Raw genomic sequence first — 71346 nt, 5'->3', positions numbered from 1 at the left:
ATATATTTTAGTTTTAAATACATTCATTTATGCGACGAGTAATTTAGAACGGAGGGAGTACATCCCATGCGTCTTCTTCGGCATCACAACATTCTTTGACTGCGTCTTAGAGGGTGTTTGTTTCCAGGGACTTATTGGTCTAGGGACTTAAATAAATCTCTATAAGTCTCATCTAAACCAAACATGAGGGACTTATAGGGACTTAAAATGGGCATTTGGGACTTATGAAATAAGACTCTCAAGGAGGGATTTATAGGGACTTATAGTTGTAATATGATCTTATAGAGACTTATAATTCCCAGGAACCAAACAGGTAGGAACTTTTTAGAGACTTGTGACTTATAAGTTGAGACTAAAAAAAGTCCTAAAATTTATGAACCAAACAGGACCTTAAAGAATGTAGTTGTGCATAGTGAAGGTGACATGTACTGAGACATGCTCTGACCTGGTGTTATGGTCAATTTCTTCCGGAGAAAACGTTAAAATGTGCGCTTTTTGCCGGTCAGCCACCAGGTTGAGCGAATCAACGCGTACCTACACACACATCAACGGTCATTAACAGAAACACTAGCCTAACGCTTGGCCTCATCATGCCAAGCTAGCATGGTTGCCCATGGTGCATGCCACTGCGCCACTGACGTGAGCACCAGTACTAGAAAAGTTTGACACAAACATTGTACATGTACCTTGCAATGTCTAAGAAATGATGGGTAGGCATCACGACGATGACCAGTCGAATGTGCATCTTTTCTGTACCGAGGAGTTCATCATCTTTCTCTCGAGCCCCTACCATTAACGAAAGACAATGCAATAAGATAGCAATGCATCCCTGAAAAGCGAGTTAATTGCACAAAACCATCACATTTGGGGCATCATTTGCAGAAAACCACGAGGTCACTAATTTTTTGCAAAAATCACCGCACATTTAGTAATCTTTTTGCAAAAAGCACTGATCAAGTAATTTAGGTCGTTTAATCACTTTCTGACAAGTGGGGTCGGATTGTCAGGAGCTGACTTGGCAAAACATTTACATACACCCCCTTAGATCTAAAAAAATAGAAGCAATCAACCCCCTCTTGTGCACAACTGCCAGGAGCAGACTCGATGCTCGCTGTGGTGACCTCACCGAGCTGCAACCCCCGTGCCACTCCGGCGACCTCGCCGCCGCCGACAACACGCCGGCGACCACTGCTGCCCCGCCTACCTGCTGCCCCGCCTACCATCTCCTTCTTCTCCTCCCTTTTTTTCTTCCTCCTCCGGGACGACACGCACCTCGCCTCTGCCTGCCCAGCCGCTTGCAACCATGGCCATGTCCAGCTCCTGATCGCCGGCTGCGCGCTCACCTCACCTCCGAGCTCCTGGTCGAGGTTGGGGACGAGGCGACGAGCTGGGTGACGAGGGACCGTGCTCGGGTGCGGACCAGGCAACCGGGGCAGTGGCGGGGCGCCGGCGCGGCGCAGGCGGAGGAGAGGGCAACAGGGCGGCGAGCTTGGGGCCTTGAAGGCCGGCGGCGCGCCCAGGCCCTGTCGTGGCCGCACCTCGGCCATCTGTCGGGGACGCCCAGGCCCTGCCGTGGCCGCGCCTCGGCCATCTCTTGGGGACACCTAGGCCGCTCGATGCCCAGGAGCGTGCTGCCGACTCCAGGGGAGCAGAGGAGAGGTGCGCCACCACCCTGTCGCCTCCTCTTCGTGGATCCAGGAGCTCACCACCACCCAGACCGAGCTCCAATGGCCGCCACACCCTGGATCGACGTTGTGGCGCGCGCTAGAGGACCAGGTGGCGCGGCTTGAGAGCGTGCGGAGGCTCATGGCGACAGTGCACCGCTGGACCTCGCGCTTGCGAAGACGGCCGACGCTTGCGGGGACATCTCCTGCGCCGTCATGCGTCTCGCCGGCCAGTGTGCCCCCCCCCCCCTGTTGATGCGCGCGAGGAAGGAGATGCCCTTCGTGGGGGAGGGCGGGCTTGATTGATTTTTCTTTTAAGACCCATCTTACATTCCGGCCCCACTTGTCGGAAAGTGGTTAAACGGGCTATATCACCTTATCAGTGCTTTTTGCAAAAAGTTTACTGAATGCGGGATAAGTTTTGCAAATGATTAGGGACTAGGTGGTTTTCTGCAGATGAAGCCCGAAATGTGGTGGTTTTATGCAATTAACTCCCGAAAAGCAGTGACGGATCTAGAATTTGACCATCGTGGGGGTAACATTACAAAAGATAGTAGTTTTTTTGTCAAAACGCATTACAAATAGTTAATAAAGTATTGAATATACATATAAATGCACTAGTAAACAATGTTCATCAAATTGTTTGTAGGGTCCATGGCCCCCATGACCCGAGCTATCCCTCGCACTACTACTAAACCCGAGCTATCCCTTTACGCTGGTTACTGAACCCGAGCGACCCCCTCGCTGCTTATTGAACCCAATTGATGCCAGACTCATTCGCCTACGTAATTTGCTGACACGGTCGATCGATGTGTTGCATCAAGCCGCCAGGCGAGACGTGAGTTGACCTAGCGGCTGCTTGGTTGCCTCTCGATGAACAGTCCCAATTGATTTCGTGCGTGCAATACGTAGATTGAGTCGAGACCAACATGGTTCTGGCTTGCTCCCATGTCCCGTGGAAACCACCGAGGCTTAATAGGATTGGCAGTTGAATGCTAAGTTTAATTATGAGAAATTTAGCATATGCATGTTATTGTATTACCGGTCCGAAGTTTGGCACGTACACTATTGTCCGTCCTTCTGTCATGTTGATCCACTTGCCACCACATCCAACCAACACCTCTCCATGTGAACGCACCACCTCATTGTTTGCCCTTTGACCTGGATATGGTTGCTACCAATAGTGGTGGCTTAGCCATTCCTCTGGCCACCCCACCCTTCTAACCCTGAGCCTCTATGTGTGTGGTCGCCCACTTCATCCTCCTCTGTTGTTCGTCTTGGCCTTCCTCATCCCCACTGCTCCATTCCGTCGCTGCCTCCGCCTCGTCAAGAATAGACCAAATCTCTAAAATAACAAAAACTGAATAATAGTAGCAAACACATCATCCTAGGTATCATTATAGCGGTAGTTAATAGGAATGCCAGTTGAATGCTTAGTTTCATTATGCGAAACATATCATGCTTTAGGTATACCCATATGTAACATGTAATGATGTCGGTGCCATAATGATATATGCACCGGACAATAGCCCTTTCATTCTACTTTATATGACACATTACATGGTACATATTTACAGATATGGAGAGACAGAGAGTTGAATGAGTCGGCACATTAGCAATATGGGGCAAAAATAAAATCTAAAGACGGCACATGGTCTTGTTGTATAGCAGTGCGTATGGGCATAAATGAAAACCTTCTGTTCAAAAATATCTCATGGAAAAAGAATCCTAGCAACCACAATATACATCATTAACAATTCATGTGTGTATGTAAGGATGACCAATCCAGTGTGTGTGTGTGTTTTCTCTGCCAAAGAGTTCGGTAGCTTTCTCTCGACCACCTACCGTTAGCAACAGACAATGCAAGAAGAGAGCAATGCACTCCCACAAACAAAAGAAAAGCTAGAGATCAATGCTACTTTGAGAACATGGGGATAGGAGACATCCAGGAAGGAATGCTTCGTCATATGGAGCGGTAACGTACACATGCCGTTGCTTGTTCGGCAACACAACGTTCTTTGACTGCAGCTTGGTTGTTGTGGTCTATCGTGGATGTCGCTCGCACTGAATGTCGGTCTGTCTTGACTGCATGGTAATTTCCTCGTGGAGAAATTGCTGAGACGTGTGTTTTTTTGTCCGTCTGCCACAGGTTAACCGGACAGTTGAGTAGCAACACATCAACGGTCGTCAACAGAAACGCAAGCCACTGTGCATGCTTTTTGCCGTGAGTGAAGTGCATCATAGGTCCTTAAACTACTTTAGAGGTGTCACGTAGGTCCTCAAACTATGAAAAACGTCATTTAGGTCATCAAAGTGCAATATATGTGTCATTCAGGTCCTCAAACTATTTCAAATGTGTCATGTAGGTCCTTGAACTATTTCAAATGTGTCACATATATACACACTTATTGCACTTCAAGGATTTTTGAAGACCTAGATACCATTTTTCTTAGTTTGAGGACCTACATGACATCTTCAAAATAGTTCAAGGACCTAGGATGCACTTCACTCTTTTGCCTATGGCGCATGCCACTGTGCCACCCACGTGACTACGTGAGCACGTAATACAAAAGTTTGGCACAACATTGTGCACATACGTCCTTGTGTCTGAAATTCGGCATGCCCACGATCACGCATGTCGCCGTGTATGCGGAAGATCTCGCACGACGTACGCGTCCGCCACGTCCGGCGGGCGACCCCGATCCACATCGCGCTGCGCTGCCCCATTACCCAGGAAAGGATCATCAGTTCGCGCCAATAATAGAGCCAGCAGCGAGCTGATCTCACGACGTGCATGCGGCGTGCGTCGGCGCTGCCCTCTGCCCCCGGCTCTCCGGCTCCCGTCGTCGCACTGCACACGCCCTCGTCAACGGGGGTTCCCTGCAGCCGCGCATGGAGGGCGCGCGGCCGGCGACCCCGTCGCTTTCGCGGATCGGTGGAAACCGGCGACGGCCCGGCATGGTTCCGGCTCCCGTCCCACGTCCCGTGTATACCGCGGAGGCCATGCAGGCAGGGCGTCGAATCTGGCTACCATGTGTCGTTGTTAATCGTTGTCACCTGGGTAGTAGTGAGTTTGCGGTACGTGCAGAGCCCTGCTGGCAGCGGCGGTTCAGTGTATTGGAACACATGGCATGCAACTCCCGGGTGCATCTGCCGCGGCATCAAGGCACATGCCATCCATACTCAAGTTTTGACTTTGTTTCAGACAGATATAAGACGCAGAAGAAAGATTTTTGAAAGGAACTAAAGCCGATCCAGCTGATGCTCCATGAAATGTTCAGCCACGCGTCGCGGATTATCTTCGGTTATCTGGCCTGGTCGACCGAGTTATCAATAGCATGCTGTTGATCAAGTCTCTACGATGCAGAATCATCCAGCATAGTGGGGATAAGCTTCCGGAAGGGATCTTTGAAAAGAAACATTTCCGGAAGATTTCCTCGTGAAGAAAAACAGCATTTTCAGAAAATTATCTGTCAACCCAAAAGATAGTATACATTCAGAGTAGTCTGCCACACGAGCTTAATTCTTTTACTGATCTTACGCTTGCTTTATTTTTCCCCGCGCGCCCACCCCGTGTATACCACGTGAAACTGAAAAAGGTGCATATGCATTTTGATCCTACGGTCAGTACTTTCCGCGCAGAAAAGGTCCCTTTCGAGGGTCTATCTGCCTAAATATCACAGGCAACCTGAATCCCTGAACCCTGTGATTTTCACCAAGTTGCAACATTAAAGGCAGTACGTATGGTCGGCTTATATCTACCTTAGTCGGCGGCCGCTGTAAGCAATAGTTCATTGTAGATTCGTAGGATGCACTTGATCTACTCCACTAGTTCAGTGGCGACAAACGTGATTGGAGATGCTATTACTAGCTCCGTTGTCGGCCGATGCACACAGCCAGCAATAGCTCATCGTAGGGGCACTAGTTCTTGATTATACCGTTCCAGAAGGAAATAAGTTCAGTGGCGACAAATCATCTACGCATACTCTATCGACGGGAGCTAGTGGTCGGGTGTTCCGCGTGGGACGTCTATGTATAGTTGTTGGGCGTCCATCTGTCTAAGAGCATCTCCAGCAGATCCGGTATATATCGCCGTCCTGTGAATTTCGTTTACAATATCTCGTAAACAAAAATTTCCGGGACGGTGGACCGACCAATAGAATACTTCCCGTAAGTTTTGTTGGATTTCTTACTTGAATTGAAACATCTAGTTCGCGTCATAGACATCACGGTAGTTCCACAACTATAGTTCATCACATGCAAGCAAATTAAACTACTAGATAGATAGTTCCGCACATAGCACACCACTTGATAGATAGTTCAAACTTAAACTACTATACTGGATCTAAAACTTAAACGACTAGTTGGATCACCGGAGTTCTACTCATCTTCATCCTTGCCATCACCGGAGCCGGAGCCGGACTTGCCCATGTCGAGGTGGTGCTCCATGAGGAAGTTGCAGAGCACCTGCACGAGTTCACACTCCTCCCGGAGCGCCGACACCCGTGCTGTTGTGGCTTCGTCCCTGGCAGCGGCCGCCCGCCTCACCTGGAACCAAGCGCGCTTGGCCGCTCGGCGGCACTGCACCACCGGATCGAAGATGTGATGCAGGCGGTCGAAGTTCTCCCACGTGCCTGCTCTGGTGCTGCGGGACAGCACGCGCAGCGGCGTGCCTGCTCCCTATGCCATTCCGGCATCGGGGGGCGGAGGGAGGAGCTCCCAGCCTCCTCGTCATGGCCGCGCTTGCGAGGCGGCCCGCCGGGCCCCCCTGCCCACCCCGACCGGCACCTGCTGACGACATCTCCGCTGGCTTTCGGTGGAAAACCTCGTCGCAAAACGCTGCCGAACCTCGGTCGATTTCTCGTCGGAGTGGAAGAAATGGGATGTGGGAAAGGGCGGACGGATACCCTAAAACGCCCGTGTGCCGGCATATATAGCAGATTGGAGGACGGTTTGCGGGCCGCCCATAATTTTTTTACAGGCCGGGCCGTTTTAGCGGGACCTGGTCGGGCCGTTTTTTGGCCCGTCCCGTAAAACGGCCGGAAAAACGCGCTTCACCGGAGTTATACATGATCTACTAGAGATGCTCTAAGGGTATCTTTAAAGCGGACTCTCAAACCACTTGCAACCATCTGAATTGCGTGGTCCAGATGTGTTTAGTCATCTAACGCGGGCCTGTATCGATCAATCGAGCGGTCCAGATGTACTTTTTCTAGCAAACCCGAGATAAACTAAGGAGCTTTGCGTGTTTCGAACAGCAGTCACGTATGACTCTGACACTCCCGGCCCACCCAAAACCTCTCCTGGCCTCGTGCTTCCATCCTCTCATTTACTCTCCTTCGGTTTTTCTCTCTTGCCTTTGTCGTCGCTCCACCACCCCGGCCGTCACGCCACACCTTTGCCAGAACTCGACGAGTCTGTCACCTCCAACTATACACCTGGGCTCCACGCCGCTTCTCCTTCGCCATCGTTGCACACCTCTTCTCCAACCGTCGCGCATGCACTATACCATTCGCTCCTACGACGCTCACCATGCCCGACAACTATTTGGTGAATTGCCCGAGCTAAAAGTTGATGCCCCTTCTTCTTTGAAGCAATGGATTCAGATATAGAGTGCATATACGAGCACTATGTTGAGTCTTCCGACTCGTTCGACGAGGAGGACTACACAGATGAGAAGGCAATGATGCAGGCAGTATTTGCAGACGCGGAGCGTGCGGAGAAGCATGTTCTTAATTTCAAGGGGTCAATCAAGGGTCATCGAGTGCTCAACCACAACCAGGCACGCGGCCATTTGACGCTGATGGACGACTACTTTGCCCCCAATGCCCTCTTTGCTGACAATTTTCGTCGGTGCTTTCGCATGCGCAGAAATTTCTTCGATCGTCTTTACCATGGTGTCCGGTTCTTTGATGACTACTTCATCTTGAAGAAGGACGCCATGGGAAGGATTGGGTTCTCTGGCCAGAAGTGCACGGCTGCACTATGGATGATTGCATATGTCACTGTTGCTGATTAGTGGGACGAGTACCTACGGATGTCTGAGAGCGCATGCGGATATGCCATAGTCAGGTTTGCAACTGCCATGGTGGTATACGTGCTTGGACCTCAGTACTTGAGAGAACCATCTGTGGCAGACACCGAGAGGCTCTTGGCAATCTCGAAAGTAAAAGAGCGGCCAAGTTTGCTCAAATCTCTTGACTGCATGCATCTAAATGGAAGAACTGCCCAAAACCTTTCCAAGGCAACATCATTCTTGAAGCAGTTACATCACACAATCTTTGGATTTGGCACGCTTTTTTAGGCATGCCCGGGTCTCACAATTACATCAATGTGCTGCAGCGATCGCCATTCTTTGCTAGGCTGACTGAAGGAAAAGCTTCTACTTGCCACTATATTGTCAATGGGCATGAGTACAACATGGGCTACTATTTGGTTGACGGCATCTACCCTTCGTAGGCTATTTTTGTCAACACCATCTCTAACCCAGATGACCAGAAAAAGTCTCACTTTGCCCAAAGACAAGAAGCAGCTAGAAAGGATGTTGAGAGAACATTTGGAGTTCCGCATGCACGTTTTGCAGTTGTTCGTGGACCTGCTAAACAATGGGATTGGGCAACCTTGTGGGAGGTGATGACATGTTGTGTGATCATGCACAACATGAACAGGAATATGAAGGTGATGATGCTGCCGCAGGTCTTGAATTTGAGAACATGGGTGATCCTATAGAACTTTCCGACCAGAATCCGGCCACATTAGAAGAGTTAGTTCAAATGCATCAACAAATTTGACATCGAGCAACTAAAGGAAGTTCTGATTGAGTATCTATGAACGGTTAAGGAGGATAACAATGTTGGAGTGCAATATTTAAACTTCTTTAAATTAGAACTACTCCTGCATTTAAACTATTTTGGATTATATACGCGGCTATTTGAACGAGCGGACATAAAAAACTTGGCTGAAGTAGTACTTGACGGCCAAGTTGCGGAGCGCTATAGCGAGCTCGTGATCGTTCTAGGCGGTGGTGATACGGTCGATGGCACCTTCTTCTTCGTTGGCCACCGCGCGCTACGCGGCGACGAGCTTCTCATCAGTGGTGCATCATCTCTTGATGTGCGGCAAGATGTGTTCGTCGAGCACATCGAAGCCGGCCCAAGGGTTTCGCCCGCTGCTCCGGGAGAGCCGGCCGCGCTACTGCGCTTGCCTCGATCTCCATGGCACCACGACACGACTGGATCTACCAGCCTTCGTGTCGTGTTGCTCGCGCTTGCTCGGCTACCCCGGCTTCCACCAGCACCATCGACCATCGATATTGTGAAGAAGGGGGAAAAGCAGAGGAGAGGAGGACACAATTTCTCGCTGGAGCAACTCGAATCTGCGGCGGAGGGGATCGGGGGGCTAACCCTAAATGCCCCTGGTGACGTGTATATATCGGCAGAGGGGCCGCATATCCAGTACGCCGTATATTTTTTTTCCACCGACCGATCGATATGCAAGATCTATTCGGACCGCCAAAAACGCAAATCCCGCAGGTCGGCTGGAATTTTCCGGGGCCGGGGGCCTTTTACGGGACTTGCTAGGATGCTCTTAGTCGGCGACTGATGTAAGCAACAGTTCATCTTAGGTGCACTCGATCCATCTATTCCACTAGCTCAGCGGCGACAAACCTGACTCGAGATGCTACTACAATCTCCGTCGTCGACCGATGCACAGCCGGCAACAGTTGATCGTAGCGTAGGGGGCGCCACTCTACTTGACTATACTGCTCCAGAAGGAAAAAAAAAGCTGAGCGGCGACAAATCACGTATGCACGCGTAGTTTTTATCGACGGGAGCGATAGCCAGCGGTCGGCGGTTCCGCTTGGGACGCGCGCCCCCAGCGGGACGGGGCCAACCGCCCACGCCCATCAACGGAAACGGCTCGGGGCGAGGGAAGAGCAGAGAAAACAAGGACAGCGACGTCGCCGGCCGGCCGAGGAACCGGATCCGCGGCGGCGTGGCGCGCTGCCACTGGCCGGGCGACTCCCGCCCCCCAATCATTCCCGCTTTGTAAAACGCGCGCGGGCCGAGGGCGCGGGCGCCAACCGGGCCGCCCCACGTCGCCGCGGCCGCTCCACCGCGCGCGCGCGCGCGCTCGGTCGCGTCCACGCGATGCAACGCGTGCCGGCGACGGGGACACGCGAGACGAGAGCGCTCTCCCTTCCCTTTCTCCCTCCCTGGACACAACAGAGCTGCTCAATTCCCCTCAGTAGATTGCTCCCGTGGGCAACTTCATCCCCCCAAAAAAGATTGCTCCCGTGGGCCGTGGACTGGTCGGTTATGTGCGTGCTTATCTTGACGATTGACCCCTCAAAAAAAAAAACTTGGCGATTGACATTTCGCACGTTGCGAATTATATGGCGTACAAGCAAATACCGGTGACGTATTCCTGGGCGAGGCTGTGGCCCGTACGTTCCGTCTTCCGTGCTCGCTCGGGCAAACCGCTGCCGCCGGACGCCGGCGTCGGAACCGGCCGGCGGCTCCGCATGGCCCGGCGGTGTCAGGGGTGGCGGGCAGGTGGAGGATTTGCAGCCACGTTTTTCGGCGCCAATCAGCCACCGTCTTGTCACCCTCGCCCGAATATGCCCTGCCCTGCCTCCCCTCCCTTTTTAAAATAACAGCAACTGCTTAATTCGGCTAATAGTGCATGCACCAGCATCATAATATTGTCATATTATACGTTCTGTGTAGCCTGAAACCACACCCACCACAGTTTCTTTACCAATTCATGTCGCCAGAGAATCATTTTCTCCACCCTAAAGGCTCATAATATTTTTGCTTTCTTCCGCCAATCCATCATCTGCAATAGATAGCTTTTCCCCAGCCTTTAGGGGATAAAAAATAATTATTATTAAACACACACTGACAATAAAACCCGAACAGCTAGAGACAACGCAGTGCCACAGCTGAAAGCCTCCACAAAAAATGAAAAGCATACACATGAATCGGCATGACATAATCTAAAACACGCAGTAGTGGCACAAACGTACACAAAACCATCAGAGAAAAACAATTTAAAAAGAAAGGAAGAAAGAAAGAAAAACTGACCCAATAAGGCCAGGCCAGCTCACGCTCCTCCTCTACTCCCTGCCTGACCTGACCTGACCTGACCACGCCTCACGGATTTTTTCCGACGCCCCAACAGAAAAGAGAGAGGGGAGGGAGGGGGGGAGGGCAGACGAAAATAATCATCTCCTCTTCTCTCCACGGCCTCCCTCACCACCACCACCTCCCTCTCCTCCTCCTCCCCGCCTCCCCAACAGATTTCCCCAACCTCGCCGCGCAGAGGCGGCCCGCGATCGCTCGGGAGCTCCCCGGATCCCGCCGCGAGGGCGCGGCCATTCGCCGCGGGAAGGGAAGCCTCTCTCTCTCGCGCGCGCGGTCTGGGCTCTGCCGCGCGGCTGCTGCTGACGCCGTGATCCGCGCGGGGTCCCCGGGGGAATGTTCTACCTCAAGCTGCCGGGCGGCGCGGAGTTAGGGTCCCTGCGGGGGGCGGCGGGGCTCTGATCTGCCCCGCGGCGGCGGTCGAGGCCCAGCCGGCCAGCGTCGGGGGAGTCCATTCGTTCGGCCGGCCATGGCGCACGCGGAGGCGGACCCGAGCTGCCTCGAGAGCTTCGAGCTGTACGAGACCGACTCGGTGAGCGCCCTCGCCCCCCAAAATCACATTGCGCCCGCGGGCTTTGTTATGTGCCACGCGCTTCCTCGTTTGGTTGCCTCCTGCTTTGCTGATGCTCGATTCGGCGACCCACCCTGCGCGAGCTTCGGGCGGGCGGGCGGGCGAGCTTGTGGTTCCGGAAATGGCCGAGCTACCGGGCCGTTTGTTTCGGAAGGGGGCTGGCGTCGCGCGTGGCTTCGGTTGTGGGCGAGCTTGTGGTTCCGGAAATGGCCGAGCTACCGGGCCGTTTGTTTCGGAAGGGGGCTGGCGTCGCGCGTGGCTTCGGTTGTGGGCGAGCTTGTGGTTCCGGAAATGGCCGAGCTACCGGGCCGTTTGTTTCGGAAGGGGGCTGGCGTCGCGCGTGGCTTCGGTTGTGGACGACGGCACGGGTTGTGACCACCTGGAATCTGGATGGTCTCCATGCTGCCACGGCCGAGGCCGAGATTCGGAATTGCGATCCTGATGTTAATCAGCTGCAGCTGCTTGTGATATGGGTTTGCTTGGGGTCATTGCGTGACACTTTTGTGATTGGGAATTGCGTTCACGACCTGTGCTCGTGATTTTGGTTTGCTTGGGGTTGAGGGGGTGCAGGCTGACTATCGCGAGAGGTGCTTATGAAGTTTCTAGCTGTCTGTGTGATGGTGTTGTTCCATTCCGTGCCGGGAGATACGGAATTGTGTTTCTCCTGTTGCGTTTTGTTCATCTCTGGTTAGAAAATGGAGGAGGCTTTCTTTGTTTCTAGATAGCTTTGTAGGTTAGTGTTGGAGTTCTGATTCCAGGACGAGAGCCTTGTGCCTTTTCTTTTAGTTTCTAAATCTAATTTCCAATATTTAATCACCGCTGCTTTTGTGTGATCTATTACTGTTTATCTACCGAACTGCTATCTTACTGTAGACTTATTTTCAGTTTGGCAACAATCGAATAGCCAAAAAAATCGGTGTGACGGTGCTGAGTTGAGGGGAGACGGGTTAGAGTCAGAGCTGGCAGGGTCGCGGATGCGGTTTCGCAGCCATAGCAAGGTGGATGCAGAGGTGATGCGAGTTGGGGAGTTAGGGTCTGGGGGTATGTATCACCAGAGGCTTGGGGGTCACGAGGAAATGCTTGATCGCCTCCAGTCTTCATGGCAGTAGAGCCAGCGGAATGGAGGAAAGAAATGGAGAGTTGCGGGGAGAGAGAGAGTTTTGGTTGGGGTGGGCCGTTCGGTTCTCTGATCCTATGGTGCAAAAACATCACTGTTGGCCAATTGGGAGTCAGTCGATGCTAAATAAACACTATTTATTTTGAGGTTTTGCTCATTTCCGGTGTGAATGCCCACTCTTTGGACATTTGTTATTCCAAAGTAGAAGATTCTTTTTACTCTGCCCACTGTGCGGCGTGTATGTTTGACCATTATTTTTTGTAAAAATTGACAGATAAATTTGTGCAACTATTTTTCATGACAAACCTTATGGTATGATTTGCACCTAACCGTTGTATATTTTAATCCATTAATGTGATATATGACAAGTTTGAATGGGGACGTGTTCCAAACATCATCTATCTTGGAACAGAGGTAGTTGTAGTTTTATTGACATCATATAACATGATGCAAGTAGCTTTGCTTTTGATGTTGTTCATCATACTTAAATTGTGAATTTTTTTTGCAGAAATTTTATATTCTCGGAACTAACACTGACAAAACATTATGGAGATTACTCAAGATTGATAGACTGGAGCCATCAGAGCTCAACATAGATGAGGATTCTACCATGTACTCACACAGTGAATATCTTGATCTACGAAAAACTCTAGATGAAGACCATAGGTCAACTGGTGGACTCAATTTTGTTACAAATTGTTGTGGAATCATTGGTAAATTATCCCATCTTTCTCTGATAATGATACCATGCTAATAGATGGCAGTTCTTTTTGTTGTGACTATGCATCAATGATAAATTTCCCATACAGGTTTCATTAAGTTCCTTGGGCCTTATTACATGTTAATTATCACCGAGCAGAGAAAAATTGGTGCTATATTTGGCCATGCAGTTTACCAAGTTACCAAGACTGCGATGATCCAGTTATCTAATTCCAAAATGAAGCAAACGCTTCTAAATTCCAACGATGAGAACAGGTATGTTGTATCCCACATATCAATGATATCCCAGACTTCACATCAGTTCACAAAATTTGATTGTTGGCAATATTTTCTATTTGTGAAGCATTTGATTTTGGGTTAATTGGATAAATGCCACTCATATTCTGGCAATTCTGAGAAATGCCACTGCAATTTCCAAACTTTGAAAAATGCCATTGCAAATTTTGCAAACTTTGAAAAACGCCACTGCAGGCTTTGAAAAATGCCACTGCAAATTTTGCGAACTTTGAAAAACGCCACTGCAGACTTTGAAAAATGCCACTGGAAATGGCATTTTTCAAAGTTTGGAAATTGCAGTGGCATTTCTCGGAATCGCCAGAATTCGAGTGGCATTTATCCAATTAACCCATTGATTTTTTGTTTCTTGATATTTAATTATTTATTTCCTATACCCATATGCAACACTTTATGTGTCCTTATAAAGCGATGTTTACTATGTGTGCAGGTACAAGAAGCTCTTGCAGACAATAGATCTTAGGAAAGACTTCTTTTTCAGCCACTCGTACCATATCATGAGAAGTCTCCAGAAGAATTTTAATGATCCACAGGCAGGATGGGACCTATATGACACAATGTTTGTATGGAATGAATTTCTAACACGAGGGGTTCGTAACATTCTGCAAAGTACCTGCTGGACTGTTGCGTTAGTCTATGGTTTCTTTAAACAGGTATATACCCCATGAGATTGATCTCTTTTAGTGATGTCATATTCAACACGAGAACTTGTGTCTACGGTAGATTGCATCCATAAAATGGATCCTTTATCTCAAGTATTGTCTGCATGGTATGACAGATATTGGCGCATTAAATTTTCTCCCTGTTTAGTTTCTTCATTTGTTTTACTACTTAGTGAGGCATTTTATTTTTATTTTCTGATGCTAGACTAGTAATAGTACCATGTCTTCAAATTTACTTTCCACACTTAAAAATGTAAAATCATGCCATAGTGAAGAGGAGAGCCTACAAATATTTAGATACAGTTATAAGATGTGGCAAAACTTTATACCAAATGTTTTATCTTTTGTAAGATATGCATCGATTGTGAATTCATTCTGTTCTATTAGAAAAACTTATCTAATGTAGACGTAGCAGAAAACACTCGCTGTACGATTAAATAACTTCCTTTACTCGTAAGTGCTTCTTAGGAAACCATTTTCTTAATAGTATAATTATTTGATTTGACTTAATTAATTCAAGGATAAAATGAAAATATCTGGGAAGGACATTATGTTGACTCTCATTGCTAGACGATCGAGGCATTATGCTGGAACCAGGTTTGTCACTTGTGAAACCCTTTATTCTTATATATTTTTCCTGTTAGTTTGTTATCTGATTTGAACGGGTGAGATTCAAAAGGAAATATGGACCATTGAATTGCTTGATCTCGCCACTCGTATTGAACAGGTATTTAAGGAGAGGTGTGAATGAGGAGGGCAGAGTAGCAAATGATGTCGAGACTGAGCAACTTGTTTTTGATGACACACTTGGACCTAGGCAAATAAGCTCTGTTGTGCAGAACAGGGGTTCTATTCCTCTATTCTGGTCCCAAGAGACATCAAAGCTTATTATTAAGCCTGATATCATATGTAAGCATTGAAATCCTTCTTTGCTGCATGGAGTATCATTCAGTTGTTTTAATTTGCTTGTTCTTTCAGTGCATGAGAAGGGCAATAATTATGAAGCAACCAGGCTTCATTTTGAAAATCTTAGGAGGAGATATGGAGATCCCATCATCATCTTAAACTTGATTAAGGTAAGTCCCACACTGTTATTATGCGGTGAGACTTCTGATGGATGCTTCATGCCTTCATCCTTGAATGCGTGCAGTCGACTTGCTTTAGTTTTGACTAAAAATATCTTCGTGGGTGTTTAGACCAGCTATATGAAATAGTCCGGGTAGAAATGACTTAGAAAAATACATCATTCTGCTATCTTGACATATTCCATTGTTCCGTTAGGTGTATTTACACTTATACATATTCCACACCGCTCTGCTACTGTTCACTCAATGTTTAGTGCAATGTCGAACGATTGGAATACCCATAGGCCCACCAGTAAGTATGTGCTCTTATTCCAACCCTGACTCATTGTAAGTATTCCACCCATGTGGCTGCTTCTAGGCAAGCATATTATACCCAAGTTTGTAGTGTAAACATCTGTTGCTGTTTTATGCTACGTTTCAAGTTCCTCTCCTTGCTTCTTAGCACCGGCGGTGAGGCTGAGCAAGGCACCACTAGTGGCCTCCCCGACTGGGCCGGCGAGGAGAGTATGGAGTCAAAGAGTGTTAATGGACATTAACTGAATCTAGAAAGAGCAGAGTGGCATATACATAGATACATCTAAAAGGAACAGTAGCATGTGCATAGTTCATAAAAAAGCTACAGCAGAACACAAGTTAGTAGTTGAACTAATGGCAAATGTGTAAAATCCCCTTGTTAAAATTATAATCTTAAGAGGTTTCAAAAATAGATTACAATAGATACATCTAACAGAACAGTGGCATGATCAAAGTTAGTTTTGGAGACCTTCACTTATGTGGTTGAAGGTTACTTTAAAAGCTCATGCTCTCACCTTCTTTTTTGCTGCTATGTCAAGACACGCGAGAGGAAACCGCGGGAATCCACACTTCGTCAAGAATTTGACAAAGCAATAAAGATTATAAATAATGGTCTACCAGTCGAAAATCATTTGAGGTTTTTACATTGGGATCTTAATAAAAGCACTCGAAGGTATCAATTCTTTGTGCTGTACACCTTCCAGTTGTGGTTTATTAGATGCTTTTGACGTGCATTACTGAAGCGAGTTTTATTTCAGCAAAAATGCAAATGCCCTCCAAGTACTTATGAAAGTGGCATTCGAAGCTCTGAACTTGACAGAATTCTTTTATTGTCAAGTTTCCTCAGCTCAAACACCTGGGAGCTCCCTTAATTTACATACTCCATTGTAAGTATTTGTTATTCCGTATGGTGTCTTTGCCATTTAATTTGAGTGGCTGTTATCTTTTACCTCATGAATAGGATACTGCCTTAATCCAAAGACAAAACATTTTTGTTTGTGTTATCTCTGATTTTTCGTTTCACACCTTACAGGAATGGTTGTGGTTTTCGTGGATGTGATGACAAAAATGACGGTGGCAACACAGACTGTATCGATAATAATGGTGACATATCCCAAGAAGATACATGTGGTAGTTCTGATACCTCCACTAGTGGAATTGCAGAAGATGTAGCCACTAACAATGGATCGACAACAGTAAAGCCCCCCAAATTACAAAAGGGTGTATTGCGCACGAACTGTATAGATTGTTTAGACCGCACAAATGTTGCTCAGTATGCCTATGGTTTAGCTTCTCTTGGACACCAGTTGCATGCACTTGGTTCTGTAGAATCTCCAGAGCTTGATTTAGACTCCCCCTTGGCCCACCATTTGATGCACTTTTATGAGCGGATGGGTGACACACTTGCTTTGCAGTATGGTGGTTCGGCTGCACACAACAAGGTACTCCTACAATGTAATCTTGTTGTTTCAGTAATTTCACTTGTGGTATGTTGCTTCAGCATGTGAGATAAGCTTCAGTTCCTTCACTCACGTCAATAGAAAGACTCAGAATGAAATAGGTTTGATTATACTGCATATATTTTTTAGGGTTTCTCTAGTTTTGCTCTTTATTTTAGGTTTAGTTTTCAAAGTGAACCAATTATACCAGGATTGTTTCAAGAAAATGATTTGAACCATGTATCTAAGTGGATTTAAAAAAATTGATTTTGGTTTTGAGGACTAGTATCCAATCCGTATACGAGAACTTGTTGCTTAAGTTGGGTATGACTCATAGCTCGAGGACAAAAAAAAGGCAGTCGTTTCACTGAGTTATGCTGATTGATGAGCCTCAGAAGGTCCAATATGACATGTTTTCTTCATGTTCAGCTGTTCGTTGAGCACTCATTTGATGAACCTACATGTGGTTTTATCTTTTATGTACAGATATTCTCTGCAAAGAGAGGGCACCTTAAGTTTGCTATTCAGTCTCAAGAGTTCTTCAGGACACTACAGCGATACTACAGTAATGCCTATATGGATGCTTACAAACAGGCAGCAATAAATTTGTATGTTTGGTTAAGCTCAGTGTTCACTACACATCCCTTTATATACTTTTAATAAGAAATAGTATGTACTGAGTTTGTTATACTTGTTGTTTTTGCGTTCTTAAAATTGTAGATTCTTGGGTTACCACCGACCGCAGCAGGAAAAATTTGCACCTTGGGAGTCAGAGTCTGTTTCTGGGGAGAATGTCCTTGATGACAAAACAAGGTAAACTTATATGGTGGTTATGATGGTTTTCTTGAATGCATGTGACAAGACCACAAGACATAAGCTTTTCCTTTTGATTGAACTACTAGAACAAGTACCCCCAATTTGGGTCACACGTGGATGTTGACCTTATACGTGAAGTGCATTTATTTGTTGGCTAACAGCAACAGCATAATTAGTACAGTGCTACTAGTGCTATTAACAAGAACGGGCCAGTAGTGCTTGCATGAGAATATGGGACCAGAAAGTAATTTAGACAAGTGGGTGCTAACTCAACCCTAGATTGTTCACTTCAGAAGTTCTGACCAGCAGAGTTTGATGGTTATCATTTTTTAATTCTGGAATTAAAAACATGATGCCGCTAAAACTTGTAATGTGTAGGGCATCTCATTATTGTGATAATATAAGGTGATTGTCTTGTCATTCCACAGTTAGCGACCAAGGAGAAAACAAAAGACCCCATCCAGTGCATACAGCTAGTTTCACCTGTGCTCTTGAAGTTAGGACAGAAATATGTGTTTTTAGTCGTCTCATTTACCTTTTTGTAAGGGCAGTGTCTCCCTGTTTTGTTACTTTTTGTTCTTGCTATTACACTCAAATCCTTGTGTATTAGGTTCGCTAGATTTGATGTCCTGAAACAGAGTGAGTTGTCTATTGTTGAAAACAGTACAACCTGGTAAAAAACATCCGTACAAAATACCTTTCCGTAGTGTTTCCAAACTGATCTTAGGGCCACCTCATTAAAGAATTGTCTATACTTTATTTTATCCGCACATGCATTTTGCAAATCATTAAAATCCATCTTATCAATTGTCCGAGTTGTATATTTGTCACAGTCAACTTATAAAAAGGTCAAGATCAGATGGCAGCATTCTTCGTAAAAGCAACACTTCTCTGTCCAGCAATGGTCCAAATGGAATTTCGACACCAGGATTTAGTGATTTCGAAAATGAGCTACAACCTCCTAACTGCCGGTCTGGTTCGGTGCATGATGCGGTGTCAAAATTAAGGTTTGTCTGAGTTCTGGTTCTGGAACTTCACCTTTCTATTTTCTGTCAAGAGCATATACCAATGTGCAGAAATTAACATTTAATACTTATGGTATGATTCTCTCTTCTATTGAAAACTACTGCAGGTATACTCCAACAGTGCCTCATATTAAGTATACCAGTTGCGAGCTTGACTATGGCAACTTTTCTGGGGATTCAAATTTCCTTGATCTTGACTGGCTTTCAGCTTCAGACAATGGAAGGTTGTTCATACTGCCTGCCTTCCCTTGTTGATCCTGTATCCGTGTCTTTGAATGTATCAAGCTTTTTATTTGTTGCATTTGTACACATGCAGTCATGCACACAAAATGTGGAACAAAGAATCATTCGTATAACATTTCCATTATTTCTGTTGGTATTATTCTACATTTATCATTGAAGAATAAATAGTTAGCTTGCAAAAATGGTTGCTTTGAACACAATCTTTAGATCCTTTGTTTGTACCAGATTTCTATAAATAAGAGGCAACCTAAAATATTGTAATCGTTGCCATGTGTTCTCTGATCAGTCTGTTGAAGTGTCCATCCAATGCTCACTGAAACCACACACTGAACTGCGATATGTTAAGAAGAGATAGTCACAACCTTGAACACTCTCTTATTCCATTAGCAAGAATTTTATATAGGAAGTAGAGTTATGGGTCATACAGGCCATGTAGGCCATGCCATCTTTTATACTTATACCGAACAAGATCTAGGATGAATATTTTTAATAAGTTCTTGCTTTATTTGCCCATTTGTTCTACTATCCCTAATTGCAGTGACGTGACCATGGAACTGCTCATTAATACTGCACTTTCAAAATTGATGTCAAGAAGATTTTTCTGTCCTTCTCACTATATTTATGTTGCACATTATGTTTGACAGTTTGAGCAGATCAAGAGCCGTAAGTACTCCTAACGTGAATGATAATGGTGAACGTGGTGTAACCCCTGGGATAACGGTTAGTGCAATTGATCAATCTAACAATCCTACTTGCTATTTGTGCATTGCAATCATGTTTCACAAAACTTTCTTCTGCCCTAATTTCATGTTCTCTTTCGTTTTATCTCGTTTGGAAGTTCATGCTCCCTCATCATGCATGAGCATTTGTCCACTCAAAAGAGAACATGACAACAACCGTCATTCTGGGATAACACCTGTTCTCCCCTTTCATTTGGTAAACAGTAGAAGTGTTTCCTTCTGGAACTGCGAACCTGTACTTGTTGACTACAGATGGAAAAAGTTTGCTTCAAAGCATGATCATTGCATTGGCTGAACATCATTTAGATCATTTTGGGTGAAAATATGCACACGGTTGATATCATTTTGTCCAACAATTAGTCATTTCATCTGAAATTTTCAGGAAGATCACCTGGCAGAGATACACGCTCAGGGGTTATCTCACAATTTCCTGCAATGGGTTGACGAGGGAGAGGCTTTTTGGTACTGATATCATATCATGTATATTCAAGCTACAGGATGGCTCCCAACACTTACAAGACTATTGTTGCGAGGAGAAGCCATTAGCATAATCACTGTGATTTGTGATCTCGCATTGTCACAGCCATCCAACTAGTCCTCTAGCGAAGTGTAAAATCCTCTTTGTTTGCTGTTGACCAGCTATTTCTTCTAGGGGTGAGTAGATAGGCATTGTTCATATTTTTCTTAAAGGAAAGAAAGAATGTAGGTAGTGTGTATTATTCTTTGGAAAGTTGTACCATCGCTCGTGTTTCTACTGTGTAAATATATATGAACTGCTGACATTTCCCCCCCAAGTTGAGGTGGTCTCGAAATCACCATTTTTCCCTCAACCCGTTAGGCTGGGATATCTTGATACATGTACCTTGTATTCAACAAAACAGAGGAGATGCTATTGTGTATTTTTTTAAGTCCCTCGGAATCAGGGATACTTTTCTTGCGTTTGTTTGGTTTGTTTATCATGGCAGCCCTGTTTTCTTATTTCTCGGTTTTACCTGATTGCCCCTGCTTGTAGTGTGGCGGTATCTTTCTCCAATTTGTGCTGCAATTGAATTGATTCCCATTAAACTTAAAAGTATGCTTTGTTTTTTAAATCTCTGCAGTTGCACATTACTAAGCTGAAATTGAAGTATCAGAGTATGAATTTAGCAAAATCTTGTTGCTTGATGTTACACTTTGCTTGTAGGCGCATGAGGTATTGACCATGAGTGCAATACTGTTAACTTGTATGCTATGTGTTATCTTTTTAAACTGGCAATATTTTGAAATTGTTTTAAATGGTAAATCCGATAATAGTGGCGCAGTGTCAAGGAAATAAAATGCAGTGTGGAACAGATGGTGGTTGGATATTGACCCTCACCCTATAAAAGGTGAATGGGGTTTTCTTTTCCAGGCAGAAATGGGCACTCTCATATAATTCAAAATATATATTCTGGAATTCCCGTGTTCAGCTCGCAGTGGTCTTTTTTGGCAGGAGAGCTGCCAAATTCATTGATCTCCCAGAAAGCAACATGTCTGTAGATGAGGTGCAGATGGGTCCTTCATCCTTGCAAGCTTCAGTTCGCCACGCCCATGCCATGTTGCCGGACACTGTGCTTGATAGACCAAAAGTCCATGGAGAAAGCAGATAACGCTCGCTCCAAATATAATTGGCCCGTGGCTTGAGCAAAAGCCAGTACGACGGCATGGGTGCACTTTGGTAGGTCTCTCACGTGCTCATGAGCCACACCAGCCATGGCTTTCCCCGCCCTAGTCTAGGCATGTGATCCGATGCCATGGGCAACGCCACGACGCCCATAGGAGTATCATGCCAGGTTGGACTGCCCCCATTTTCAGCTCAGCTTTTCAGTTCAGCTCAGCGACAGCGACTCATCACATCATTAGCCAGACTGAATCTACTGGAGTGGTGACAGTACCACTGCTGTAACAGTGCATCACCCGAAAGTTTTGTTTTGCGTGGCATCACCCGAAAGTTCTAGTAATGCGAGCGGCTGCTGTTAATAAATATGTATTGCGTAAAACTGTATTTGTTTTCCTAATAAATCGCCAAGAATCCTACTCCCTTTAAAATATACGACGTTTTTGCAGGCTGCAAAAACGTCTTATATTTTGATACAGAGATATACTCCCTCCATTCGGAAAAACTTATCTCTCAAATGGATGTATCTAGCATCAAGTTAGTGTTAGATACATCCATTTAAGGGACAAGCTTTTCCAAACGGAGGGAGTAGTACTTAGCAGTTCGACACACCTCTTTCGTCTCACGCATTCACCAAAGGGGTGGCTCAACCCTGTTTGAAGTCAGACAAGATGGTTTTCTGAAGGGGCTACATCAACAAAGTGGAAATGGTTCACCCGCAAAATAAAAATAAAAAATGGAAATGGTAAAGTAAAAGAGAAACTCTAGACACGGAGCTTCTATTTTGTTTTGAAAAAACCGGAATTTTCTAGCATCAAAGATGCTTGATTGTGCTAGGTGAGTGCAACTTCATAGACAAATGACATCTTTTTTTTCCTAGATCTCCTCTGTTTGATACTTCCTTTGTTCATTATTATAGGATGTTCTGATTTTTTTTTCTGATTCAGATGTATATAGACGCATTTTAGTGTGTTTGTTCATTCATTTCAGTTCGTACACGATCAAAATTAAAATATCCAAAACATCCTATATTGGTGTGAATGGAGGGAGTATTTGATAACGAAATTTTGCACACTTAGAACACTCGAACATCTTTTATGCCAAAAAATTCAGATCTTTTATTATTGTTATTTTTGAAACCATTGTTCATGCGATAGCATATGAACTCGGCATCATCGACGAAATATTTAAAATTTCCTGCCTATTTTTTTCTTCGCCAGTCCCTTCTCTCCTACCCCAAGAACTCAACATCTCTCCATCGTATCAAACCGGTCGAAGCTTCCTGCAACACTAGAGAATTTTTTTTTTTGAGAAACCTGCAACACTAGAGATGGTGTTATACGTCAGGAAAGTCATATTACACCAGCACAAAAAATTGTTAGAGCAACTCCAACGGGCCGATCCAAATAGACGGTACATTTGTTCGCTTTTCGTTCGTTTGGGTCGGACGCCCGTCCGGCGTCCGACCAGTTTTGTATTTGGGTCGGTAGTGCACCTAACGCGCCGACCCATTTCATATCCGCACTCAACTTTTTTTAAAAAAAAAAGGCCGACGGCCAATCATGCCAGCGGCCATGTCTCATGCCGTCGCCATGTCAGCATCGGCATACAATGCCAGCTTCAAAAATTATCACCAAAGTTCATGCTGGCGCACTCGCCAGCCGGCCGGCGCACATGCCAGCACACAAAAATGATGGGACTTGAGTTCGACCACGCCATCGCGGCCCCCGTAGTCATGCTAGCACACCTGCCGGCATACAAAAAAGATGGCGATCATCGCCATAGATCACTCGTCGTCGAACTTGAGCATGTCGGCTTGCATCTTCTCGAACCATGGCCTCTTCCTTGGCGACACAATGTTGAGATCCACCTTCATGATCTCCTCCCCCCCCCCTCCCGGCCATCATGCTCTCGAGAGCCACTTCTTTCGCCTTGGTCTTGGCGTTGGCGGCCTCGATCTCTAGCATCTTGGCTTGCTTCTCCGCCTCTAGCACGAACATCTTGGCTTGCTTCTCCGCGTCCATCTCAAGCCTCCTCCTTTGGATCTTCATGAAAGCGTCCATTTGCTTCGCCTTGAAACGCCGGTGCTCCTCCTCCCTTGAGTCCTTCTTGTTCATCATGCCCTCCACTCTTGCGATCAAGGTGTTGGATGCCGCATCCCTCTTGTCCTCCTTCTTGGAGTTGGTCTTCCCCCGCGGCCGTGCCGGCTCACCGTCCCCAACCTCCTCCACAGCTTGCTTCCCCCCACGCGACTTGAGGGCGGCATATTGCGCCTTGAACTTCTCCTCATCCTTAATGACCCGGAAGCAATGGGAGAGGTTGAAGCAGTTGCCACTGTGTTAAACCTTGAATGCCTTCAAAGCTTGAAATGCCTACAAAATGTTTCCATGCAAGCATATGGGCAAATGAATACGCAAACATGAACTTGATGACACAAAAGAGGGCGGTTTCTAGCATACCATGTCTTGCATGCCGATGCCGCTCACGGGGCGGGCCTTGACGCTCTCAAGAGTGGCGCAAAACTTGTTGCACTCTTGTTGGATCACCCTCCATCGCTTGGAAATGGACACCCACTCGCGCATGCTCAAAAATTGGTAAGGAGGAAACTTCTTGCGCTCATGAAACTCTCAGTGGACACGAATCCAAAAGGTTGAATGCTTTTGTTCGGCACCTGTCTTGGGGTCTTGTCCAATGTCTCTCCAGCACTCGCAAAGAAGCTTGTCCTCGGCAGTCGTGTATGCCTTCGTGCGCTTGCTCTTGCGCTTCGGCTTAGGACCGGCGGCTTGGTTGGCGAGCTCATCCTCGAACAAAGGCTTCACTTCGATGTCGCACTCGTCCTCTTCCTCTAGTCCGTAGTCGTCCAGGAACTCGTGGTCGAGTGGGAAGCCGTCAAGGTCGATGCCGACCTGATCACGCATGAAGGCCGTCTAGTCGGGATCATAGCCAGCGGCCAGCGTGAACGGCCTGCGGCCGTCCTGGCTTTGTGTCTCATCGGGGTCGTAGCCAGCGGCCGGCGTAGCGCCCTTGAAGATGAGGTTCTGCATGTAGTCCTCGTCGACGGCGGACGACATTCCCTCGAACAGGTTGCGGGCGTCCGGGAGCACACCGGCCGGCGTCTGCCACACGCGTTTCCTCGTGCCGCCGGATGACGAGCCACTGGCCACCGTGGTAGCGTTGAGGTCGATGGGCGCGAGCGTGGGTGTGGAAGGCGCGACCACACTCACGTCGGGTGAGCACTTCCAAGAGAGGCGGGAGGCCTGCGGGTACACATGGAAGCCGGGCATCGGGTTGCAAGCCGACGCGCGGGGCGAGTCGGACAGCACCATCCTCAGAAACGCCGATGAGCCGGTGCTGGCCGCAGCGACGGCGGCGTTGAGGAGGCCGTGCTGGCCAGGGTTTAACCCTAGCATGTAGAGCGCCTCCCTCGTTGCCGCCGCGACGCGGGCGTTGGTGACCTCCTACTGCGCGGCTGCGGCGACGACGGCCTACGCGGCGGCCTCATCCGTCGCGTCTGCGGCGTGCCTTCGGTCCTTCCTCTTGGCCGACTCCCTTGCCCGCTGTGCAGGCGTCAGCGGCTTCTTTGACTTGGTCGCGGCGGCGGTCTTGCACGGGGCACGAGGCTTGCCTTTTTCGGAAGGGGCGGCGGTGCCGGACGAGGCGAGGGAGGCGAGGCCGGCGGCGGCGTCGAGGTCGATGGCGGGCGTGGGGCGGGAGCGTGCGGGTGGGAGGGTTTTTGGGGGAAATGGGAAAATGGTGGTGGCTGCCACCGACCGGCGGGCCCGGGAAAAGGATAGGCGCGCGCGCGTCCCTCTCGTGTCCGTGCCGACGCAAATCCGACTCAAAATTAGGGTGGGAATGGATCACCATGCGGACGCCAAGCGGACTCGCGTCCGTTTGGGTCGGCGTGTTGGTCTGCTTTTTCTGTCCGCGCCGACCTAAACGGACACCAGCGGACGAAATGGGTCGCCCGAGTTGCTCTTAGGACTTGTGACATCTCTGATAGCGGGACATCAAGCTTCTCTTAGAGATATCAAGTCTGACATTTGAGGAGAGAGAGAAAGAAAGAGAAAGGTTGCCTTCTTTCGGGGGTGATCACTTGACGCTTAGCTTTCTTTTCAATCGCAACGGCATGTCTTACCATCATCATGAGTATTTAATTTTCACCACCTTTTTACATCAGCATTTTGTTTTGGAATTACCCTGATGAAGATGATGGTAAGTCGACCTTAGTGATAGCAAGAACTACTTTGAATGGATAAGGATTTGGAGAAGGTGAAGCGTCCACATCCAGCGTGCGATGCGGACACCAAAAAGTTAGGTAGTGTTTTTATATTGGAAACAGTTACGTGCTCATTAGTTTGTTAATGGAGCCAAGAAAATTTAGCACTAGGCCTTTTTTTTACAAGGACTGTAGGAGACCGACCATATTCGATATGTGAAAGCAAGAACGAGGGTTTGAATTCTAGCAGGCTGGGTAAATCGTACCCAAGCAATCGTAGCCAGTACCCTTTTTTTAATAAAAGAAAATTTCCTCTGAAACGGAGATTTTTTTTAAAAAAATGATTGCAATTTTAAGGAGAGTTCCTATTCATGCATTCTGGTAAGGTCGATTTTTCTATAAAGTTTAGAGTGAATGGAGATTTGCTCAAACCAAACCAGATGTTTCTTCTCCGCAGCCCTTCAGAACTAGCCACCAAAAGAGATCTAGCGAGAGGAGGAAGCAGGCTCCTCGGTCTCCGTGTTTCCAGGGTCCCCTCACCTCCGTTGACTGCTTTGGCGGTGGTGGGAGGAAGTGGAACCCCGAGACTTTGTTGCACATGTGTCTAATAGTCTAGGTGAGTTAGTTAGGTCTTTGGTGATGGCTGCGGTGAATAAGTTTCCCTCAGATCTCGAACCGAAGCGATTGTTCTCACAGTTTATCAGTGTTGGATCTATGAGACAGTGTTTGCGTCGTCTTGGGTCCTTCGGATCGCGGGAGAGGGGAGGGGTGGTGTCGAGGTAATGGTCCTATTCTTCCTGCTCTTTTAGGTGGTAGTGTTGTGGGCATCTGACGATTTGACGGCTGAAGGCCGACACCTGGCGATCACGGTGATGACTGTCGCCCGATTTCTGCACCGTCAACAAGGTTGTAGCTTCCTTTTCTCCCCTTTGGGTATCTCACTGACACGACAAATCATTCTCTAGTGGTTCATCCCTCTCTCTCCATTGCAACAACATTCTCTCCATTGTTGTTGCGAAGTTGGTGGAAATTTTATTTAGGAGCTGGTTTGGTCTAAGATTACTGAACTACACAAGATGGTGGCTTCTTTTTCTTCTTGAAAGCATCAATATGATTGACTAGAGGGGAGGGGTGAATAGGTGACTAACTATTTTTACTTTCTTTTCCAATTTTAAGGGATACGCAAGAACATAGGTTATCTAGATATGCAACTAGATGGACAACCTATATGGCAAGCTCACAAATAACAACAAACTAGATAAGATACACAACAAAACTAGTATGCACAAAGTAAGTCAAGGAAAAAATAAACCGCAAGTGGAGACGATGACGTTGTTCCTCGAGTTCCTTCCATTTGGGGGAGGGGGGGGGGGTTACGTCTCCGTTGGAGAGGAGTGGTGGCACGATGCTCACCAAGCACCACAATGGATCGCCTTATTCTCCTCGTGCCCTCACACAATGCAAGGTGCCATGATCCACTACGCGGTGCCCTTGAAGGCGGCAACTGGACTTCACAAAAAAGGTTGGGGCAATCTCCACAACTTAATTGGAGGTTCTCAACACCACCATGGAGTCTCGCCACAATGGACTTGAGCTCTGAGGAGACCTCTTCGTCTAGGCTGTCGAACAAGCAAGAGTAACAAGATCTACAAGGGAAAATAGGGGTAATCAAAATTTCTTTGGTGAATGTGTAGATCTAGGTCTTCTCTCCCAAATCCTAGAGGATCAACAAGTTTGGATGGCTAGGGAGAGAGATCGAGCAAGTTCAAGCTTGGGCAACAACGTAGGAGAGAGAGGCAAGAGGTAGGTCAAAAGGAGGGAGGAGACCCCTTTATATAGCCCCTCCTCCAATCCAACCATTACTCAGAAATTCTACTACAACAACATAGGAGAGAGAGAGAGGCAAGAGGTAGGTCAAAAGGAGGAAGGAGACCCCTTTATATAGCCCCTCCTCCAATCCAACCATTACTCAGAAATTCTACTAAGCGGTACTATATATACTTCTCATGAGAGCGGTACTACCACAGTTTCATAAGGGTTGCACAACAAGTGTCTAAGCGGTACTACCGCTTCAAAGAGCGGTACTACTGTTGCCCCATGTTGGACTGCACTGCAATGCCTAATTGGTACAACCGCTCAAAAGCCCGGTAGTACTAACTAAAATAAATTAGTTCGTGTTGTCATAGAAATGCCGCCCTTGCACCGCAGCCAAAACAGGAGGGAAAGACACATACGGTAGTAGGTCCAACACTTAGTCCAGTAGTGCCACTCCAAGAGGGGAGCAGTACTACCGGTCATGAGCACGGTATAACCGACGTGGGGCAGACAATGGCAGTATAGTATTGTTCCCATGGAGGGAGCTGCATTACCACCCTCTACCCTGGTACTACCGGCTGGAGAAAAACTTGAGAAATAGAAGAAAATGGAGTACTCCTCGAAATAATGGGAAGGTAATGTGGGTGCAAATTTGGTTGTGCGTACGTGTCTGATTCTACTCATACCTTCAAACAATGACCCCCTCTTATCTTAATAGTACGGTTTTCCTACGACTTAATAAATAAATCACAGGAGCACCGTCTTTGCTCTTTTCCTTTGAGAGGGGAAACTAATCATCTTGTGCCTTTGTCGAATATACCTGTATAGCTCAAGCACACGATTAAACCGCAAATTGCATTGTCATCCACATCAAAATCACCTAGGGATGAAAATGTCTTTTCACTTCACCACAAAGTTGGTTCAACTTGACCTAAGCATGACGACTTCCCGGCCACAAGGTGAAATGTTAGGCTGGCTTTGATGATAGAGCAGAAACGCGCCTTGGCTCGGGGATTGAGTTTACTTTGGTCTTTGAGGACTTGATTGTAATTCCTTTGTTTTGGAATGCCTTGTATTGTTTTGGAATGCCTTGTATTGTTGGCAAAGCCTTATTCGTAAATAAAACTTCAACTTCTCTTTGAGAAAATTCCTTATTTGACATTGTCTTAAATCTGATTCCTTATTTGACACTGGAAAAGTTTTCTTCCCTATTTGACGCTAGTCCTAAATTTTATTTCCTATACGACACTTCCGTCCATTTTGAGCCTAAATAACATCTGAAAAGACGATTTTGCCCCATCATGCGGTATGTGTGTGCGCGCGTGTGCTGTTGCGTGTGTGGGTGCACGCACACATGTGTACTGCTGCTGCATGTGTGTGTGCATGTGTGGCGCTGCGTGTGTGTTTGCTACTGCGTGTGTACATGCGCGCGCGCGTGTGTGTGCTGTTGCGTGCCTATGTGCTGCCTGCGTGTGCTGCTGGTGCGTGTGTGTAAGTGTGTGTGTGTGCTGCGTGCGTGTGTGTTGCTGCGTGTGTGCGCGCGTGCATGTGTGTTGCTGCGTGTGTGTGTGCACGTGCGCGTGCGTGTTGTTGCGTGTGTGCGCGCGTGCGTGTGTGTTGGTGCATGTGTATGTGTTGCTGCGTGTGTGCTTCTGCCCTCGCACTGGTGCTGCGTGTGTGTGCTATTGCCCCTCATACACATACCACATGAGGGATAAAATAGTTTTTTCAGGTGTCATTTAGACTCAAAATGAACGAAAATATCATATAAGGAATAAAATTTAAAATTTGTGTCAAATAGGGAAGACAATTTTTTTCAGTGTCAAATAGCAGATTTTAAGATAGTGTCAAATAAGAAATTTTCTCCTTCTCTTTCCCTTCTCTAATCAGATTAACATAATGTAAAAAGAAAGTGCAAGAATAAAACATAGTTTTGTATCCCGAAAAGCCCATGGACCCAACTCGGGGATTGAGTATGTTTCCCAAGAATAAAATAAAAAACTAATACTTTTAATGTGGGATTTGAAATATAATATAATATAATTAATGACTGAATTTAATATCCAAGAGTCAAGAAGTTATGAAACAACTCCGTGCGCCAACTATGGGGCACGAAATGAATTCAGAGAGACGTAAATACGAAAGCAATTACAAATTGTTGTGTGGTTTCATGAGACGCGGCCCCGTTTCCGCGCCTATTGTTTGTAGAGGCGGGGTTAATTTCTTCCCGAGCTTATCTAGATGGTCTTGCGTTGAATTTGCTGTGTTCTATTCTCAAACTCTAGGCATACGTAAGTTTCCAGCATTGAAAAACCAGCGATATACTTTCAAACTTCTAGCACAATTTCCCTTTGGCATGCCAAGATATCACTAGCCGAGTGTGCTCTGGAAAACAATACACATATCCATAAGTTGTGTACACGGTTTACTTGTTATATTTACTCAAATATATTTGTCTAAAATTCTTAGGTTTCATACTTCACTCGATAATATGTGATAGATGAAAATTTATGTCCGCCAAATATAGTCGCACATTTATATGTGTTTACACCATGTTAATCGAATATGATGTGCTCGTATGCAATAACCGGAGTTTAAAGAACGTACTCCCTCCATCCGAAAATACTTGTCATCCAAATTATTAAAAAAGGATGTATCTAGAACTAATATACATCTAGATACATGCCCTTTCATTCATTTTGATGACAAATATTTCCGGACGGAGGAGTAGTACCATTGTATACTCGGAAAAAAGAAGAACGTAGTACCATTGTATACTCGGAAAAAAGAAGAACGTAGTACCATTATGCCGTCGCACGCTTGTATGCAGTGATCTAGAAAGTCTTACACACCGCACCAACTTTGTACAGCTCTGACCAGACTTGAATGAAAAACCAAAATTGCATGGAATCATCCAGAAGCATGTATAGCTCCGCCTTATGAGTTGTTTCAAGAGAGAAGCAACGTTCACCTGCTGCATGCACGAATTGAAATCCGGTCTGGTCCGCAAACTGCAGCGGCACGCAGTCCAGCCCATGCACACAAATTGACACGCCACCCCACCCGCAGCAACAGCTCGTGCATAGAAACGAAGCAGCCGCGAAAGAAAGCGATGTTTCTTTCTTGTGCTCAAAGAAAAGAAATAAGAAAAGCCCAGGATTTGCCCATCATCGGAGATGTGGAGGAAGATGGGCGGGAAGTAGGGAGGAGGAGAAGGAGGATACGATGTGGACGGCGCCGGAGCGCGGCTTATATAGCCGCAGCCAGGCCACGCAAAGGGTCGGTCAGCCGCTTCAATGCGGCGTAGCGATTGGAGTTGGTTTCCTCTGAAACATGTGTCCGCATTGAAGCGGCGACTGCCGAGAGGTCATGTTGGTCAGCGCGCCCTCCCTCCCTTCGGTCACATCACGACATCATGCCGACCTCCGCATGCTCTGAGCTGGCATGAATGCGACGTGATAAGCAGTGCGTGCATCAGAAGAAAAAGCGCGCGCGGAGGAGGGGGGGGGGGGGGGATTGAGGGTTTTTGATAGGGCAGGACGGTCAGAAGCAGGCGTGGGATCGGGCCGGACTCCCGCACTCCACCCCCCACGTTTGTCTCCGGTTTGCGGGAGAAACCACGTGCGGATCACTCTGTAACTGATAAAAGCAAAATTCAGGGGTTTTCGATATTATTGTTCACTCGAGCTCGAGCTCAGAAGAGCTCAGAAAAGCACGTTGGGCGATCCACCCCATAGTTGTGGGCAAATATACGTACCTCTGTACTTTGTCGTATATTTGCAGTGTCTTATTTTGCATTTTTCATTTACAAACATGATAAGTTCATTTTTCATGCTTATGACCTAAAAGGCTTTACACTCCCTCTGTTCCGAATTACTCGTCACAGAAATGGATGTATCTAGATGTATTTTAGTTTTTTTGAACGAAATGTATTTTAGTTTTAGATGCATCAATTTTTGCGACGAGTAATTTAGAACGGAGGGAGTAAAAAATTGCAGAGGGAGTAATTTTTACCATCATTATACTTGGCTTTGCTTTTCAAAATGTGCGTCTTGTTTTTTTTTTGAGGGAAAGCCTTCTGGCATTTTATTGCTCTTCAAATAAGTTTACATCATTTGCCAAAGCATCCAGAATGAAGATAGGCGGATCCACATACCACGAAGTGGTGAGAGGTCCCTCCGCTTGACTAGCTAGCAAATGAGCTACCTTATTACTTTCCCTGGGACAATGAACAAAAGAAATGCCGGAAAAATTTCTAGCTAAAAAGCTACACTCCTCATAGATAGCAGCTGCCGCACCAATCGAATTAACGAGGAAGGAGACTTGGGTATCCACAAGGATTTGGATGTATTTTTTTATTTCTGTAAGGGTGGTCCTTTAAGGCTATGCGGTAATTAATACTATATGACCTTTCGACTCTTTTTTTTTGAACTAGTAAGCTTGCACGTGCAAAGCACGTCTCATCTAATACTCCTTATGGAGATACATCTATTCTAATATAAAAACACTTTGTCTACATTATATACTCCCTCTGTTTCTTTTTAGTCTGCATATAAGATTTGGTCAAAGTCAATCTTTGCTAACTTTGACTTCAGAAAAATACATCAAGATTCACAACATGAAATCAATATTGTTAGATCCATCATAAAATTACTTTTCATACCATATAACTTTAGTATTGTAGATGTTGATATTTTTTCTTACAAAGTTGGTCAAACTTTACAAAGTTTGACTTTGACCAAATCTTATATGCAGAGTAAAAAGAAACGGAGGGAGTACTAAACGTTGCCCTTGAAAAATGAGTGGGGCGTTTTGGTGACAGGCTTCATATTTCTAAAATATCAAAATTCAAAATTTTCAGTTTCAAAAAAAATCTAAAGAGATGCAAGTATACAAGCATGAAATGTATGTAAGTGTAAAAGAATTGGGATGAAATACGTTGAAATGCAACCTGTACAAAAAAGACAAATTCATGGACTTTGAGGATGAATAGTATCGTGTGCTCAGAAGCCTCTTTTTTTTCGCACAACCCTCATTTCAATCGTATTGGTCCTGAAAATTCTATACACATGTCATTATGCCTCATGTACATCTGTATTTTTTTCACTTTTGAAATGTAAAAATATGAATTTGGATGACTTCTGAATTTTGCAAATGGAGGCCTCCATGGAGCTCGGCCTCCGGCCTCCAAAAGCAATTTTCGCCAAGAAAAATAAATAGCCAATGTAACATTCATCATATGACATGGTACCTAACATTCGAATTAAGCATGGGTGCCAGGTGGCCCAATTAGTTTTTTCCTCTCTTTGTTTGTTCTTACGGACAACAGGAGTGATAAAGTGGTTTCTTTTGTCTTATGCGCTAAAATGTTACTTGAGCACTCAAGCATAAACGCAACCGATAATATTTACATTTAGTCTAAAAAGCATGACACTGTTTGCTTTGGTAAAAAAGACAATGATAAACATACATAGATTATGAACTATTGGTTGAGCAACGAACGATACAAGCGCAAAAACTATATTACTCGATGGTCAGGCTTCTTGGATTCAGGTAAGCAGAAAAAACAGAAAACAATCAAGAGCAGTCATTATTTACTGTTTTGCAAAAATCATCAATTTAATTCTCATTTGGTGAAAGCAATCACCAGTTTCACCATGTAAGCCCTTAAAAGGCAGTGATATATGTTGAATGAAAAATATTCCTACAAATCCTCTCATAAACAAACAAGGAAAGAATTGAACAATTCCACGGCTAATTCATGTAGTGCTTGACAATTGATACTTTTATCTTGAGTGTGGTATTTTTTGGGGCTGAATCCTTGCCCTGTTGGCCAATAAAATAAGATATGGTGAGCTGACGTTGATGAAGCACATACCTATCAATTTCTGAGCGTTGTTTATCGAGAGTTGTCCCAGGACATCCATAAGCTCAGGAAGGGCGTCGTCTTGCTTATATTTCTTCACCCGGAAAATAAAATGGTTTTTTATGCTGCATAAATCCCAGCATTAACACAAACTTGAACCTTCACCATGGCATTGGTAGAATCAGAATTCTTCCGAGTATTCGACTTCCATCCAGGGCTTGAAGATAATCCTAAGTTATCTCTGTTCTGACTGGTTAGCCCTTCGTTTCAAGGAATCATCTTTTCATTTGGTAATAATGTTAGTAAAAGAACACACTGAAAGTCAACTTGGTTCTAGCACAATGCAAATGCAAACCGATTAAAGTAATTGTTGGTCCTTTTTTGTGAGAATAATTGTTGGTCCCTTTAGTTGCCTATAGTTTTCTTTGGCATCCAGGATCTTGGGAAGAATCCTCCAAGGTTTGGTGGAAGCGTCTAACTCTGAGAAGAATAACCAAGAGCTGAAACACCAGTAAGAACAAAGAAACTATTGAGGTCGAGCTTACCCTGCTAAGTTCATGCTGTCTCATGTTTGCAGCTGCTTCAATTGTCATGTCCATGATGTGATGCTGCTTATGCAAGGTTATTAGAGTTTTCGTAGCATCTCCCTCAATGGTTTCAGCAAGCCAAAGGCAGTTGTTCACCCTTCACACTGAGAAACATGACCGAATGAAATCTATGGAACAACAAAATACAGGAAATTTAAATATATCAAAATATTTACATTTTTTAGGAAATTCGAAAGATTATTTCTAACCAGAGGAAAAAATACTGGATGTGGGTTGATGTGCTATATACCCAAAAGGTACCAACCCTTTAACAACAAGATGATGTAACTACAAGAATAAATCATGTAAAAAAATGCAGAACTATTTTTGTCACTACCAACTACGACAACTTAAAAGTGCTTGCTTCCTGAGTTATCTGACGGTGACCATAAATAGTACCACTTATATTTGTTATGAGTGCTATGACCTAATCCAAACAAGATGGTGTTTCCTAAACTTCGTTTAGGTCACCCAGAACATAAGAAAAGTAGATTTGTCATGACTTGTTCACTATCCATTAGTCTCCTATTGTTTAGATGGGAAGGGATGAAATTCAGAAGAAAATAAGAAAAGTTTTTTTAGTCACGGTAGTTCACATCTCAAGAAGACAAATAGTATATCTAATTTAAAGAATATTAACCATCATCTAAGTTATTATCTTTACACCCCAGGTATTTCACAGTTAAACCTCATTCCTTTTGGATCCTACACTCATAACTTCAAGCAATTTATATGCTAATTCACAAGCATTATGATGTTTGGAAGTAAATAGGTTTTACCCTAACAAATGAACCGAAGTAGTGACAAGGACACTATATGATGGGCCATTCTGGTGTCACAGTTACCAAAAAGAGCAGATTTGATGACCACAGCATGCACTATCGGCAGATGTTCTAGAAGAATTCTTGAGCAAAGTGACAGACTACATCTTTCACTGTGTGACTAACTAAATTTGGTACTTTGTGACCTGTAACAAATCTTATATGGAGGTAATAACTGCATGGTATTGTGAATATGATTTCTTACTATTTGACATGTTATCGTGTAGGATGTGCTTGCTCCTTTCTGTTGTGATCGAATTCTGATAAATGGTTTCATCTTCTATCAACTATTTTGTGCTTGCTCCTTTCTTAAATAGATTCCTAGAGAAAAGTTGTATGGTTTCCAATTCCAATGAATTTATATGTTCTGTAATGTAATCATTAAACCATGCCAAGCTACCGAAGCAAACCGAAAAAAATGCAAGATTGTCGTAACTCGGTTATACCAAAATCAATGTGGTGAACAAAAATTGAATACGAAGTGGTGAACATAAATTGATCTTGTATAATTGTCACAAACTAACCACAGCGGTGTTTATTGGGAAGTGTCCAGAACTCCAGACGCACTTAATGGAGAGGAAGGATGCCCTGATAGGATGCAGGTCGCCGGTCCATCATCGTCCAGTGAAGTCGCAGGGGCGGGGCTGCCTCAGCCCAGGAACGATTAAGGCTGAATAGGGGAGTCATCCACATCGTGGATGACTGCGAGGTTGAGGCGCTCGCAACCGATGGAGAGGAGTTGGGCTATCACTTCAAGACGAAGCATATTGAGATCCGGTATCACTTCATCCGGGATCACATTAGGCGAGGAGAGATCAAGCTCAACTATGTCAACACTCATGATAACCTTGCAGATATCTTCACGAAGCCCTTGGATGAAGCAAGATTTCGCGAGTTAAGGCATGAGCTAAATATCATTGATTCGAGCAATGTTGCTTGAACTCTTGCACACCCCACCGTACTCAACATGTTGTCTTGTTTAGATGTAGGCATGAACATAGGGGGAGTGATGTTCTCTCAATGAACTCTCCCTCCCCCTATTATGCATAAATTGATCGAGTCTTTCACATTAGCCATGTTTGATGGTACTTGTGCTTCAAAGACGAGTTTTGTTCATGGACCCAAGGATAATTCTTTGCGGTGCCATACCAATTGACTCAAACATAGGTGGCCTCGGCCGCCGTCCTCTCTTCGAGAGGTTGGAGTTAGCCTTGTTGTCCTCGTGTTGTTTTCTCTCGTTCTTTCTTTGCTCTTTGTGTTGGGTTCTCCTTGGGTGTTGCTTTTGTGCTCTTTCTTCCTCCCTCCGGATTGCACTCATTTGATCTTGGCTTGGGTATAGGTGGTCAGGCGGTACAACCGGTATCACGGGCGGTTCTACCACTGGTACCGAGTTGTGCCGTCCCAATGGATTGGTGCTTGGGCGGTTCCACCGCCCAACCCACGGTAACCTACGTCCGGTACTACCGGCTGTCGCCAAGCGGTACTACCGCTACCTCCCAGGCACCGGAAGTATCGCCTCCAACCACCGGTCTGCACCAGACGAGCGGTACAACCGCTCCCCTTAGCGGTTCTACTGGGGCGTGTCTACGGGCCTATATATACTCGACGGGGCCGAAGGGTTGTCTTTTTCCCTTTATCCTCGTTCCTCTTCTCTTTGCCCTAGCCGCCGGCCATCTCTACCCCTGCCCCGGAGTGCGTCTCGCGCTTCGGATCCTTGGCTCTCAGTGGATTCTCTCCGTGGAGGCCTCCCGATATCTTCCCATGGATGGTGGTAATGCCTCGTGTTCTTTGCTCCTAGTTCTTTCTAGGGTTCTTCCTTGTCTAGGGCATTACTTAACTTTCCGTGATTAGTGGTTGAACTATGAAGTAGAAGAGATCTTTGGTTGCCTCCTGTCTTGTTTGCAGCACTTAGAATTCGGAATATTACTTGTGTGATTCGTATGCCTCAGTTAGATCTATCTTTCCTGGTGGTGCCACTGTCAGCGGTTCTACCGCCCCTCCGGGCGGTACAACCACTGGAGCAGTACTACCGGCGGAAGATCGGTACAACCGGAGTATATCAACCACAAAGCACTTTTCTATCTTCTCTGTTGTTGCAACTTGTTCCTTTTCTGCTGGTGGGTGCAATCCTCTCATTCGTGTTGGGTTTTTGTGTGTTCTTTTCGTTTGTGTGTTCAGGTGGCTCTAGTTCTCGCTCTGCTCCTCGCAAGATCAAGAAGAGGGCACGAAGGACCCTGCGCCCGGTTGTGTCTGATGATGAAGAAGAAGTTGTGATTCCCACCAAGCCCACTCGCCGTGAAAAGTCTGCAGCTGCTAAGCAACGTGTGGTTATGCAGTTGCATCGTTGGAAAGCCAAGGATTGGGAAGCCTACCGATCAAAGAATCCGTATGAGGTTCCCATTGCTCCCCGTTGGACCACCGTTCAGTTCCGGAATGAGATGCAAGTGCGGATTGTTCATGAACTCTTTGAGCACAACAAGAACAGATATGCCAAGCAGTGGACAATTGATCTTGACCATTGGAGGAACAACATGGACTATTTTAGTGAGGCGTTGGCTCTCCGCGAGGAGTTTGATCTTATCAAGCTCATGTCAGTCAACTGTGACTTTGATGTTCAACTCATCCATCAGTTCTATGCCACGGTTCATTTTGGGGAAGATGATGCGCGCACTCTCACCTTCATGTGTCGCGATGAACTGTTTCACGTTCCCTGGAGGGCATTCTACAATGCTATTGGGTACGAGGATACCGGTCTGAAAGAAAGGGGTGGCATTCGTCCTCATGACTTTCCTGAGTCCATGCTTAAGGAGAAGCTTGCCCCTCTGTACATTCGGGGCCGTGGGATTATTGGAGAATCCAAGGATTTGGAGAAGGTCTATGACATCATGCATCGAGTGTTCCGCAATGTGCTCTTGCCCAAGGTGGGCAATCAAGATGAGATTCATGGTTATCTGGTTGATTTGATGGTTTCTATGAAGACCATGGTGGGGACAGGAGCAACGTTTGATGTGTCAAATTGGATGTGGCATGAGATGTACAACATGGTCATCTATCGTAAAGTCCCAATCTATGCCCCGTTTGTCATGTGCTTTCTGAACTCTGTGTGGGCTGTTCGTCGTCCTGGAGAGCTCCTCATGTCTCTAGACAACCTCACTGTTCATGAGGTCAAGCTCCTTAAGAAGAAGAAGCATGCCGAGCCTCGCTTCCCTGAAAATTCTCCTGAGGATGTCTATGCTACTTCTGACGATGAGGACTTTGAGCTGGAGCCAGGGGCCAAGCCTTCGTGGGTGGCCAAACTCACTGCCAAGGTGAAGAAGACCTTTTGTCTCCAGGCTGACATCCAGAAGAAGATGTATGAGGCACATGTCAATGAGAAGCTTGCACGACGTCGCCAAATTGCAATGATGAAGCACCTCAACATGTCGGTTCAGAGTGGCTCTGAGAAGAGCATCACCTCAGAGGAGCGTTGGATTTCCACCCATAGCACCTGGACTGATGATGAAGCCCCTCCCCAGCCATCCTCCTCGTTTGCAGCAGCTGACAATGCCATGGAAGAATCCGATCACGACAACAATGACGACTCTGATGATGAGGATCCAGATGCGACCGAGGAGTCAGAGGAGGACGCCTGAGCTTTGGGACGCTAGCTTCGCTCTTTTCCTTTTTGGTGTTTTGATGCCAAAGGGGGAGAGGGTTCTATAGGTCTTGGGGATTTGCATGGGTTTTTCCTTTTTTTCTCGTGTTTTAGTGTCGGTCTTTGTTCGTGGACTTGTTTCGTTCCTTGCTGTGTGTGAGACTTATGTTACTCCTCTTACCTTTTCGTTCATCGGTCTTTTTGGTTATTATTGCACTCTAAGTATTATATTGTCTCTTCTTTTTGTGCTTAGGGTGGTGAGTCTATTGTGACTTGTATCTTGCAAATCGTGTTGTTATCATCATCCACCAAAAAGGGAGAGATTGAAAGGGCATTTCCCTACTTTATGTTTTGGATGATGATGACAACCCTTTGTGGTCTAATCGTGTGCTATATGTTTTAGGTTCTCGATGCTTAGGCTTACATCGGATTGCTATTGCCTCTCGTAGGAAAAGATCGAAGACGTGTCCTCTATGCTTTTATTTTCTTTGGTCGTAGAGTTCCCGTACTATCAAGAAGGAATCCTCATTAGGAAGCTCTGGGGGAATCAGTTCACGTACACTTTCCTCACCCCTCCTTTGTCTTCCTCAGTTGTGTGTGAGAGATCCCCTTGTCTTTCCTTCGTGTTTCTGCTCTTCCCAGCGGTTGTACCGCTCCCTGGAGCGGTTGTACCACTGGACCTTGACGCTCTCCTACTTTGACCGGGCGGTTGTACCGCTGCCTCCGGGCGGTGGTACCGCCTCCTTGCTCAACAAAGGCTAGGACGGTGGTTCCGGCCATGCACCACTCAAGTACTGGTCTCGTCTCTGTTTCGAGGCGGTAGTTGTGCGGTGGTGGCCCGGTTGATCCGGTCGATCCTCGTTGACCAGTACCACCGGTGGTCTGAGCGGTTCTTCCGCTCAGAACTTCGCCGCCCAAGAGCTCAAGGCCATGCGGTTGTTCCGGTCTTGCACCGCTCAAGTACCGGTCTCGTCTCTGTTTTGAGGCGGTAGTTGTGCGGTGGCTGGGCGGTTGGTTCGGTCATTCTCTTAAACCGGTACCACCGCCTAGTGGCCCGGTTGTACCGCCTGGTAGGGTTCTGCAGCTACACCGTGAGTCCCGGTTGTACCGGGACAAGGACCGGTTGTGCCGCTGCAGGGTTGAAAGCGCAGCAACGGCTGGATTTAGAGGGTTGGTATTTAAGAGAGCTTATCCCACCTACCACTCTCACCTTTGACCTCTCCCACTCCACCATTAATGCACCTCAAGCTCTCTTGCCCGATCTCTCTCTCTAGCCACTCAAACTTGTTGATTTGCTAGGGACTGAAGGAGGATACCTAGATCTACACTTCCACCAAAGGATTTTTGCTTCCCCCATACTTTCTTGTGTGGATTTTGTTACTCTTGGGTGTTTGAGCACCCTAGACGGTTGAGGTCACCTCGGAGCCATATTCCATTGTGGTGAAGCTTCGTGGTTTTGTTGGGAGCCTCCAATTAAGTTGTGGAGAGAGCCCCAACCTTGTTTGTAAAGGTTCGGTCGCCGCCTTCAAGGGCACCAATAGTGGAATCACGACATCTCGCATTGTGTGAGGGCGTGAGGAGAATACGGTGGCCCTAGTGGCTTCTTGGGGAGCATTGTGCCTCCACACCGCTCCAACGGAGACGTACTTCCTCTCAAAGGGAAGGAACTTCGGCAACACATCCTCGTCTCCATCGTCTCCACTCTTGGTTATCTCGTGCCTTTATTTGAGCAAGCTTATTTGTTTCTTATCTCTTGCTTGCTTGTGTTCCTCTCCTTGTTGCATCATATAGGTTGCTCACCTAGTTGCATATCTAGGCAACCTACTTTGATGCAAAGTTTAAATTGTTAAAGAAAAGCTAAAATTGTTAGTTGCCTATTCACCCCCCCTCTAGTCAACCATATCGATCCTTTCAATTGGTATCAGAACCTCGTCTCTTTATTAAGGACTTTATCGTCCAAAGAGTATGGTTGATACCGTAGACGGTGTGGAGGAACACTCCGGTGTGAATCCGATCTCGTCTACGGGCGATGGGGGAACCTCGGTCTCTCGTGAGGAGTTAAATGTGGCCTTGGAGACATTGAAAACCTCCATGACGATCGAAGTTGAAAGCATGTTTACTAAATTTCTTGAGGGGCTTAAACTATCCACCGCACCGTTGAAAGTGGGTGACCCCGCCAACAAGGTGATGGATGCTATCCCCGACAAGGGGGAAGCTAGTAGTGAAAAGGCTCCTTCTTCTAGTGGTAAGAATGGCACCGGCATCTTTGCCCATGTGGAACCACCACTTGTTTATGGTGGACCGGTTCCTTCCACTCATTTGAATCATGCCGGTCCTCCCCCTAAGATTGTGAAAAATGAGGATTTTGATTCTTGGGTTTACCGCTTTAAACGTCATTTAAATCATGCGAACACTAACCTTTGGAGAATCATTGAAGAAGGTTTCTATCCACATGATCCAAGCAACTTCACTCCTCGATATGCCGCGGACAATCAATTCAATGAGAATGCTCTCTTCATCATTCAAGATGCAATTCTACCCGAAGACCTACCTCATCTTCGTCCCTTCGCCTTGGCCAAAGATGCATGGCATTGTGTTGTCTCTCTCTATCGGGGAAGCGCAAGCATTCAACGCTCAAACTATGAAGTGGTACAAGATGAGGCCAATGAGTTTGCAATGAAAGAAGATGAAGAACCTCGTGAGCTTTATCGGAGAGTAACCAAACTCGCGGTCTCACTACGAGATCACGGGAGCAAGGACACGGATGACAATTGGATCAAGCGCAAATTCCTCAAGGCAATGATGCCCTATCACAAGGCCATGTCCTCCGTCATTCGTCAAAGACCGGACTTCCACACTTTTACCTCAAGCGAAGTGTTGGATGAGTTTGTGGCCATGAACATTTTGGATAAGACCGCCGACAATGCGGTGCTCCGTTCTCAACGGGCAAAGAAGCCTAACCTTGCATTGAAGGCCAAGCTCACCATGGAAGAAGAAGAAGAAGAGGAAGAAGAGGAGAGCAATCCCGAAGATACGAAGTATGCATATCATGAACACATGGCACTTGCTTCAAGGCAATTTTGGAGCAAGAAAAACTCGAGGCCAAACTTTAGCAAAAACAATTCGAGTGGCACGAGGGGCAAGCAACGTGTAAGGACTTGCTACAATTGCGGCAACGTGAGTCATTTTGTTGCGAAATGCCCGTATGAGAAGAGGGAAGACAATGGTGGCAAGCTCATCCGAAAGGACAAGGCCAAGTCGTTCCCCAACAAGAACAACTTCACCAAGAAGACTCCTCCCAAGGCTTTGGTTGTGCAAGAAGAGTACAATGAGGATGATGACGATGATGAAGATGATGAGTCGGTTGCCATGGCCTCCGTTGCCATTGCGACGACGTCACGGGTGTCTCTCTTCGACTCACCCAATGAGAGCATCACCGCCAAGTGCCTCATGGCTAAAGCCACCAACAAGGTAACCCCCAACATCAAAACTACCATCATTAATCATCCTTCTCCGACGGATAGCATTAATGAACTTGAGGTAGCTAATGTGGAGGCTAACGAGTTTGAGGCCTTTATGGGCAAACTCAAGGGAAAATCCAAGAAACACTTTGTTGCTCTCTTGGAACAACTTGGTGAAGCCAATGACATGATCGAGGTTCACGAAGACACCATCACTAAGATGGAAGGGCATAGTCGTGACTATGCCGATGAGATTTCGGATCTTTCCAATGCTCTTGAGGAAGAGCGTGGTCTATGTTTGGCTCTTGAGGAGTCACACAACGTTGATCATGCCAAGTTAAAGAAAGATTATGATCATGTCCTCATAGTTTCTCATGTGCTAAATTCCGAGAAGGCCGAACTTGAGGTTGATCTTGCTAGACTCAAAGGGGAGTTTGACTTACTTGACAAGGCTCACAAGGTCTTGAAGGGTGCTCATGCTAGCCTCAAAGAGTCTCATGATTAACTTCAAGTAAAGCTAACCAAGGAAAAAGCCACTTTCCCTCGTATGATGTTAATTGATAATGCAAATGCTACTAACCCGTGTTGTGAGCATGTGCATCTCGTTGAGGAGAACGCTAAGCTAAAGGGACAACTTGAGAGAGGTCTTGCAACTTGCATACAAGGCAAGAAGAACCTCAACGATCTCTTGATCAACCAAAAGGGGGTTGTGGCCAAGGAAGGGGTTGGGTACGTGCCCGACTCCAAGAACAAGAAGAAGAATGACAAGACCAAACGACCTCCTCCTCTCATGCAAACCTTTGTGAAGGAGGGAGAGAGTGCCTCTGAGGAGAAGAAGAAGAACAATGTCAAGAAGGGCAATGTCACCCCTCCCAACAAAGCTGGCGATTTTAATCCTTCTTATGTGTTATGCCGTGCTAGTGATGGGCATGTTTATGCCAAATTTGTTGGTTCTCTTCATGAGTACATTGAATGGTCTATTTGGGTTCCAAAGACCCTTGTTACTAACATCAAAGGACCCATTACAAAATGGGTACCTAAAACCAAGCATTGATCTCTTGTAGGTGTTTGCTTCCGGTGGTGGATCATGGTTGCTCGATAGCGGAGCTACAAATCATATGACCGGAAGCAAGGACTTGGTGGTGGACGTGCACAAGGTTCCATCTATGCCCACCAATGTCGAGTGGGGTGACGCCTCATCTTCTAAGGTATTGGGACTTGGCAAGGTGGTCATCTCTCATGATCTCACGATCGAGAAGGTCATGCTTGTTGAGTCCCTTGCATATAATTTACTTTTGGTTCGTCAACTTGCAATCATGGGCTTTGCCACTTTCTTTGATATCGATACCGTGGCCCTCTTGTGGAGCAAGACTCTTAAAGTAGCCTTTGTTGGGCATGTCGAGAATGGTCTATATGTGATTAACTTTTTGGAGCGACCCACTAAGACCGCGACATGCCTAATGGCTAAAGTTGATGTGGGATGGCTTTGGCATCGCTGTTTAGCCCATGTCAATATGCGATCTTTGCAAAGTCTCCTCAAGGGGGACCATGTTCGTGGACTAACGGATGTTAGTTTTGCTAAAGATCGTGCTTGCAGTGCCTGTATCGAAGGAAATCTACATGAGAAGGCTCACCCTCCCACGACTATCATTTATTCAAAGAGGCCTTTGGAGCTCCTTCACATGGATCTCTTTTGGCCTCCATCCTTCGATAGTCTTGGAGGTAGCAAGTATTGCTTGGTGATTGTGGATGACTACTCAAGGTACACATGGGCGTATTTCTTCAATAGGAAGAGCGAGACCCAACAAACTGTCATTGACTTTGCAAATGAAGCACAACGTCAACACAATGCAAAGATCTTGACAATAAGAAGTGACAACGGCACCGAGTTCAACAACTACACCTTGGATGAGTTTCTAAGTGATGAGGGAATCAAGCATCAATATTCCGCACCCTACACCCCTCAACAAAACGGTGTTGCGGAGAGGAAGAACCGGACGTTGATGGATGCGGCCAGGACCATGATGGCGGAGTTCAAGTCTTCGTACAACTTTTGGGCCGAAGCCATCAACACCGCGTGTCATGCATCCAATTGGCTCTACCTCCGCAAGGGCTTGAACAAGACTCCATATGAGATACTCACCAGTAACAAGCCCAACCTCAAGTACTTCCGGGTATTCGGGTGTAAGTGTTTCATTCTCAAGAAAGGTGTTCGGTTGTCTAAATTTGAGGCTAGAGCTTATGAGGGCATATTTGTTGGTTATTCTACAAACTCTCATGCTTACCGTGTCCTCAATAAATCCACGGGACTTATTGAGGAGACGTGTAACGTGGAGTTTGATGAGAATAACGGCTCCCAAGTGGAGCAAAGTGGCACTTGTGATGTAGGTGATGAAATTCCTCCTCAAGCCATAAGAAGAATGGGTGTTGGTTTTATCCTACCCATTGAGGAACCCCTTGTTGCCGAAGGAGAAGGACAATGCTCCACTCAAGTGGAGCCATCACCAACCCAAGGCCCACACGCTTTTGAAGAACAAAGTGAAGGCCCTCAACCTCATGAACAAGACCAAGGGCAAGATCATACTCAAGATGGTGTTGACACACCAAGTGATGCCCAAGGTCAAGTTCTCTCCCCCGAGCAAGTTCAAGATCAAGAACAAGTTCATGACGGCGCTCAAGATGATCAAGTAACCGCTCCTCAACTCACCACCGAGGAGGAATTAGAGCGTCGTGCCGCCAAGATTGCATCCAAGCTCTCCACCAAGGATCATCTCATGACGAATGTGCTTGGAAGCTTAAGAAAGGGGGTAAGCACTCGTAGACAATTAGCAAATTATTGTGAGCATCACGCGTTTGTCTCTTGTGTGGAACTGTTGGAAATATGTCCTAGAGGCAATAATAAAATGATTATTATATTTCCTTGTTCATGATAATTGTCTATTATTCATGCTATAATTGTATTATCCGGAAATCGTAATACATGTGTGAATACATAGACCACAATGTGTCCCTAGTGAGCCTCTAGTTGACTAGCTCGTTGATCAACAGATAGTCATGGTTTCCTGGCTATGGACATGGGGATGTCATTGATAACGGGATCACATCATTAGGAGAATGATGTGATGGACAAGACCCAAACCTAAGCATAGCACAAAGATCGTGTAGTTCGTTTGCTGTAGCTTTTCTGGATGTCAAGTATCATTTCCTTAGACCATGAGATTGTGCAACTCCCGGATACCATAGGAGTGCCTTGGGTGTGCCAAACATCACAACGTAACTGGGTGACTATAAAGGTACATTACATGTATCTCCGAAAGTGTCTGTTGGGTTGGCACGAATCGAGAATGGGATTTGTCACTCCGTATGACGGAGAGGTATCTTTGGGCCCACTCGGTAATGCATCATCATAATGAGATCAATGTGATCAAGTTGTTGATCACGGGATCATGCATTACGGTACGAGTAAAGTGACTTGCCTGTAACGAGACTGAACAAGGTATTGGGATACCGACGATCGAGTCTCGGGCAAGTAACGTACCGATTGACAAAGGGAATTTAGTACGGGATTGATTAGGTCCTCGACATCGTGGTTCATCCGATGAGATCATTGAGGAGCATGTGGGAGCCAACATGGGTATCCAGATCCTGCTGTTGGTTATTGACCAGAGAGTCGTCTCGGTCATGTCTGCTTGTCTCCCGAACCCGTAGGGTCTACACACTTAAGGTTCGGTGACGCTAGGGTTGTATAGATATGAGTATGCAGTAATCCGAAAGTTGTTCGGAGTCCCGGATGAGATCCTGGACATCACGAGGAGTTCCGGAATTGTCCGGAGGTGAAGAATTATATATAGGAAGTGTAGTTTCGGCCATCGGGAAAGTTTCGGGGGTCAGCGGTATTGTACCGGGACCACCGGATGGGTCCCGGGGGTCCACCGGGTGGGGCCACCCATCCCGGAGGGCCCCATGGGCTGAAGTGGGGAGGGGAACCAGCCCATAGTGGGCTGGTGCGCCCCCCTTGGGCCCCACATGCGCCTAGGGTTGGGAACCCTAGGCGAGGGGGCGCCTTCACTTGCCTTGGGGGGTACTCCACCCCCTTGGCCGCCCCCCCTATGAGATCCCATCTCCTAGGGCCGGCGCACCCCCTTAGGGGGCCTATATAAAGGGGGGGAGGGAGGGCAGCCACACCTCAAGCCTTGGCGCCTCCCTCTCCCCTGCCACACCTCTCCCTCTCGCAGAAGCTCGGCGAAGCCCTGCTGCGTTCACTGCTGCATCCACCACCACGCCGTCGTGCTGCTGGATCTTCATCAACCTCTCCTTCCCCCTTGCTGGATCAAGAAGAGGAGACGTCATTCGCTCCGTACGTGTGTTGAACGCGGAGGTGCCGTTCGTACGGCACTTGGTCATCGGTGATTTGGATCACGGCGAGTACGACTTCATCATCCCCGTTCTCTTGAACGCTTCCGCTCGCGATCTACAAGGGTATGTAGATGCACTCTCCTCTCGTTGCTAGTTGACTCCATAGATTGATCTTGGTGAAACGTAGGAATTTTTTTTGTTTTCTGCTACGATCCCCAACGGTGGCATCATGAGCTAGGTCTATGCGTAGTTACTATGCACGAGTAGAACACAAAGTAGTTGTGGGCGTCGATATTGTCAATTTGCTTGCCGCTACTAGTCTTATCTTGATTCGGCGGCATCGTGGGATGAAGCGGCCCGGACCAACCTTACACGTACGCTTACGTGAGACCGGTTCCACCGATTGACATGCACTAGTTGCATAAGGTGGCTGGCGGGTGTCTGTCTCTCCCACTTTAGTCGGATCGGATTCGATGAACAGGGTCCTTATGAAGGGTAAATAGAAATTGGCAATTCACGTTGTGGTTTTGGCGTAGGTAAGAAACGTTCTTGCTAGAAACCTATAGCAGCCACGTAAAAACTTGCAACAACAATTAGAGGACGTCTAACTTGTTTTTGCAGCAAGTGTTTTGTGATGTGATATGGCCAAAAGTTGTGATGAATGATGAATGATATATGTGATGTATGAGATTGATCATGTTCTTGTAATAGGGATCATGACTTGCATGTCGATGAGTATGACAACCGGCAGGAGCCATAGGAGTTGTCTTTATTTATTTATGACCTGCGTGTCAACATAAACGTCATGTAGTTACTTTACTTTATTGCTAAAGCGTTAGCCATAGTAGTAGAAGTAAAAGTTGGTGAGCAACTTCATGGAGACACGATGATGGAGATCATGATGATGGAGATCATGGTGTCATGCCGGTGACAAGATGATCATGGAGCCCCAAGTATGGAGATCAAAGGAGCTATATGATATTGGCCATATCATGTCACTATTATTTGATTGCATGTGATGTTTATCATGCTTTTGCATCTTGTTTACTTAGAACGACGGTAGTAAATAAGATGATCCCCCATAATAATTTCAAGAAAGTGTTCCCCCTAACTGTGCGCCGTTGCGACAGTTCGTTGTTTCGAAGCACCACGTGATGATCGGGTGTGATAGATTCCAACGTTCACATACAACGGGTGTAAGACAGATTTACACACGCAATACACTTAGGTTGACTTGACGAGCCTAGCATGTACAGACATGGCCTCGGAACACAGAAGATCGAAAGGTCGAGCATGAGTTGTATAGAAGATACGATCAACATGAAGATGTTCACCGATGTTGACTAGTTTGTCTCACATGATGATCGGACACGGCCTAGTCAACTCGGATCATGTTATACTTAGATGACTGGAGGGATGTTTATCTAAGTGGGAGTTCATTGAATAATTTGATTAGATGAACTTAATTATCATGAACTTAGTCTAAAATCTTTACAATATGTCTTGTAGATCAAATGGCCAACGTTGTCCTCAACTTCAACGCGTTCCTAGAGAAAACCAAGCTGAAAGACGATGGCAGCAACTATACGGACTGGGTCCGGAACCTGAGGATCATCCTCATAGCTGCCAAGAAAGATTATGTCCTAGAAGCACCGCTAGGTGACGCACCCGTCCCACAGAACCAAGACGTTATGAACGCTTGGCAGACACGTGCTGATGATTACTCCCTCGTTTAGTGCGGCATGCTTTACAGCTTAGAACCGGGGCTCCAAAAGCGTTTTGAGCGACACGGAGCATATGAGATGTTCGAAGAGCTAAAAATGGTTTTCCAAGCTCATGCCCGGGTCGAGAGATATGAAGTCTCCGACAAGTTCTTCAGCTGTAAGATGGAGGAAAATAGTTCTGTCAATGAGCACATACTCAAAATGTCTGGGTTGCATAACCGCTTGACTCAGCTGGGAGTTAATCTCCCGGATGACGCGGTCATTGACAGAATCCTTCAGTCGCTTCCACCAAGCTACAAGAGCTTTGTTATGAACTTCAATATGCAGGGGATGGAAAAGACCATTCCTGAAGTATTTGCAATGCTGAAATCAGCAGAGGTAGAAGTCAAAAAGGAACATCAAGTGTTGATGGTGAATAAAACCACTAAGTTCAAGAAAGGCAAGGGTAAGAAGAACTTCAAGAAGGACGGCAAGGGAGTTGCCGCGCCCGGTAAGCAAGCTACCGGGAAGAAGCCAAAGAATGGACCCAAGCCCGAGACTGAGTGCTTTTATTGCAAGGGAAGTGGTCACTGGAAGCGGAACTGCCCCAAATACTTAGCAGACAAGAAGGCAGACATCACAAAAGGTATATGTGATATACATGTAATTGATGTGTACCTTACCAGTACTCGTAGTAGCTCCTGGGTATTTGATACCGGTGCGGTTGCTCACATTCGTAACTCAAAGTAGGAGCTGCGGAATAAGCGGAGACTGGCGAAGGACGAGGTGATGATGCCCGTCGGGGAATGGTTCCAAGGTCGATGTGATCGCCGTCGGCACGCTACCTCTACATTTACCTACGGGATTAGTTTTAAACCTCAATAATTGTTATTTAGTGCCAGCTTTGAGCATGAACATTGTATCAGGATCTCGTTTAATACGAGATGGCTACTCATTTAAATCCGAGAATAATGGTTGTTCTATTTATATGAGAGATATGTTTTATGGTCATGCTCCGATGGTGAATGGTTTATTCTTAATGAATCTCGAGCGTAATGCTACACATATTCATAGTGTGAATACCAAAAGATGTAAGGTTCATAATGATAGTCCCACATACTTGTGGCACTGCCGCCTTGGTCACATAGGTGTCAAACGCATGAAGAAGCTCCATGCAGATGGACTTTTAGAGTCTCTTGATTACGAATCATTTGACACGTGCGAACCATGCCTCATGGGTAAAATGACCAAGACTGCATTCTCAGGAACAATGGAGCGAGCAACCAACTTATTGGAAATCATACATACTGATGTGTGCGGTCCAATGAGTGTTGAGGCTCGCGGTGGCTATCGTTATGTTCTCACCCTCACTGATGACTTGAGTAGATATGGGTATGTCTACTTAATGAAACACAAGTCTGAGACCTTTAAAAAGTTCAAGGAATTTCAGAGTGAGGTTGAGAATCAACGTGACAGGAAAATCAAGTTCTTGCGATCAGATCGTGGGGGAGAATACTTGAGTCACGAATTTGGCACACACTTAAGAAAATGTGGAATAGTTTCACAACTCACGCCGGCTGGAACACCTCAGCGTAATGGTGTGTCCGAATGTCGTAATCGCACTCTATTAGATATGGTGCGATCTATGATGTCTCTTACCGATTTACCGCTATCATTTTGGGGCTATGCTTTAGAGACTGCCGCATTCACTTTAAATAGGGCTCTGTCGAAATCCGTTGAGACGACACCGTATGAATTATGGTTTGGGAAGAAACATAAGCTGTCGTTTCTAAAAGTTTGGGGATGCGATGCTTATGTCAAGAAAGTTCAACCTGAAAAGCTCGAACCCAAGTCGGAAAAATGCATCTTCATAGGATACCCTAAAGAAACTGTTGGGTATACCTTCTACCTCAGATCTGAAGGCAAGATCTTTGTTGCCAAGAATGGGTCCTTTCTAGAGAAAGAGTTTCTCTCGAAAGAAATAAGTGGAAGGAAGGTAGAACTTGATGAAGTATTACCTCTTGAACCGGTAAGTGGCGTAGCTCAAGAAAATGTTCTTGAGGTGCCTGCACCGACTAGAGAGGAAGTTGTTGATGATGATCATGAAACTTCAGATCAAGTTGCTACTGAACTTCGTAGGTCCACAAGGACACGTTCCGCACCAGAGTGGTATGGCAACCCTGTCTTGGAAATCATGTTGTTAGACAACGGTGAACCTTCGAACAATGAAGAAGCGATGGCGGGCCCGGATTCCGACAAATGGCTGGAAGCCATGAAATCCGAGATAGGATCCATGTATGAAAACAAAGTATGGACTTTGACTGACTTGCCCGTTGATCGGCGAGCCATAGAAAATAAATGGATCTTTAAGAAGAAGACATACGCGGATGGTAATGTGACCATCTATAAAGCTCGGCTTGTCGCTAAGGGTTATCGACAAGTTCAAGGGGTTGACTACGATGAGACTTTCTCACCCGTAGCGAAGCTGAAATCCGTCCGAATCATGTTAGCAATTGCCGCATTCTATGATTATGAGATATGGCAAATGGACGTCAAAACGGCATTCCTTAATGGTTTCCTTAAGGAAGAATTGTATATGATGCAGCCGGAAGGTTTTGTCGATCCTAAGAATGCTGACAAGGTGTGCAAGCTCCAACGCTCGATTTATGGGCTGGTGCAAGCATCTCGGAGTTGGAACATTCGCTTTGATGAGATGATCAAAGCGTTTGGGTTTATACAGACTTATGGAGAAGCCTGCATTTACAAGAAAGTGAGTGGGAGCTCTGTAGCATTTCTCATATTGTATGTGGATGACATACTGTTGATGGGAAATGATATAGAATTCTTGGAAAGCATAAAGGCCTATTTGAACAAGTGTTTTTCAATGAAGGACCTTGGAGAAGCTGCTTATATATTAGGCATCAAGATCTATAGAGATAGATCGAGACGCCTCATTGGTCTTTCACAGAGTACATACCTTGACAAGATATTGAAGAAGTTCAAAATGGATCAGTCAAAGAAGGGGTTCTTGCCTGTATTGTAAGGTACGAGATTGAGCTTGGCTCAATGCCCGACCACGACAGAAGATAGAGAAAAGATGAGTGTCGTCCCCTATGCCTCGACCATAGGGTCTATCATGTATGCTATGTTGTGTACCATACCTGATGTAAACCTTGCCGTGAGTTTGGTAGGAAGGTACCAAAGTAATCCCGGCATGGAACACTGGACAACGGTCAAAAATATCCTGAAGTACCTGAAAAGGACTAAGGAAATGTTTCTCGTTTATGGAGGTGACGAAGAGCTCGTCGTAAAGGGTTACGTCGATGCTAGCTTCGACACAGATCTGGATGACTCTAAGTCACAAACCGGATACATGTATATTTTGAATGGTGGGGCAGTAAGCCGGTGCAGTTGCAAGCAAAGCGTTGTGGCGGGATCTACATGTGAAGCGGAGTACATGGCCGCCTCGGAGGCAGCACACGAAGCAGTCTGGGTGAAGGAGTTCATTACCGACCTAGGAGTCATACCCAATGCGTCGGGCCCGATGACTCTCTTCTGTGACAACACTGGAGCTATTGCCCTTGCTAAGGAGCCCAAGTTTCACAGGAAGACCAAGCATATCAAGCGTCGCTTCAACTCCATTCGTGAAAGTGTTCAAAATGGAGACATAGAGATTTGTAAAGTACATACGGACCTGAATGTAGCAGATCCGTTGACTAAACCTCTCCCTAGAGCAAAACATGATCAACACCAGAATTCCATGGGTGTTCGATTCATCACAATGTAACTAGATGATTGACTCTAGTGCAAGTGGGAGACTGTTGGAAATATGCCCTAGAGGCAATAATAAAATGATTATTATATTTCCTTGTTCATGATAATTGTCTATTATTCATGCTATAATTGTATTATCCGGAAATCGTAATACATGTGTGAATACATAGACCACAATGTGTCCCTAGTGAGCCTCTAGTTGACTAGCTCATTGATCAACAGATAGTCATGGTTTCCTGGCTATGGACATGGGGATGTCATTGATAACGGGATCACATCATTAGGAGAATGATGTGATGGACAAGACCCAAACCTAAGCATAGCACAAAGATCGTGTAGTTCGTTTGTTGTAGCTTTTCTGGATGTCAAGTATCATTTCCTTAGACCATGAGATTGTGCAACTCCCGGATACCGTAGGAGTGCCTTGGGTGTGCCAAACGTCACAACGTAACTGGGTGACTATAAAGGTACATTACATGTATCTCCGAAAGTGTCTGTTGGGTTGGCACGAATCGAGACTGGGATTTGTCAGTCCGTATGACAGAGAGGTATCTCTGGGCCCACTCGGTAATGCATCATCATAATGAGCTCAATGTGATCAAGTGGTTGATCACGGGATCATGCATTACGGTACGAGTAAAGTGACTTGCCGGTAACGAGACTGAACAAGGTATTGGGATACCGACGATCGAGTCTCGGGCAAGTAACGTACCGATTGACAAAGGGAATTGAGTACGGGATTGATTAGGTCCTCGACATCGTGGTTCATCCGATGAGATCATCGAGAAGCATGTGGGAGCCAACATGGGTATCTAGATCCCGCTGTTGGTTATTGACCAGAGAGTCGGCTCGGTCATGTCTGCTTGTCTCCCGAACCCGTAGGGTCTACACACTTAAGGTTTGGTGACGCTAGGGTTGTATAGATATGAGTATGCAGTAATCCGAAAGTTGTTCGGAGTCCTGGATGATATCCTGGACATCACGAGGAGTTCCGGAATTGTCCGGAGGTGAAGAATTATATATAGGAAGTGTAGTTTCGGCCATCGGGAAAGTTTCTGGGGTCACCGGTATTGTACCGGGACCACTGGATGGGTCCCGGGGGTCCATCGGGTGGGGCCACCCATCCCGGAGGGCCCCATGGGCTGAAGTGGGGAGGGGAACCAGCCCATAGTGGGCTGGTGCGCCCCCCCTTGGGCCCCCATGCGCCTAGGGCCGGGAACCCTAGGGGAGGGGGCGCCTCCACTTGCCTTGGGGGGTACTCCACCCCCTTGGCCGCCGCCCCCCTAGGAGATCCCATCTCCTAGGGCCGGCGCACCCCCCTAGGGGGCCTATATAAAGGGGGGGGGGAGGGAGGGCAGCCACACCTCAAGCTTTGGCGCCTCCCTCTCCCCTGCTACACCTCTCCCTCTCGCAGAAGCTCGGCGAAGCCCTGCTGCGTTCACTGCTGCATCCACCACCACGCCGTCGTGCTGCTGGATCTTCATCAACCTCTCCTTCCCCCTTGCTGGATCAAAAAGGAGGAGACGTCATTCGCTCCGTACGTGTGTTGAACGCGGAGGTGCCGTCCGTTCGGCACTTGGTCATCGGTGATCTGGATCACGGCGAGTATGACTCCATCATCCCCGTTCTCTTGAACGCTTCCACTCGTGATCTACAAGGGTATGTAGATGCACTCTCCTCTCGTTGCTAGTTGACTCCATAGATTGATCTTGGTGAAACGTAGGAATTTTTTTGTTTTCTGCTACGATCCCCAACAGGAACCTCACAAGGTCTATGAGGCGCTAGAAGATCCGGATTGGCTCAATGCCATGCATGAAGAACTCAACAACTTCGAGCGCAGCAAAGTGTGGAGATTGGTGCCAAGGCCAACGGGGAACCACAATGTCATTGGAACCAAGTGGATATTCAAGAACAAGCAAGATGCCCATGGAATGATCATTCGCAACAAGGCTCGTTTGGTAGCACAAGGCTACTCCCAAGTCGAGGGTATCGACTACGGTGAAACCTTTGCTCCCGTTGCTCGTCTTGAATCCATTCACATGTTGATTGCATATGCTTCTCATCATAACTTTAAGTTACAACAAATGGATGTGAAGAGTGCTTTTCTTAATGGTCCTATTAATGAATTGGTTTACGTCAAGCAACCCCCCGGGTTCGAGGATCCCTACCTTCCCGATCATGTGTATCAACTCGATAAGGCACTCTATGGCCTTAAACAAGCCACACGTGCGTGGTATGACCACCTTACCGAGTTGCTACATGATCGTGGTTTTGAAGTTGGGCTAACCGACCCCACTCTTTTTACTAAGAAGGTCAAAGGGGAGTTGTTTGTGTGCCAATTATATGTTGATGACATTATCTTTGGTTCTCCTAACAAAGCTTTCAATGAGGAATTTGCCGCTCTCATGACCTCAAAGTTTGAGATGTCCTCCATGGGAGAGTTGAAGTTCTTTCTAGGGTTCGAAGTGAAGCAAAGAAGAGAAGGAACCTTCATTAATCAATCCAAATACACTCAAGACATGCTCAAGAGATTCAAACTAAGTGATGTCAAGCCGGCTTCCACTCCAATGCCCACCAAGTGCCAACTTGACTTAGATCCCAATGGTAAAGTGGTGGATCAAAAGGTATATCGCTCCATGATTGGTTACTTGCTTTACCTTTGTGCATCTAGACCGGATATCATGTTGAGTGTGGGAATTTGTGCACGGTTTCAAGCTGCACCTAAGGAAAGTCACTATGTGGCGGTCAAACGAATCTTTCGATATTTGGCTCATACCCCAAACTTTGGCTTATGGTATCCAAGAGGATCAAACTTCAAGCTTGTAGGGTACTCGGATTCCGATTGGGCGGGAGACAAAGTGGATAGGAAGTCCACTTCCGGAGGGTGCCAATTCCTTGGTTGCTCTTTGGTAAGTTGGTCTTCCAAAAAGCAAAGTTGTGTGTCTCTCTCGTCCACCGAGGCGGAGTATGTTGCAGCCGGGAGTTATTGTGCACAACTCTTATGGATGAGGCAAACTTTAAAGGATTACAGTGTCATTTGTGACAAAGTGCCCCTTTGGTGTGATAATGAAAGTGCCATCAAGATCTCTCTCAACCCGGTGCAACACTTCAAGACGAAGCATATTGAGATCCGGTATCACTTCATCCGGGATCACATTAGGCGAGGAGAGATCGAGCTCAACTATGTCAACACTCATGATAACCTTGCAGATATCTTCACAGAGCCCTTGGATGAAGCAAGATTTCGTGAGTTAAGGCATGAGCTAAATATCATTGATTCGAGCAATGTTGCTTGAACTCTTGCACACCCCACCGTACTCAACATGTTGTCTTGTTTAGATGTAGGCATGAACATAGGGGGAGTGATGTTCTCTCAATGAACTCTCCCTCCCCCTATTATGCATAAATTGATCGAGTCTTTCACATTAGCCATGTTTGATGGTACTTGTGCTTCAAAGACGAGTTTTGGTCATGGACCCAAGGATAATTCTTCGCGGTGCCATACCAATTGACTCAAACATAGGTGGCCTCGGCCGCCGTCCTCTCTTCGAGAGGTTGGAGTTAGCCTTGTTGTCCTCATGTCGTTTTCTCTCGTTCTTTCTTTGCTCTTTGTGTTGGGTTCTCCTTGGGTGTTGCTTTTGTGCTCTTTCTTCCTCCCTTCGGATTGCACTCATTTGATCTTGGCTTGGGTATAGGTGGTCGGGCGGTACAACCGGTATCACGGGCGGTTCTACTGCTGGTACCGAGTTGTGCCGTCCCAATGGATCGGTGCTTGGGCGGTTCCACCGCCCAACCCATGGTTACCTACGTCTGGTACTACCGGCTGTCGCCAAGCGGTACTACCGCAGCCTCCCAGGCACCGGAAGTATCGCCTCCAACCACCGGTCTGCACCAGACGAGCGGTACAACTGCTCCCCTTAGCGGTTCTACCGGGGCGTGTCTACGGGCCTATATATACTTGACGGGGCTGAAGGGTTGTCTTTTTCCCTTTATCCTCGTTCCTCTTCTCTTTGCCCTAGCCGCCGACCATCTCTACCCCTGCCCCGGAGTGCGTCTCGCGCTTCGGATCCTTGGCTCTCCGTGGATTCTCTCCATGGAGGCCTCCCGATCTCTTCCCATGGATGGTGGTAATGCCTCGTGTTCTTTGCTCCTAGTTCTTTCTAGGGTTCTTCCTTGTCTAGGGCATTACTTAACTTTCCGCGATTAGTGGTTGAACTATGGAGTAGAAGAGATCTTTGGTTGCCTCCTGTCTTGTTTGCAGCACTTAGAATTCGGAATATTACTTGTGTGATTCGTATGCCTCAGTTAGATCTATCTTTCCTGGTGGTGCCACTGTCAGCGGTTCTACCGCCCCTCCGGGCGGTACAACCGCTGGAGCGGTACTACCGGCGAAAGATCCGGTACAACCGGAGTATATCAACCACAAAGCACTGTTCTATCTTCTCTGTTGTTGCAACTTGTTCCTTTTCTGCTGGTGGGTGAAATCCTCTCATTCGTGTTGGATTTTTGTGTGTTCTTTTCGTGTGTGTATTCAGGTGGCTCTAATTCTTGCTCTGCTCCTCGCAAGACCAAGAAGAGGGCACGAAGGACCCTGCGCCCGGTTGTGTCTGATGATGAAGAAGAAGTTGTGATTCCCACCAAGCCCACTCGCCGTGAAAAGTCTGTAGCTGCTAAGCAACGTGTGGTTATGTCGTTGCATCGTTGGAAAGCCAAGGATTGGGAAGCCTACCGATCAAAGAATCCGTATGAGGTTCCCATTGCTCCCCGCTGGACCACCGTTCAGTTTCGGAATGAGATGCAAGTGCAGATTGTTCATGAACTCTTTGAGCACAACAAGAACAGATATGCCAAGCAGTGGACAATTGATCTTGACCATTGGAGGAACAACATGGAGTATTTTGGTGAGGCATTGGCTCTCTGCAAGGAGTTTGATCTTATCAAGCTCATGTCAGTCAACTGTGACTTTGATGTTCAACTCATCCATCAGTTCTATGCCACGGTTCATTTTGGGGAAGATGATTCGCGCACTCTCACCTTCATGTGTCGCGATGAACTGTTTCACGTTCCCTGGAGGGCATTCTGCAATGCTATTGGGTACGAGGATACCGGTCTGGAAGGAAGGGGTGGCATTCGTCCTCATGACTTTCCTGAGTCCATGCTTAAGGAGAAGCTTGCCCCTCTGTACATTCGGGGCCGTGGGATTATTGGAGAATCCAAGGATTTGAAGAAGGTCTATGACATCATGCACCGAGTGTTCCGCAATGTGCTCTTGCCCAAGGTGGGCAATCAAGATGAGATTCATGGTTATCTGGTTGATTTGATGGTTTCTATGAAGACCATGGTGGGGACAGGAGCAACGTTTGATGTGTCAAATTGGATGTGGCATGAGATGTACAACATGGTCATCTACCGTAAAGTCCCAATCTATGCCCCGTTTGTCATGTGCTTTCTGAACTCTGTGTGGGCTGTTCGTCGTCCTGGAGAGCTCCTCACGTCTCCAGACAACCTCACTGTTCATGAGGTCAAGCTCCTTAAGAAGAAGAAGCATGCCGAGCCTCGCTTCCCTGAAAATGCTCCTGAGGATGTCTATGCTACTTCTAACGATGAGGACTTTGAGCTGGAGCCAGGGGCCAAGCCTTCGTGGGTGGCCAAACTCACTGCCAAGGTGAAGAAGACCTTTTGTCTCCAGGCTGACATCCAGAAGAAGATGTATGAGGCACATGTCAATGAGAAGCTTGCACGACGTCGCCAAATTGCAATGATGAAGCACCTCAACATGCCGGTTCAGAGTGGCTCTGAGAAGAGCATCACCCCAGAGGAGCGTTGGATTTCCACCCATAGCACCTGGACTGATGATGAAGCCCCTCCCCAGCCATCCTCATCGTTTGCAGCAGCTGACAATGCCATGGAAGAATCCGATCACGACGACGATGACGACTCTGATGATGAGGATCCAGATGCGACCGAGGAGTCAGAGGAGGACGCCTGAGCTTTGGGACGCTAGCTTCGCTCTTTTCCTTTTTGGTGTTTTGATGCCAAAGGGGGAGAGGGTTCTATAGGTCTCGGGGATTTGCATGGGTTTTTCCCTTTTTCTCGTGTTTTAGTGTCGGTCTTTGTTCATGGACTTGTTTCGTTCCTTGCTGTGTGTGAGACTTATGTTACTCCTCTTACCTTTTCGTTCATCGGTCTTTTTGGTTATTATTGCACTCTAAGTATTATATTGTCTCTCCTTTTTGTGCTCAGGGTGGTGAGTCTATAAAATCTAGGGGGAGTCTAGTCCTGTAAGTGTGCCCATGCTTTCTAACAGCTAGTTCCTACTGGGGCACACATTCAGGGGGAGTTCCATCTAGAATTCTTTGACTTGTCTCTTGCAAATCGTGTTGTTGTCATCATCCACCAAAAAGGGGGAGATTGAAAGGGCATTTCCCTACTTTATGTTTTGGATGATGATGACAACCCTTTGTGGTCTAATCGTGTGCTATATGTTTCAGGTTCTCGATGCTTAGGCTTACATCGGATTGCTATTGCTTCTCATAGGAAAAGATCGAAGACGTGTCCTCTACGCTTTTATTTTCTTTGGTCGTAGAGTTCCCGTACTATCAAGAGGGAATCCTCATTAGGAAGCTCTGGGGGAATCAGTTCACGTACACTTTCCTCACCCCTCCTTTGTCTTCCTCAGTTGTGAGAGAGAGAGATCCCCCTGTCTTTCCTTCGTGTTTCTGCTCTTCCCAGCGGTTGTACCACTCCCTGGAGCGGTTGTACCGCTGGACCTTGACGCTCTCCTACTTTGACCGAGCGGTTGTACCGCTGCCTCTGGGCGGTGGTACCGCCACCTTGCTCAACAAAGGCTAGGACGGTGGTTCCAGCCATGCACCGCTCAAGTACCGGTCTCGTCTCTGTTCCGGGGCGGTAGTTGTGCGGTGGTGGCCCGGTTGATCCGGTCGATCCTCGTTGACCGGTACCACCGGTGGTCTGAGCGGTTCTTCCGCTCAGAACTTCGCCGCCCAAGAGCTCAAGGCCATGCGGTTGTTCCGGTCTTGCACCGCTCAAGTACCAGTCTCGTCTCTGTTTCCAGGCGGTAGTTGTGCGGTGGCTGGGCGGTTGGTTCGGTCATTCTCTTAAACCAGTACCACCGCCTAGTGGCCCAGTTGTACCGCCTGGTAGGGTTCTGCAGCTACACCATGAGTCCCGGTTGTACCAGGACAAGGACCGGTTGTACCGCTGCGGGGATGAAAGCGCAGCAACGGCTGGATTTAGAGGATTGGTATTTAAGAGAGCTTCTCCCACCTACCACTCTCACCTTTGACCTCTCCCACTCCACCATTAATGCACCTCAAGCTCTCTTGCCCGATCTCTCTCTCTAGCCACTCAAACTTGTTGATTTGCTAGGGATTGAAGGAGGAGACCTAGATCTACACTTTCACCAAAGGATTTTTGCTTTCCCCATACTTTCTTGCGCGGATTTTGTTACTCTTGGGTGTTTGAGCACCCTAAACGGTTGAGGTCACCTCGGAGCCATATTCCATTGTGGTGAAGCTTCGTGGTTTTGTTGGGAGCCTCCAATTAAGTTGTGGAGAGAGCCCCAACCTTGTTTGTAAAGGTTCGGTCGCCGCCTTCAAGGGCACCAATAGTGGAATCACGGCATCTCGCATTGTGTGAGGGCGTGAGGAGAATACGGTGGCCCTAGTGGCTTCTTGGGGAGCATTGTGTCTCCACACCGCTCCAACGAAGACGTACTTCCTTTCAAAGGGAAGGAACTTCGGCAACACATCCTCGTCTCCACCGTCTTCACTCTTAGTTATCTCGTACCTTTATTTGAGCAAGCTTATTTGTTTCTTATCTCTTGCTTGCTTGTGTTCCTCTCCTAATTGCATCATATAGGTTGCTCATCTAGTTGCATATCTAGACAACCTACTTTGATGCAAAATTTAAATTGTTAAAGAAAAGCTAAAATTGTTAGTTGCCTATTCACCCCCCCTCTAGTCAACCATATCGATCCTTTCAGGCGGCGACGACGGAGGGAAATGCGTCCGATGGCGAAGGGGGACGATGATGAGGCTGCTGCGGCCGGGGGCGAGATAGGGAGGCAGAGGCGGAGGGCCGGGGCGATGGTGGTGGTACTACTTTTTTTTTGAGGAATGGTGGTGGTACTACTAAAAGCAAGGGTATGCGGCAGCATGGCGTCTTCTGTTGGCTCACGGAAGGAGATGCGCGAGATGTCGCTTGTGGCGGCGTGGCGCGGGGAGTGCGCTGGGGAGGTGGGGGTTGGAACCGCTGGATCAGGGCGGGTGAGGGAAGGGAGGGCATGCAGTGGCAAAGGGTGTAATTTAGTAAACAAATTGTGTTTAGCGTTAAACATTGCTGCGTTCTGGAGCGTAAGATAATAGCATTGGACGGATCAGATGAATTTCTTCTCCGCCCTCTTGTGTTTTTATAGAGGTAGTAGATGAAAAAAGAAAGAAAGAGCGTGGTACCATTGTGCGGTCGCACACCTGTTCATTTTTTTTGGCGGAAACTACACACTTGTGCACTTGTACAGTTGTATACCAAAACGACGGGGCACACGCCGCACCAACCTTGTGCAGCTCTGACCGGACTTGAATGAGAAACCAAAAAAATCGGGTGGAACGGTCCAGAAGCACGTACTCCTACCTATAGCTGCTCACGGGTTATTTCGAAGAGAGAAGCAACGTTCACCTGCCGCATCGCACGCACGAAATCCAGACGGTCTGGCCCGCGCTGCTGCGTCCGCGCGCCGTCCAGTCCGGTCCATGCATGCGCACAAACAGAAACAGGCACGCCGCGCCACCCGCAGCTGCGCAGCAGCAGCTCTCGCGGAAAGAAACAGCCGCGAACGAGCGAACGAAAGCGACTTTTCTCTTCTTTCTTGCCCCCAAAGAAAAGAAAAGATCCCTTCAAAAAAAAGAAAAAAAAAGAAAAGAAAAGATAAACAGAAAGCCCCGCCGCTACCCAGTCGCGCTCGTCGACCCTGCAAGGAACGAAAAGTCACGGCCACTCTCGGGGTAACCGATCGAGAAACGAGGCGGGGATCGTGCGAAAACCGGAAGCCGCCCCCGCGGTTTTGGATCCGTTACCACGGGATTTTCCATCCATCCCATCCTTGGGTCGGGTCGGCGGCGCCCATGGGAAAGGAAAACACGGAATGCAATTAAACCCGTCCTGATCCAAAACCACGGCCCCTCGACCACGGCTTGGCTTGCTGCGCAGGCCAGGATTAATTTCTTCCCGGGCACTATAAAACGTCCCCCCTCCTGCAACCTGCGATCCACACCTCACCACATTCCCGTCCCCGTCATCCATCTGTCACACAAGCCATTCCATTGTTCGTTCCCCCGTTCGTCGAGCTCGTGGTGTTCCTGCTGCAAAGGTAATGTGCCTTGGTTATCTCCACGGTTTTATCTGCTCCGTGCAATGCCGGCCGTTAATAGAGTTTGTATTGTAAGCGCTGTTCGGTTTGGTTCGGGGTGTCATTTTAATTATAATTATCCAAGCAAAAGACACTTTCGCCTTGGCATCTTGTTTGTTTTTTCCTAGCAAACGAAAGAGATGCGATGCGATGCGATGCCCTCCGCTCTTCTTGTTCGGAACGTAGGGCTGTCCCGGCGCCGTCGACGCGACCTCGCTGTCCGGACGGGCATTACGATCCCGTTTCTCCTCTCGCAAGAACAAGAACCGCTGCTTTTTCTGCTACAGAAAAGATTATTCCTGCCAGCTTTTGGTTATGCTCTGTCGTTTGTGATGCCATAGAGAAAATCTTCTTGCTTAACAGCACCAAAGAATTGCCAGCCACTTGGCAACCTCCTTGGTGTTTCCCCATCGTTTCGGCACATGCCCTTTACGCTCTCTCTCTCCCTCCCTCGGATGCCCGTTGGCCTCTGGAGTGCAGACCAAGCTTCTAGATTGTGGATTTGTGTTGTTGCGGCAGGGCCCCACTCGTTAGTGCTGGCTCAAGAAATCACCTTGCTTTTTTTGCTTTTCTTCTACGACAATCTCATTGCGTGTGCCGGTGAGTGCGAGCTACAGTACATTAGGCGCGTCGCCGTCAAATCCCCAAACTTTTCCCCTGTTCCCCACCTAATCCATCCAATTTGATATTTGCATCGGTTGAAAATCAGAACCCATCCACTGCACCCGTCCAAATCGATCGACCTGCAGTTTATGCTCGCTCTCTCCAGAAAAAAAGCTTGGCACTTCAGGGAAAAGCAGCCAGTAGACGGCACAGCATATGCTAGTTGGATCCTTGCGTAGTTAGTGACACCATTAGACAGGTGCTGCTGGTAATATTTTTAAATTTGGCAGAAGAATAATTCGGTTCGGTGTTATCCATTATGTCATGTCAGCTTGAGAGTTGAGGCGGGCCTACCAACACCAATAGTCCAATGCCACCACCTGTCCCTCCAATGCTCTCACCACTACCACTGGGGGTTTGGGTTTGGGTTTTGCCTATTTATTTGTCCTCCTGGATCTTGGAGAAAACCTCCTCCGTTTGGCCTCTCTCCCCTGCTCCCTCCCCTGCACCCCCACTGGGTACGTATGCCTCTGCCTCTGGTGTCAGCACAGTTCTTTCCATCCCCCCGTGCGCTCGTCTTGGGTGGTGTTTTGCTTGGATTCTTAGCCAATCTCGCCGGAAATCTTGGCCTTTGCGGCTCCGGGTAGCCGTTCACTTTGATCGCCAGTAGTTTCTTGCCCCGCTGCTTTTCTCGGGGGTTTCTTGCACTTCTTGCGGTTCGTGTTTGGTGGGGCGTCACCTCAATCCCGCGCGGCTTCTTGCTGACGCGTTTCTCGGCTTCTCTGCTCCGAGTCCCTCCTAGATTCCCCGCCTGGTTAATGAGCGGACTCCTCCTCTTCTTTTCCCCAAATTTTTACCCTGGGCCAGTTAGAAATTTTTAGTCAGAGCTCTCTTAAGGAGATTCTTGGTCAAGTACAAGTTTTTGGTTAGCCTGGGATCTTGCCTGAGAAATGTGTATGGGGTTTTTTGCTGCCGTTTTTGCGGCCTTAATGGCATCAATGATCTGGAAGAAATCAGTGAACGCGCTTGCTCAAGTTTGCCCCCTTTTTTTCTCTGTAGAAACATCTTTAGAGAACGACTGGTTTGGTATGGAATCGGTACTTGGTTAAGTTTGGTGCAAGATTAATGCTCGCTTTACCTTTGCGTTACTTTGATTTCTTCGATCTGTGAGATTTTACCAGTCTTGGTAAATGTTTCACCACCTCTGATTAGTCTTGATTTCCAGTAGTATATTTTTTTTGCGTGCTTCTGTAATAATACTAGTGTTGATATCCTAGTGGCTGTTGACTTTGGTTCTTGGCAAGTACAGTAAATGTTTTGATTCTCCAAGGCTGAATGCTGATCTTTACCTTGCTCTGCAGTTTTGTGTCCTGAGCCATGGCTGCCAAGCTGACTCGCCTCCACAGCCTCAGGGAGCGCCTTGGTGCCACCTTCTCCTCCCACCCCAATGAGCTCATTGCACTCTTCTCCAGGTGAGGATCTCAAAACATGTCTACCTGTATGTGAAACTAACCTCTGTTATGGATCCAAATCATGTTGACATGGTGCAAGTTTCATTCTCATCTTTAATTAGTTTTTAGCGCATCAAAATCAACATTAGAAGGTGATGCATGCATATCTTTGGCACATCATAGTGAAGACTAGAGGAATTTGGATCATGTTGAAATGTTACATGTTCTTAGCTAGACTAGACTTCTGTATAATCTGGTAGACAGGGTAGTGCTGCTCACATAGTTCAGCTGTAGGAAGAAATATGAGGTGCATCACTCTTTTCTTTTTCTGAAAAAATACCACTCTTTGCAGGTATGTTCACCAGGGCAAAGGCATGCTCCAGCGCCACCAGCTGCTTGCTGAGTTTGACGAACTGTTCGAATCCGACAAGGAGAAGTATGCGCCCTTTGAAGACATCCTCCGAGCTGCTCAGGTAACATAACATCGTCGACTTTCCTGCTCAAGTGCCTGCCAGTTGAAATTTATATTCAAGGCGTTCTAATTCTCTTCCTTGATGTAAATGCAGGAAGCAATTGTGCTGCCCCCATGGGTTGCACTTGCCATCAGGCCCAGGCCTGGTGTCTGGGACTACATTCGGGTGAATGTTAGTGAGCTCGCTGTTGAAGAGCTCACTGTTTCTGAGTACTTGGCATTCAAGGAACAGCTTGTCGATGAGCAGTAAGTTTCAGGATGAAATATTAGCAGCTGTAGGTGAATTGTACATTCTACTTGTAGTGAATAACCTTGTGCCTTTTTCTTGACAACAGTGCCAGCAGCAAGTTTGTGCTTGAGCTTGATTTTGAGCCTTTCAATGCCTCCTTCCCGCGCCCTTCCATGTCCAAGTCCATCGGAAACGGGGTGCAGTTCCTTAACCGTCACCTGTCTTCCAAGTTGTTCCAGGACAAGGAGAGCCTCTACCCTCTGCTCAACTTCCTGAAAGCCCATAACTACAAGGGCACGGTAAGCTTCCGATACGTGGAACCTACCAATCTGGAATGCTTGAATTCATAAATCACTTGTGAACCTGACATCCTACAAAGAACCGCGTAATGATTTGATCCATGCCCTCTCGATAATGAAATGTCATTTTCAATTACAGACAATGATGTTGAACGACAGAATTCAGAGCCTTCGCGGTCTCCAGTCAGCCCTTAGGAAGGCAGAAGAGTATCTAGTCAGCATTCCTGAAGACACTCCCAGCTCTGAATTCAACCACAGGTTATTTCTATGCAACTTGACTTTACCATGTAGCTAAGGTTAAACTACTGCAAATGGAATAGCTGCTCACGGTTTTGAGGTGCAGGTTCCAAGAGCTTGGCTTGGAGAAGGGTTGGGGTGACACCGCAAAGCGTGTACACGACACCATCCATTTGCTTCTGGACCTTCTTGAGGCCCCTGATCCGGCCAGCTTGGAGAAGTTCCTTGGAACCATTCCAATGATGTTCAATGTTGTCATCCTGTCTCCCCATGGATACTTTGCTCAATCCAATGTGTTGGGATACCCTGATACCGGTGGCCAGGTAAAGCTGCTTGGAAGCAATTTTCTGTTAGCTAGTTTTTTCAGGCTTCCTAGTTCTGATCTGACAGGATATTGTTTAACAGGTTGTGTACATCTTGGATCAAGTCCGTGCTTTGGAGAATGAGATGCTTCTGAGGATTAAGCAGCAAGGCCTTGATATAACTCCCAAGATCCTCATTGTATGTTTGAGATAACAATGTTGGATGTTGCAATTTCTAAGACCTTGTTTGTCAGTGTGTTGTGACTAACTGGGTAAATGTGCCCACCCAATTTTATTTGATGCAGGTAACCAGGTTGTTGCCTGATGCTGTTGGAACCACATGTGGCCAGCGGCTGGAGAAGGTCATTGGAACTGAGCACACTGACATTCTCCGTGTTCCATTCAGAACTGAGAATGGGATCCTTCGTAAGTGGATCTCGCGTTTTGATGTCTGGCCATACCTGGAGACATACACCGAGGTAAACGCTTTATTCGAATAGCGTTCTACAGAGCTAAAACATAGTATCTGTATTCTGAGATCATGCATGTTTAATCACAGGATGTTGCAAACGAACTCATGAGAGAAATGCAGACCAAGCCTGATTTGATCATTGGCAACTACAGTGATGGTAACCTTGTGGCCACTCTGCTTGCCCATAAATTGGGAGTTACCCAGGTCGGTTTTGTTGTACTGTATACATCAGTCTTGTATTTTTGATTAGCTAAATTACTTATGATTTCTCTTGTACATGAATACAGTGCACCATTGCCCATGCCTTGGAGAAAACCAAGTACCCCAACTCAGACATCTACTTGGACAAATTCGACAGCCAGTATCACTTTTCATGCCAGTTCACAGCTGACCTGATTGCCATGAACCACACTGATTTCATCATCACCAGCACATTCCAGGAAATTGCCGGAAGGTAACATCTCTATATTTTCAGTAGAAACATTGTTGGCTGTGACAGTACCAGGACGTTTATCTGATGCTTCCCTCTTTTGTTTTTGCAGCAAGGATAGCGTGGGCCAATACGAGTCTCACATTGCTTTCACCCTCCCTGATCTGTACCGGGTTGTCCATGGGATTGACGTGTTTGATCCTAAGTTCAACATCGTCTCTCCTGGAGCAGACATGACTGTCTACTTCCCATACACTGAGACTGACAAGAGGCTCACCGCCTTCCACTCTGAAATTGAGGAGCTCCTGTACAGCGATGTTGAGAACGATGAACACAAGTGAGTACTCACCTCTATGTGATGTAATAACTAGCGCATTTCACCTGGTTTACAGTAGTGCCTTCAATTTTTTGAACAATTGCTTATGTTCTGCTGTATGGTGTACATGCTCTTCCATTCAAGTATAACCATTTTAAATCTGTTTTCTACAGATTTGTGTTGAAGGACAGGAACAAGCCAATCATCTTTTCAATGGCTCGTCTTGACCGTGTGAAGAACATGACTGGCTTGGTTGAGATGTACGGCAAGAATGCACATCTGAAGGATTTGGCGAACCTTGTGATTGTTGCTGGCGACCATGGCAAGGAGTCCAAGGATAGGGAGGAGCAGGCTGAGTTCAAGAGGATGTACAGTCTCATTGAGGAGTACAAGCTGAAGGGCCATATCCGTTGGATCTCTGCTCAGATGAACCGTGTTCGCAATGGTGAGCTGTACCGCTACATCTGTGACACCAAGGGAGCATTTGTGCAGGTATACCACCATGTCACTCCATATTCTTCTGTGATCAACATTTGGAAAAAATAAACAGCCTTGGGTTTGTACCGGACTAAACTCTTGTTTCAATTGTTTCTAGCCTGCATTCTATGAAGCTTTTGGCCTTACTGTCATTGAGGCCATGACATGTGGTCTGCCGACAATTGCGACATGCCACGGTGGCCCTGCTGAAATCATTGTGAATGGGGTGTCTGGTGTGCACATTGATCCTTACCACAGTGACAAGGCCGCAGATATCTTGGTCAACTTCTTTGAGAAGTGCAGCGAGGATCCAAGCTACTGGGACAAAATGTCTGAAGGAGGCCTGAAGAGAATTTATGAGAAGTACGGATTCTAATATTTGTCCTGCCAGATAGTTCTAAGTTCTGTCCCTGAACAAATATTTATCCTACAATTTTTGAATGATCAGGTACACCTGGAAGCTGTACTCAGAGAGGCTGATGACCCTGACCGGTGTGTATGGATTCTGGAAGTACGTGAGCAACCTAGAGAGGCGTGAGACTCGCCGTTACCTTGAGATGTTCTACGCCCTGAAGTACCGCAGCCTGGTAAGTTATCTGACCGTCAAATAGAAACAAAGGCAACATATATCTATGTCCACTTCAGCACTCACTTACGATTTGTATGTTCTCTTGAATCCAGGCTGCTGCAGTTCCATTGGCGGTTGACGGCGAGAACTCCGACAACTAGCCCGGTGCAATGGGGCATGAAGAGGCGCATTCAGCGGGAGGGTGAAGTGTCGGCTGCGTTATGATTTGTCTGCCGTAGTTTTCATTTGGTCTGGTCGTGGAGTGTGTTAATTTGTTGTCTCGGCACATTTGTGAGGTCCTGGGCAGTGCTCGCTGGTTCATGCCAGCCGCATTTGTTGCCTGGAATAAACGCCTGCCCATGGTGTTCCATCTTTCATCAGAGTTCAATGCAATGTTTCGTTGTCTGTCTCATTTCTCTGTCTTTCAAAATTATTTGATCACCCCTTTTGTCATGAATGAACCTGGTGTGTGTGTGGTTTTGGTCAAAGCTTCACTGATGTGTGCTGCACTGTGGAGTTTTTCTGAAGAATAGTGCCGGTCTTGGCAAGGACAAAACCAAATGCCAACAACCTATGCACTGTAACATTGGTTATGTGATCAAAGTTCTCCGGAAACTAAATACTACTTTGTAGTGTCAAAAACGCTTTTATATTATGGGATGGAGGGAGTACCTTAATGCAATTCGGGATAGTAAGTGCTCCTGAGTAGGGTTTCTCTTAAGCATAAAGCAGCTCTTGGCATGGACACAACCAAGTGACACACAGCCTTTGGAATTGTGGTCGATGTCAGATGGAGAACTCAAAGAAAACTTCATGGTGCTCGTCGAGTACCGAGTCTCGATGGAGCAAAACTCAAGATCTGGCTTGTATTGGTTATAAAATGGCAATGGCCTTTTTTCAAGGCATTGTTTTTGGGTGAACTCAGACTTTTCTCAGGGTGAAAACCCAAGATCTTCAATCGAGACAATGCTTGTGCATTGTTTTCTTTTTGAAGACGTTGCTTTTGGAAAACCCCTTTTGTATTTCGAGTGTTGTCTTCGATGATGGTTAGAGGGTTGCTAATGCTAGTGATTCATCAACGTGGCACAAATTTTCTTTTCTATCTTTTTAATTTTTTTGGTTGTGTATCTTTATGCCTTTGGACATCTTGTTCGTACAGAATTCGGGTGTAATTAGTATCTTCGTGATATTAATATATATTTTCTTTGTCAAAAGGAGGTGAGGGCAACATTTTAAGTTAATAAAAACGTCCTTCATAAAAAAAAGGAGGTGAGGGCATAATTTTTTTTTTTTGGCGATTGGCGTTGATCACAGTCAATTCAATTTCCGTTGGTAATCCACTCAAGCCTGCAAAATCTGATGGCGATGGAGATAGGAGGATCGGGATGTAAAGAGATGCCGCTGAAGAGAAAGTTAGTCAGTTACCTAGGGTTTCCGTGTCCGGCGGATAAATCGCACACTCGCCTCCGGCGCCTCCGGGCCGTGCCGCCGCCGGCGCGCACACCGATTGGGTTCCTTGCCTGCACCTTTTTTTTGTGTGTGGAGGAAACCTTGCCTGCACCTCTGCTACCGGTGGCGTCTCCCGTCCTCATCGCCGCTAGAGGTGGCCAGATTGGCAAGACAGAACGGGCCGGCCCACCAACTGAAGCACCCGCTAAAGCTCCAGGTTTTGGGAAAATTCTGAAAGCTTTCGGTGTTTATTTCTTTTTTCGGTTTTTTGGACGGTTGGAGTATCAGCAAAGTTAGCTATGGACAAGAGGTGCGTGGAAGCTTACTATCCATATGCCACAGCCATGAATTGGTTTGGTTGCGAGATCTTATGGGTTTTCCCTCTAGTCTATCCCAACTTGTTTGGGACTAAAGTCTTTGTTGTTATTTTTTGTACGGTTCTTATTCGGGTTTTTATTTTCTGTTTCTTTTTTCCATTTTATTTTTATGGTTCCTTTTTCTTTCTTTTTTATTATTCTTGTTTTTAAATGCATGAACGTTTTTTAATTCATGGGCTTCTCCAAATCCACGAACTTTCTTATAAATCCATGGACATTTTTCAAATTTGTGATCTTTTTTAAATTATTCATGAAACTTTTCCAAAATTAATGATTTTCTTTAAAATTCGTGAACTATTTTTTGCTAAACAATGATCATTTTTAAAAATCCATGAACTTGGAAAAATATCCATGAACCTTATTTAAATTTGTGAACTTTTTTCATGTTCGTGCCTTTGTTTCATAATCGTCGAACTTTGTCCAAATTTCGGACTTCTTTAAAAAAAGTTGAACTTTTTTTTCAAAGTTGTGAACCTTTTCCCAAATTCATGATCTGTTTTTTTTTCAAATTTCATGATTTTCGTTTCAAATTAAAAAAACATTTTTATTTTTTCTCCTTTTTCATGAATTTTTTTAAGTCAATGATCGAATGGTCAACAGTTGACTATCAACCGGGAAGAGTGAGGAGGGAGCAAAAAGGAGGCATGCAAGTAGCGAGCGAGCGGGGGTAGGAAACTATTTATTGGGCCGACCCGAATAAGCGGCTACGTGAGCGCCGTTTGCCTTACTTGACACTACAGGCGCTGAGGCGGAGGACACATTCTGATGACCACTCTGTGTGGGGCGTGTGCTCAGCGGCCGAGGGTGAACGTCCAAATTCCCAGGCGGCCCGCTTATCTTAAGCTGCTTTGTTCACCGTAAAGAGATTTTTTTGCAAGGAGAAAATGGAGGGCGGCGCTAGGCGCCAACCGGCTGTACGAGGGAAAGATCACCCCCACATCTGCCCTTGATTGCGGTCGTGTAAGCCGTTTGCTCAACAACGTCCATCGTCTCTCTCGCCATACGTATTTCCCACTGCATCTTCCTCCTACACGCTTTCCTCGTTGGCTCGAGCAGCGTCCGTTGCGGAACACGTCAGCTCCACTCATTGCCGCACCGATTACTACCGCGGAAGCATTGCCGCCATTGTCCGAACATAACCGTGGCAACACACACACACAACACTGCTAGCCATGCCATAGAAGCGTTGTCGCATCACCTGGTCGGCTACGCTTGGCACACTGTAGTAGCACTAGCCACCTAAACTCACAACACTAGTTGCCCGTGGTCGCAAAAGCCATGGCCGCTGGTTAGAGCATCACCTCAGCCGCTCCCCAGCACAACAAATTCTTGCTCACTCACGGCACTGCTTGGCAAAGCTCGCAACAACCACACCATAGGTTCGCAGCAAAGCCCCACTATTCTCTCGGCCGCCATTCTAGCATCGATGGTGACCTCGTGGCAAACTCCAGCTCGCTTGCAGCACACCCGAACAAGCTCGCAACAACGCATGGGATGGTGTCCTCGCATCACCAGGTGTTGTCCCGTTGGAGAACTCTAGCGGTGAGTTTACAACATCGGCCTTGCAGTAGCGATGGGTGACGACTTACAACTCCGGAGACGACTCGCATCACTGGCGCCCCAACGGCTTGCAGCAGCGGTGTGTGGCGTCTTGCGGTAGCGATGCATGGCGGCTTGCGGGATCCAAACTGGGCCTACAAGCCAACACTAGTCTTTTCTGCACACTTTATCCTCACTCGTGTGCATCCCGGAAAAAGTTTTTACTTGGTCATCATCCTTAAATTGCTCCAAGCCAAGCACACTTAACATCGGAGTTCTTTGCGAATGAGCTCCCGAAAAAAGTCAATCATTCCTATTAAGTCAAGATCTCACTTACAACCCGACTCATTGAGGAGTACAAACTGAAGGGCCATATCCGTTGGATCTCCGCTCAGATGAACCGTGTTCGCAATGATGAGCTGTACCGCTGCATCTGTGATACCAAGGGTGTGTAATTTGATGTCTCCAGCACATTAGCGAGGTCTTGGGCAGTGCTTGCGGGTTCCTGCTAACCGCATTTGTTTCCTTGAATAAACGCCTGTCGATGGTGTTCATCTTTCATCAAAGTTCAATGCATTGTTTCGTTGTCCTTTTCACTCCCCTGTCCATCTTCGAAGTTGGATGATCACTCCTTTAATCATGAATGAACCTGGTGAGTGTGTGCGTATGCGTGGTAACATGGTTATTTGATCAAAGCTTCATAGAAAACTGACACTTCTAAATGCAGTTTGGCACAACAAGTACTGCACTGTGGAGTTTCTCTGAAGAATAGTGCAACACTTGGTAAGGACAAAACCAAATGCGATCAACATCTTAGATGCAATTCGGTATAAGAAGGCAAGAACTCAAAGAAAGCTTCATGTACAGAAGCGGCATGACATTTTGGGGATCGGCATAGCACACAAGTCGATTCGAAGTTTCGTTGGTAAGGCAACAAACTAAAGCAGATGGCAACGGAGGTGGTCGAACCGGGAGGTAAAGAGATCAAATAAATTAGTTACCTAGGTTCTTGG

At 46.7% G+C, this 71346-nt stretch overlaps 2 protein-coding genes and 1 long non-coding RNA gene across 4 annotated transcripts; 2 read left to right on the top strand and 1 right to left on the bottom strand.

The window, feature by feature from the left end:
* The first annotated feature begins 10871 nt into the window (after positions 1–10871).
* On the top strand, positions 10872–20745 carry LOC123147179 (phosphoinositide phosphatase SAC3). 2 transcript variants are annotated; one of them, XM_044566413.1, is made up of 16 exons: positions 10872–11339; positions 13004–13208; positions 13355–13470; positions 13940–14162; positions 14692–14768; positions 14899–15080; positions 15150–15247; positions 16090–16223; positions 16309–16437; positions 16584–16992; positions 17476–17597; positions 17710–17802; positions 18639–18812; positions 18938–19054; positions 19718–19793; positions 20196–20745. In XM_044566413.1, the coding sequence occupies exons 2-16, from the start codon at positions 13149–13151 to the stop codon at positions 20280–20282; spliced, it is 2097 nt and encodes a 698-aa protein (XP_044422348.1). In that variant the 5' UTR covers positions 10872–11339; positions 13004–13148; the 3' UTR covers positions 20283–20745. The 2 variants fall into 2 exon arrangements, with proteins under 2 accessions (XP_044422348.1, XP_044422347.1); XM_044566412.1 differs by having other exon boundaries at positions 13305–13470.
* Positions 20746–33202: 12457 nt separating this feature from the next.
* Positions 33203–68545, bottom strand: LOC123151260 (uncharacterized). The gene is made up of 3 exons (XR_006475588.1): positions 68394–68545; positions 33895–34040; positions 33203–33829 (listed from the first exon to the last, which is right to left on the bottom strand). It is a non-coding gene; the product is annotated as an uncharacterized lncRNA (long non-coding RNA).
* On the top strand, positions 62051–67380 carry LOC123151259 (sucrose synthase 1). The gene is made up of 16 exons (XM_044571001.1): positions 62051–62233; positions 63077–63187; positions 63519–63639; positions 63733–63884; positions 63974–64166; positions 64306–64424; positions 64510–64726; positions 64809–64904; positions 65011–65184; positions 65265–65381; positions 65465–65631; positions 65720–65944; positions 66097–66415; positions 66519–66763; positions 66849–66987; positions 67082–67380. The coding sequence occupies exons 2-16, from the start codon at positions 63093–63095 to the stop codon at positions 67127–67129; spliced, it is 2427 nt and encodes an 808-aa protein (XP_044426936.1). The 5' UTR covers positions 62051–62233; positions 63077–63092; the 3' UTR covers positions 67130–67380.
* Positions 68546–71346: the final 2801 nt, after the last annotated feature.

The sequence above is a fragment of the Triticum aestivum genome, chromosome 7A (genome assembly GCF_018294505.1).
Source record: "Triticum aestivum cultivar Chinese Spring chromosome 7A, IWGSC CS RefSeq v2.1, whole genome shotgun sequence".
Lineage (NCBI taxonomy): Eukaryota > Viridiplantae > Streptophyta > Magnoliopsida > Poales > Poaceae > Triticum > Triticum aestivum.
This window is presented reverse-complemented; position numbering and strand designations above follow the sequence as displayed.

Bases quoted from the DNA above. Each gene is read 5' to 3' on its own strand.
- LOC123147179 (XM_044566412.1), top strand. From the start codon at position 11,277: ATGGCGCACGCGGAGGCGGACCCGAGCTGCCTCGAGAGCTTCGAGCTG. The intron at 15,248-16,089 runs GTAAGTCCCACA...TGCTATGTCAAG, and splicing joins TCATCTTAAACTTGATTAAG to ACACGCGAGAGGAAACCGCG. The intron at 17,803-18,638 runs GTAAACTTATAT...TATTTGTCACAG, and splicing joins GTCCTTGATGACAAAACAAG to TCAACTTATAAAAAGGTCAA.
- LOC123151259 (XM_044571001.1), top strand. From the start codon at position 63,093: ATGGCTGCCAAGCTGACTCGCCTCCACAGCCTCAGGGAGCGCCTTGGT. The intron at 64,167-64,305 runs GTAAGCTTCCGA...TTTCAATTACAG, and splicing joins CCCATAACTACAAGGGCACG to ACAATGATGTTGAACGACAG. The intron at 66,764-66,848 runs GTACGGATTCTA...TTGAATGATCAG, and splicing joins CTGAAGAGAATTTATGAGAA to GTACACCTGGAAGCTGTACT.